The 71,502-nt window shown below is 29.4% G+C and overlaps 1 protein-coding gene across 1 annotated transcript; it reads right to left on the reverse strand.

Annotated features, from left to right (window-relative positions):
- Positions 1–885: 885 nt before the first annotated feature.
- LOC142329744 (structural maintenance of chromosomes protein 1A-like) lies at positions 886–59,058 on the reverse strand. The gene is made up of 23 exons (XM_075374491.1): positions 58,879–59,058; positions 54,407–54,527; positions 50,784–50,883; positions 46,677–46,825; positions 44,257–44,425; positions 41,005–41,217; positions 39,811–40,062; positions 37,310–37,524; positions 36,048–36,473; positions 33,822–33,990; positions 30,421–30,543; positions 26,570–26,701; positions 25,565–25,630; positions 24,941–25,098; positions 21,278–21,375; positions 17,347–17,528; positions 16,890–17,012; positions 14,309–14,436; positions 12,728–12,869; positions 10,066–10,245; positions 8,930–9,108; positions 5,590–5,767; positions 886–1,385 (listed from the first exon to the last, which is right to left on the reverse strand). Exons 1-23 carry the CDS (start codon positions 58,988–58,990, stop codon positions 1,320–1,322), a joined length of 3,681 nt encoding a protein of 1,226 aa, XP_075230606.1. The 5' UTR covers positions 58,991–59,058; the 3' UTR covers positions 886–1,319.
- Between the last annotated feature and the right edge of the window lie 12,444 nt (positions 59,059–71,502).

Raw genomic sequence — 71,502 nt, forward strand, 5'->3', positions numbered from 1 at the left:
AATGAAAACTGCAGAGAAATTGAAAACGAGAAACAATATTATACATAAGCTCTGTGTCATTATGCATTGTGCAAATCAGCTCTGAACCTTGTCTTCTTGACAGTGGAATAATATTGTGCGCCAGCGTGGCTTAACAGCCCTTATGATCATAGAAATGATGCTCAACTTAATAACACTAAGAGAGTGATTGCTGGGGTTATCAGGTTTACTCCTATCGATGGCTCCCAGTATTGAGCCGTATGAATGTTCTTACAAGAGAATACAAGAAGATTGTGGACCATTGAAACCTACCAATACACGAGCACATTGAGAATGCCAATCATGGTGGCCTTCAATCTAGAAAGCCATCTATCAAAACACCAATTGCTACCACAGAGGAAGAATTCAACCTGACTGACGCCTGGCATCAAGAGTGGACCACAAAGCAGAATAACCAAATTCCATAAATTACTCAAAAGCCACCAGGTTTTGACTTGCCACGTTCGACATGGTCAACATTAAACAGAATATGAACTCAGCATGGTAGGTCGCCTATTTCCTGTATAAAAGGGGTAAAACACTGACGCTCCTTTGCGAGTGTGGTGAAAATCAAACTGTTAAATACATCACAGAAGTTTGCCCTAGGACAGCTTTTGAAGGAACTCCTTTAGATTTCCTGATGGCAACTCCAGAATCAGTAGCTTATATTAATTTGTTAAATGTGTGTTTGTAATTTTTGACTATATTCATAAAACATGAACAGATACTTCAGTGGCGTGTTGGCAAAGAACTTAATATGAATGATGAAGATTGTTACCAAGAGTGAACATTTTTACAGTACAAATAATCCTTTTATTATATAAATTATTTTTTTAATGTTATCAGCACAACACCACAAAGAACACATTATTTATTATTTATAAAAAATATATTTTGAAAAAACAATTATACATAAATTTAAATTTATATTACATATACAATAAAAAATGGAAAAGGTTATAATAATAATAATAATTGTATCATACAATTACATATTGTAGTATACAATTATTATATATCATTTTAATATATATCCATAAATAATCATAAAAAAAAGAAAATAAATAAAAGCTACTTATAGAGGTCAGGACAACATAGAAAAACATATATAACATGAAAGTAGAAAAAGTAGTGTTTAAAATAAACTAAATGAAAAATAGAATCATTACTATAAAAATAAAACAAATCACACTTTACACATTCTTCACTTTAAATGAAACATACTTCTAAATAGAAAAAAAATTCAAATCATTATAGGTGAAAAGTTTAATAATCTTCTTTTAACCATTATGAACACAAAATTACCAATGTTTAGGAATAAGACTTAAATCAACTGTAAATACCCTGCTAATCAGGCATTCTCCAACCTGAAAAAAAAAAAATATGAGCATCAGCTGAATAGCTACATTTAAAATCTAAGCTAATAATATAATAGTAAAGTTATAAAGAGGTATACAGAGAAAGAAATTGACATAAATATGACAAAAGAGAATTAGCCAAGACAAAATAAAGTCAGGCAAAAGATGCAACAGGTTCTTACCAAAGTAAAAAAAAAATAATTCAGAAAAAGTAAAACTGCAATTATAGTTAATACAAGGTTAATACGTTCAAAAGTAATAGCTGATTGGTGACAAAATGAAAACGGTTGAAAAAATGAAAAATTTATTAGTTCAAATACCTACACATTTACTTTATTTTTCTACATAATCATGTATCAAAACACTTTGATTCATTGAAGCTTTTTCAAACCCACTACATAAAATCCTGCCGCCTGGGACTGAATCCACTTTTGTAGAGATTTTCAACTATTCACTTTCCTCAAATTGCTGAGATGCAAGCCAGTTTTTGAGGTGTAGGAAGAGATGATAAGTAATGAGGATGAGATTAAGATTGTAAGGGATGATCAAAAATCTCCCTCCGAATTTTTGAATTGTTTCTGTTGTGCATGCATTATTGTGAATAACAATTCCTGATCTCAGCATTTCCAGTCGTCCATTGATTTTGAATGGCACAACACAGATAGAAAGCGTTTCACAATAGACTTGTATTGTGATGGATGTTTCAGTTTCCATAAAATGAATCAAAAGCACACCCTTATGGTAACAAAATAAAATTGTCATGGTTTTCCTTCAAGACTGGGCTTGTTTGAATTTTTTGGCTTAGGTGAATTGGAATGCCACTGTTTGGACTGCTGTTTCGTCTCAGCATTAGATGTACAAAATCCATCTTTCATTACCAGTGACAATATGGAAAAAAATTTGTCTTCTTCCTGGTTAAAGAGGTCGAAAAAACAGGTACAGATATCATTCTGCAATCTTTGTTAGCACCTATCAATATTTTCAGCACCCATTGTGCACAGTTTGTGATAGCCTAGAGTGTCAGTCACAATTTTCAACAATATTGTCTTTGAAATTTCTGGAAATGCTAGATAATGATTGCTAATCATAAAACAATGATTTTCTCTCACTTTTGCATTCACATGTTCAATGAAATCATCAGTCTCGACAGTAGGCCTGCCACTTCTGTGTTCGTTGTGAATATTGAATGTCCTTCGTTAAACTCATTACAACATTGACTTACTTTTCCTTCATTCATTGTGGTAGGCCTACATGTTTCACACAATTGAATTTCAGCAGCTTTATGTCCTCTTGAATTTAGGAATCTGACACCTCGTAGAGTAATGGCTTTTATGGTTAATCGCGATGAACTTATACAAACAGCAGAGAATAAACAACATGACACATTTTCTCATTATGTATGAATATAAAAATTACCAAAATCAAAAGAATAAACTTAAATTATCTTCATATCTACAACTAAATCAGCTGTATATGAATTATTGGAGGTAAATCATAACTTCAACCAGGCCATATCTTCATTCATTCCAACCATTCTATATCCATGTTTTCTTTGAATTATGATATTGTAATACAGGAATAGAAAAAAAACTGGAAGTAAAGATGAGGAATGAAACTTGAATTTCTTAATTAATTCCACTTCCAGTCATTCTAATAATCTATGAGGTAATTTTTCACTGAGGCAATGAATCTAATTCAGACTTATGAGGGCAAATCAAAAATTATCTATACCTTCACCAAAATACATCTTCAAGGTTGTCATACTACCTTCTGTGAATGCATCCTTAAGAGTTTGTACAAGTGTGGTCAACTGGGCAAAATTTGATCCAATCGTGTCTTTTGACTTCCAGCTATTAGCATAAACATGTACACTGCTAGAAATTTGTACCAAGGAACAATGAGCAGTGATCAGATTTCTCTGGTTGGAAAGTGTGAAAGGGACTGAAATTCATTGTAGACTTTTATCATTATACAGAGACAGTTCTTTATCACGTGGTTTTTTTTGTATATTTACAAGTTTAACAGTGGTCAGATGAGTGTGACATAAAGAGGGATCGAACTGTAAACCTTCACCACAGATGACAAGATTTAGCAAGCTTGAGAGGTGGTTCTGGCAAATAGGCAAGTTACCATCAGTGAGATAAAGTCTTCTCTGAAGTCATGGTTCTGCCCATCAAATCATTCTTGACAAGCTTGGTTTTTGTAAAGTCTGTGCACGATGAGTACCAAGACAGCTTACTGCAAAACACAAGCTCAAATGTGTTGATATCTGCCAACCCTTACTCAAATGTTTCAGTAAGAAAGGTGACACATATTTTTGAGCAGAATAGTCACCAGTGATGAAACATGGGTTCATCACTATGAGCCAGAAACAAAATGCTGGAGTATGGAGTATTACCTAGGATCTCCAACACAGAAAAAAGCCAAAATCAGCCAACAGTTATGCTAACTATTTTTTGAGATGCAAAATGGCCTACACTTGAAAACTTCATGGAAAGGAGGACTACGATCAACAAAACACGTTATAGTGAACGTTATGTTTACTTATAAAAGTTATTAGTTTAAGGTACTGAAATTCATCAATAATTTTGAAGTAAATTATCAGTTCCTAAATTTAAGATTTTTAAAATTAAAATATGAAAAGTGTTTTACAATCCAGTATACATAAGATAGAAATTTTGTGCTTGCGAATTCACTAACAAACTACTGTACAATCCACTGCTGAAAATGAAATGGGGTTCTGGTACACTACCATATTTTTCCTTTTTAATTGTATAGTCCACTAGTTCATCCCTGCATTCACCAGAATCCTGTTCACAACGAAAAATATTTTCAGTCCTGTGAAATTCTGTTAACTGCTAGTTTGTATACTTGCATTTCATGTTTTTGTGTCTAAGTATTATTTTATACTTAGTTGGAAAACAAACTTAAGACAGCAATTCGCAACAAACGCAGATGTCTGTTGTCAAAGTGTTGTACAATGCCCCCTGTCCAGACATGGCGCACCACAACATTAAGACCATCAAATAGTTGAATTTTGAAGTACTGGAATTGCTCCCTTCAAAACAGATCTTGTTTCTTCCAACTTTCATCTGTTTGGGGCTCTCAGAGTTGCTTTGCAAGGTCGTCAATTTTTCACAAACTTAAGATATAAAAATGTATAAAACTATGTATAAAAATGATGTATATGTTGAACCCCTCCCCCCTTTGTATAAATAAATAGTAAAACAAAAGTACAGATAACTTTTGACTTGCCCTCATAAAAGTTAAGTTAAATTTATACAAATATACAACTAAATTTTTTTTTCAAGATATAAATACATTATGTTAGATTACACCAGCAGTTAAAACATGCATACCAACTTTAGTAAACATCTCTTTAGCAGTTTTTGAACAAAGTGAACCACTGTTATAAAGCCTACAGATAGATAACATATAACGCTTTTACTCAACTCATTAAGATCAGCGTAAACCAAATTTTCAAAACATTTTTTCCAGATATTTTGGTATGAATACAAAGTTTCCTACATTATAAAGAAAGCATTATGCATGTATAAATGTAAATATATCTCTAGATGATACCTCAGAAGTATACCTAGAGGAATACCTATAGATGATGTCTGTAGATACTTTTATTATGTAAGTAATATACATACTACAGTGGTATCTGAACTAGAAAATGTAAAGAAGGAAATTCATCACAGGGATTTAAGCATAACAAGCAGCTAAAATCTGCAAGTAATTTGTTAAGACAGGCACTTTAAAATATTAAGTGTGAATTAAAAATATCACAAAAAAATGAAATATCAGTTTTAATTCAATAAGTTTTTACATATTATATGTGACAAAGACTTTTTCCAATCAGCTAACAATCCAGAATTTTTTTTTAACATTAATTTATCACATAAATTTAAAGCTTGTATGGCGAATTTTAATCAAATTAAAAACATATTATGGAAGTTACATTATATACAATAAAATTCTACTGTAAAATGTTAAACTAGTAATTATACAACAGATGTAAATATAAAATATTGAAATGTCAACACAGTAAAGTCAATTCAAATTAAATAACTTTAACAATCTACAGACCTTAAACAACAACTCACTTCTCGAAAAATAAAGAGAACATACAAATCATATAGTAATAATACTTAATCAAAAAGCAATTTAAAAGCAAAATACAACTAATATAATTGCAATTAATACTGACATCTGGACATATTCCAATTAAGGCTTCAGCATGACTAAAGAATTCTTCTTTTAATGATATGACAATAGTTTGTAATGTATTTGTTTTGTTATGAATATATGATGCAACCTTTCCAATATTTGTATTATCCAATGCAGCATCAATCTCATCCAGTACAAAAAATGGTGCAGGCTGGAAACTACAAAAAGATATTCATGTTTATTCTTAAAATATATTCTATGGTGTCGCAGAAGTAATAAGTTTATAGTACTGATCACAATATTACAACAGATTCTACCAATTAGTTACATTTACAACTATGTTATTTAATATTAAATTCCTGTATCAGTATCCTAAATTGCATGTAACACCATTTTAACATAACACTTACCTTTGTAAAAAAAAAATATATATATTTATAACAGAAAAACCAAAGGGAATTAAGAAAAATGAGATTTCTTTAAACTAAAATTCACCTAATAAATTTCAGTTTTTGAGATACAAAAACAAATGTAACACACACACACACACACACACACACACACACACACACACACACATTGGTAATGTATTATTTTTATTAAAATTATTTAATAAATATTCATAAATTATTTAACCTTGGATACAAAAGAATAAAATTCTAGCAAAATATAATAATTTTTTTTTTAATCATAAATCCACTAATATTAAGACCCTTGATATTCCGGTTGTAAAAAAAATGACATCTCACACAAATGATAATTATGAAATACATAAACTAAATTCACATCTGATCTATTTTTAGTAACTTCAATAAATATGTGTCTTTTAACTCAAAAGAAATCTGCTAAGAATAAAATCATCAGCTGGGGAGAAAGCAACTGGACCAATCACTGAAGTTTGATGCAGACAGGTGATTTTGTATTATGAAATGATTTTTCATTTTTTGTTAAAATTTTTTTATAATCAACAATCTTTGAGAAAACCATGGGAAATAGAAAAATATAATGGGATGATAATTTTTAGTAAATCGCAGACAAATAAGAAGGAAGTTCACACTGTCTTTGTAAATGATCTGAAGATATTTAAAACATTTTTGTCATTCAGAAATGATTTACTTTAGTACAATGACATAAAGCATGATTTCATTTTGATATTCAGTCATTTAAAAATAAAAAAATAAAAATTCTATCAATTCTTTAAATTTTTTAAAAATTTCTTTAATTTTTTTTTACGTTTTTTACAAATTAAAGATTAGGAGTTAGTTATTTTTAATTTGCCACTAAAAATGAAAAATCTAAAATTCAAAATTTTAAATTATTGAAAAAAGAATTTTTTTCTATTTCAATGTAGATTTCTTTTAACAATGATTTTATTATTATACTTCTTGTATTGTCTTATAATGTCTTGTATGTGGTATATACTGTGTGTCAGATGATTTAAATGATAGTTTCCCTTGTGAGATTGATGGTAAACTTGAATGATACAGTAATATTTTCAAATTAACAACACTCAATATACTGTTATTAGTATTGAGTGTATTGGTGTTATTAGTATAACACCAACATGTTGTTAGTTTACAACACAATCTGGTGTAATGATCCATTGATGTAACAAGTACAGCAGATATACAGACAACAATGAATGCAACTGTCTAGAGGATTCAAGAAAGTTCTATATATATATATATATATATATATATATATATATATATATATATATATAGTTATATATATATAATTCAAATAATTAATTAACATATTGGACACTGTGCTAATAGAATATTAAATGAAATATAAACCACCAAAACATACAAACAGATAAGTTAAATCTTACATCAATTCCAAGAAACAATTTTTGTGGGATTCCACATCTTCAGTTGTTATTAAATACTGCAATTATATTAAAACAAATTTATAATTTTTTAACCCTTTGAGCATAAACGTACAATCTGTCGGACGTTTCCCGTATAACCTAGAAACATCGTCAAGAACTTACGAATGTTTAGAAAATTCATGTTTAAACATAATTATCTTACAATATAGTTTATTTATTTTTGGCATCATTTAACAAAAAAAATATTATTTTATATTATAATATATAAATATAAAGCATTTGTTTTAAATTTTATTAAAAACCATATCGATTTTTACAAACAACTATGCAGATTACAGCTATAGGATTAAAAACTGAAATAAGGATTTTTTTGCATATTTCAGAAGGACCAAATTTCAGTGGATCAAAAAATTTTAAGATAAATTTTTAAAAATATTTTTTACTATAAAAATGTGTAATGCTAGCAAATTAGTCAGTATTGATTACAGTGTAATAGAGCACTTACTATCTTACTTAAAAACAAAAAAAAAAAATTATTAAATGTCATTTATTAAAACAGATTTTATGCATGTTTTAGTAAATGAGTGCAAAATATGGATATTTGGCGCGATGATTTAGGGCAAAATTTGTGAATAATTCATGATGCTTAAAGGGTTAATTTGTTAAAATTGTTTTCTTTTTTGAAAATTATTATGGATGTATATGCAAATTCCCCTGTCCAGTACTGTATGTACATTTTTGTTTTCTGATATATATAATGTCACCATATTTAAATATTGCATTATTTCAGTACTGGACAGTAGAATTTGCATATTTGTCCATAATAAATTTCAAAATCTTCAAAAAAGAAAACAACTTTGATAAATTAATAAATTAAAAATAATTATGTTTTTATGTAATTATAGAATTACATAGAATTATAGAATTAATTGTTTTACAATTGATTGTAAAACAATATAATAATGAAAACTGAAGTTTTCATTATAACAGAGTAATGTAATAAAACATTACACCATCTACATGGTTTATTTTAGTATTTTTATTTTTTATTTTTTTAATAAGCAGTTCATTAAATGAATTCAATCATGACTGAGGATGTAGGATTCCACGAAAGTATTATCATGATAAAATTAAGGTGAGGTATGTCTTATCTCAATATTCTGTGCTAGGTTGTTTATGTTATAGATTTTAAAATATAATTTAACAATACAGAGGAATAATATGAATCTTAAAAGGATTAATTTCAATAAAATTATATATATATATTATAACAAAACAATATAAGTGTAATGAAGAATATAGAATGAAATCTAATAATCAATACAGAATAAAACATACACTTAAAAAGTATAAAGAAATAAGGCACTAATTTAAGAATAAAATTAATTTGTTTGACAAATAAATTAACTTTCAACTATAAAAAAATACTAACAAGATTTCAAGATTTTAAAAAACTCAAAATTTAATTCCATCAGCAAAGTACTTATTACTACTATATCAGCTATGTAGTTAGTTAACAGACAATTAAGCTTACTTAATAACTTACCTATGAATAGCAAATAAAAGTGCCAGTGCAGCAACAGTCTTTTCCCCTCCTGATAAATTAGACATAGGTTGAAAACGTTTTCCAGGAGCAACACAATTATAATTTATACCGTCAAGATATGGTTCTTCTGGATTTTCTGGTCCAAGGAATGCTTGTGCAGATTGATTTTTAGCTAGAGACTGAAGAGGAAAGAATTATTAAAAATTTTGATAGACATGAAAGTAATAAATAAGATTGCAGAATGGTAAAATACATCTTTAACTTAAATACAACAGAATTCTGTAACAAATCCATTAAGTTGAATAAACTGTTTAAAGGAAAACCTGACAAAGGGAACAGATATTACATTATGAGGAGAAATATTTGCAGAATAACATGAGATTTGTGAACTGCAGTCTAACCCAATGACTAGGAAATAAAAGGAAAGGATGTTGGTAATATGAACATGCATCAATTTGCTTATAACATACTGTAGACTATATGTAAACATATGTTCCATGTATTTTTTGTAAAAATGAGGAAACAACAATGTTTGAATCATTTCAATAAACAATTGTGGGAGTTTGTCTTTGGAATTGGTAAAGCATTTTTCAGACATTAAGTCAAGGTAATCATCAAAAATTTGAAATATTGACATTACCGAACCACTCTGAAAAAATTAATGAGACAATTTTGATAATCATAAAACAAAAAATAAAATTTATCATTATAAGTTTTTTAAAAATATTTTTCACAATTTAGATGTTATACTTTTTCAGAGTTCTCATCAATCATTTTTTTTTATGGTGTACTAATCAATGATACTTACCGAACAAACACGAATGAATTCTTCCTATTCTCATGTATTTACAACTTCAGCTTATATTAAAAGATTAACAAAAATAAAACAATAATTGTATTGTTTTGATAAAAATTAAAATAATTTAATAAACAGAAGATCCCTACGACAGCGAAACTAGCCAATCAATGGTTATGACAATTATTACAACTTCCAATATTTCTAGAATTACAGTAGATAATATGAAGAGTTTTAAGTAAAGAAAGTCATTTTTCTTTGAAAGTAACTAAGTAGTAGAGCTTTGTAAATCGGATTAAGCTGGTCTATAAAAATAAATTATAATATTAAAAATTTATACCTTATAAATATTATCAATTTCATTAGCAACATGTTCAAAACATGTCAGAAATTTATCATGTCTTTCTTTTTTAACTCTTCCAAATGCTTGCTTCGCTCTTTTAGCACGTCTACGAGCCGCTTCAAATTCTTCATTTGTTTCTTGTAATTTTTCTCTAGCCATTTCTAATTTTTGTATAGCCTGAAAAATAAATTACAAGTATAATATAAACATAAAAAATAACAGTAATCTGAGATATACATTGTGAATCACAAGTATTTCAACCTTCAATTAAAAGTTGAATGGAGTGGAAAATTAACCTTTAAGATTAGCGTAGCTGTGCAAGTAAGTACTAAACAACCTTGTAAAAAAGTAAAACATAATGATAACAATAATACCAATGGCATGTATCCTTTAAATCAACTAATAGGAATTGTTAATAAACACTCAACTATGTTGTTCATTCTTGATAATTACTTTAGATCACACTCATTTTAGGGAAACTGGTCTAACATGGATGAACAAAAAATGATCCCACCAACTTACAGTTCTGATGATGAATCACAAGAAATATCACAAATCTTTATAAACTTACAAAATCAATGCAAAGACTGTCTCAACATACTGGAATTTTGTTTTGATGTGTTCATCAAGACAAAAAAAAGAAGATTTTTGACCACATATTTATGTTGTGCACAAATGTTAAGAAGCTGATTAGGAAAAAAACATTTACTATTATTGTCGATGAATTATTCAGTTTGTTCAACATTTTTCGAGTCTTGATTCCTTTTAAGAAGAAGCCTGATTTTATCGCACTAGTTTTGTAAACAGCCCAGACTAATGGATGTAGATCCAAACCCGTGTGTAATCTACAAACTACATTATATTTATAAAGGTAGGAGAATTTAGTCTATTCTCTTTCTCAGTTGTACACCAACTTTTTCATATAAACAATAATAACTAAATGTTATCAGTATATTATGATTCTGTTTACAATACTGCTAGAAGATGAAGACTGTTGACTAAGAAGGATAGTACAATAGCAGAATAACAATACTAATAATAATACAACAGCAAACAATTTAATACTGCATAATTTCTTTAGAGAAAATAATTTCTAATTGACTACCACTACCTAAATCAGAAAACTTACTTACCTCCTTGGATTATTTCTTTAGGTTTGGTTAAAAAAAAAAGTAGAAAAATAACCCTTTTATTCACGCTAACTCAAACAGAACACTGAAAATGAAACATCCTACATCAGTACAAGAACTATTAAAACAGAAGCAACTACTTTGAAGAAACATTAATTCCTCGTAGTTTTAGGTGGACATTTTGAGTACTTTCTGTTAAAAAAAAGAAGATCTCTCACAATATAATATAGATTATTCTGAATATGAGTTGCTTAAATTTTTATTAGTATGTTATCCTACAGATTTAAAAAATAAATTAACTAATAAATAAATGAAAAGAATTTAAAAAATACTTCACTGATTAAGACAGCATCAAAAATCTGTCTAAAAATTGATATTTTAATAATGTTCCTGAAACAGTAATAAAGATTTATTTATAATAACTGGATTTCCTTTTTTTATTTCTATAATTTGCATTCATTACAGCAACCAGTTATTGCTCATTAATTGTTACTAATTTACAAATTAAGATGTTAAAATCATCTGTCATTTGTATCTTATAATATGCCCCAATAATCTTCATTAGATTAATTTTAAAAAAAAATTGCCTAATGATAATATTTATTCAAGTAATACATAATTTCATTAAAATTTTCATGATGACTGCACGCAATTAGTTAAGTTCTGCCAAATAACTGTCCAAAGCATATAAAAATAGTCTGTACTATGGAAAAAACACATAATTTTTTTTAAAGATAGATTCTTAAGACTGAAAGCCAAAGAATATTGTAAGGACTAAATAATTTTAGTTTTTTTTTTTAATTGGTAAACACTTGAAAATGAAAGATAAATAAATGTATAATACCTACATTATTGATGAACATTTAAAATTTTTTCAATGTTTTGTTACACCTCCTCATAGTTATCAGATTTATATATCCATTTTATTTATATTGTACAATTTTACACACATAACTAAATAGGTGTCTACTAATTTCCAGTAATAATTTCAAACATTTTTTATAAAAAGTTACAGTGTTTTACTAGAATACATTTTGATTATCTATACTTAATTACACTAAAACGATTTTAATTACAAATTTTAAATAATTAGATTATAGTTTATTATAACAGTCATAATTATTTTTATCATATTATACTTTTTTTATTTAAATAAGTATTTTTCAGCACAATATTTTTACAGAACCCGTAATGTATATTTTTTTTAAATCTATTTTTCAAGCATTCTATCTGGCTCTCAGTTGATAAGCTGAAAATTAATTTGGTTTTTCAACTTGAGAAAATGTCATACATACACTGTCAGTAATTTATTTTCAAATCATTATCTACTTTGCATTGCCTATCAAACTGAAAAGAATAGTTTAATCGTTTCATGAAATTGGTGTGGAACCATTCTTAAATTACAGGGCTACAAACAAACATACCTCCCAGAATACATTATTCTCCTCTTGATATAATCTTAAGAAATTAATTATTAAAAAAAAATATCTTCTCTATAAAATAAACATTAAAATGATTAATTTTAATACCTTCATATTCGGAGCTTGTATTTTTTGTAAAGTTAATGACTGGTCATTAATAGCTTTTGCTAATTTATCACCAACTTTTTTCACTTCATCTTCTTCATAATCTTTTAAGTTATCACCTAATTGTGAATAATCAATTGTGATCCTGGAAACAACAAAAAATATTTATTTTATGTTAGTTTATGGCATAACTTTACCAATCAATTTGATTAATAACTAGCCTCCATCATAATAAAAAATCATGAATGTCATTCCCAAACAGTTTTTTGTTTACCTATGAAATTTCATTTCATTTTGTTACTAAAATTTGTCTTAAAAAAAGGTTTAAGAAAAGCTAAAGAAATATACAATTACTTAAATGTAACATAAATTTACATTCAAGCAAAAAAATTCTCATGCTCCATTAAATGGACTAATAACTAACCTTTTCTCATTACATTTTCCTGATTGGGCTTTTTCAATTGCCAGCTATTTTCCAATAGTTGTTTGAGTCTAGAATGGTTATCTTTAAGAACTAAAATATGTGGTATATTATGGTATTTAGCAGACAAATTAAGTCCTAATATAAGGGTAGGGAGTTATATTATGGATTTAATAAATAACACTGATGTAATATAATAATTTCATTTTAAGAAATACATAGTCAATCACTTTCTTGCTTAATTTCCTGTAAATTAGGGCTTGTAAATTTCCACTGCATGACACAAATTTTTAACATGTTTGCAGAAACAATGATTTCGTCTTTACAAAAAAGTAATTTTATGAATAGCCACAAGCAATTAATCACTTATGGATTATCAATAGTTTACTGTAGAATGAGACTTATACATCTAAAACTTCTGTGTCATATCTTCTTCTTCTTCTTCTTTTCCTTAGCATTTGTCCAAATATGTTGGCGGGGTCTGCTTGGTGGCTACAATGATGACATTTGGTACAGTTGTGAGCCATGTTAGAGTGCAGCCAGTCGATTTTCATGTCTGCGTAAAGTGTATCGATTCAGTGTTGCTTTGGGCAACCCTTTGGTTGCTTGCCATCAATGGTCAGCAGTCTTGGCAAGAGTCAACATCAGTATGTAGACATGGTCGAACCAACTCGATCAGCTCTTGCTTAGCTTGTCAATGATGGGTGCAAAGCCAAACTTATTTCATAAGTCAATGTTGCCCTGACGTGATTGAAATGTGTCAAGCTGAACATCAGTGTATTTATTTGTATTATATCTCATATAACAGTTTCAGAGTGTGATCAGCCCTAGAAAACTAAAAACATGGGTACAGAATCTGCATATATATAGATTCTAACCTATCGGGTTGGTCTAGTGGTGAACGCGTCTTCGCAAATCAGCTGATTTGGAAGTCGAGAGTTCCAGCGTTCAAGTCCTAGTAAAGTCAGTTATTTTTGCATGGATTTGAATACTAGATCATGGATACTGGTGTTCTTTGGTGGTTGGGTTTCAATTAACCACACATCTCAGGAATGGTCGAACTAAGACTATACAAGACTACACTTCATTTACACTCATACATATCCTACAGAAGCTAATTATCAATTTTTACCTATAGAGGTGATAGCATACAAAGAACATACCGGCTCTCTCTATCATATATCTGTTGTGTCTGCGTGTTGCTATTATCCATAGAAGAATCTAATGTAGCAGATTCTTGAGCGATGTCTTCCATATTACCCCTCAACATCGGAATAGCAATATCTTCCATCTAGTGAAAAATCAACAAAATAAGTTTGTTTAATATAAAATTTAAAATCCATAATAAATAAATTATTACTAATAATCCATTCATTATATATCTACAAATAAAGCTTTTATAAAACTTTGTCAAAATTGAACAGGATTAAAATTAATGCAAATAAAATAACTATAAAACACTAGCAACCAAACTGAAAAAAAATTTCTTTAAGTTTATCATTAAAATATTAGTGGTATATAATCATATGTTTGGACATTTTTTAACATTAGTCTGTTATTGGAATACTTTTGATGTAACTAATAATTTTTGAGACTATTAAGCTTGTTTGTGAACAAAAAAAAATAAAGAAACCCATCAATCATTTATAAGTTATTCATCTTGTACAAAAATTTATTGATATTTATTCAATAAGTTTTTGTGTATTATACATTGCAAATTCAAATTGGGACTCCACAGTCAGTCAATCTTAATTTAATTTAAGGGATAGGATTTTTTTTTTGCGACTACATTTTAATTACCAAGCCTTAATATATTTTAAAATGCAGAACCAGAGAAGAAATTACTTCACTCTCTTTAAGATCTAAACTATTCAATTAATCATTGTCCATTTCTTGTCAACACCGCAACTCGTTTTTTTATTTATTTGGTTTTCTGGGCGAAAAACGCTTTGGCGTTATCATTGCCCAAATATGATGTATGTGTTTTTCAAACTAAGTCAAAAAAAAATCCACATTTAAAAAAACCGTCCAGAAAACAAAACATGAACATAAATACAAAAACAATAGAATAAAAAAATTAAAACAAAATGAAAACTTAAGCAGAAATTTAAAAACAAAAATATTATAATAAAGACAAAACATAACTCATTATGAATACTAGAACAGATCCTGCTATAATGGACTAAGTGGTTTCTAGAAAGTGGTTGTACTTCAAAACTTTGGTGTTTTTGATATGTTGCTACAAACTTGACTATAGAAAACCCTCTTTTAGTGGCCTTATTTAGTTTCATACATATACACATTTACAGGGTCTTTTGTGGCATTAAAATTTAATCATTTTTTCTTCATAGGCTATATACACTTGTGATAACACTAATTTCCAGTACAGCTCTGCTTTAATGACATTAAAAAATAAGCTTACAAATAAAATCAGCCTTCCTGCTTTACTTAAGTGAAATGTTAGAATAACCCTAAGCATATGTGTAACAATTCATCTGATTATTAATCAAACTGCCCTTTGCTGAGATCGAACACTACTTCAATATTTCCTAATTCAATTACAGCTGAATCATTATATTTTTTGGATATTTCATTTACTTTCACATCTTAAATTTTAAAATTCCACATTTTTCTTCTATTATAGTAGCAACTTAATCAACTCTATAAAGTAATATAAAAACATAAAATAATAACAACACATGAAAATTACCACAAACATACATCCACAAAAATCTTTGGTCGACACAATAAAGCAAATATTGTATACAAAGTTTACTAAGAATGCAGGGCAACATATGAAAACTTATATCTTAAAATCTTTAAAGGCAAAAAAACAATAAAGTGTAATTTTTATGTTATGCAAAGTTAAGTCTGCACACAAAACAGAGGTTAGTTTGTATGATCAAACACTACTATAGTAACATTTTTAAAATGCTGGCGTAGGTATATCACAATACCTATTGCATTACAGGTTAGAACCCTAAATATTATTTAGATATTTTGTGACATAGGTATATCACAAAGCCAAATTTGTAACTTCTAGTAACAGGAATATTAAGAAATACAACAGATTTGGATTTTTATGGTTGCAATTTTAAGCACACTGTAATCATTAAAAAAATCAGTAGTTGTTGCTTCCAGTCTGAAAGAAGGGCAAATTTTAACTGAAGAGAGATAATAAAAATAATGTGCTGTTCTATTACAAAGATACAAATAGGCAGTACTAAATATCACATTTCTCTTAAGTCATTACTTTTAATAAATTATGGAGATCATTATAGTAAGTGAATAAAAAAAACTAGGTCTACTATATTAATAATCCAGAAAATATTTTTGTTCAAATATATCTGTTCGCTAAACATAGTCTACACAAATTAAAACCAACATGACAGATCACAATTTTCGATAAACTTCATCATTTAAAAATTAGCTGCACAAAAAATGTTTTTAATGACAAAACAGAGATTCAGGTAGAGAATTAGTTATCCTCAATTGTGTCAGGAGTTAAAGAGAAAGAAAACATATCAAATTATTATCTACTTTCATCTTGATTCAATACAGAAATTTAAAAAAAAATACACGATATACAACAGACAACTACAATATAAATGTATTAAGACTACAATTAAAGACTATTACACACATTATAAAAATAAATCAAAACAAAACATATAGCGCAAATAAATTTTAAAATAAGATGCCAAATTTAAATGAAAATAAATAATCAGTAATTAATTTTCAAACCTTGCAATGTTTTAAAATACTATGTCTTTCAGCCTTTCTCATTTCTAATTTAGTTTCAAGATTGGATACTTGTTTTTGCAGGGCTTGAATATCCTTTGCAATAGAACCAACTTCTCTTCTGGCCTAAAAAAAATTATGAAAATTAACTAACACAATTATGTATTAATAAGAAAAATACAAAACAGTAATCTGATACATAAGCAAAATTAACTACCACAGATAAATATAAAAATAATATTGTTAATAGTAAATTATAATGACTAAAAGAAAAATGTAATTTTTGCTTCAAATATTTTTCAATCATCTTGCTAACCAAAAGCAGTTCAATTTATCATGTTCCTAAGTCATAAAGATGAAACACCAGGAACAAACACTGAAATACTTTCTCAATATCTGAAATATCTTTAAATCATATAATTTTTTTTATTACTACTAAAAGAAACATAACTTCCAATACCTTTCCAATATGTTCTTCCATAGCATCTACATCATTCTTTTTTGTAAGACGTTCTGATTTTAATCGATCAAGTTCACGCATATCCTTATCAATCTCAGTCATTTGCTTATGCTTAACCTGATTTGCACGTTCCAATTCATCTTCATCATCACATACAGCGCGCTCCCAACGTAATACATTATCTGTAATAAAATAAAATCTACATCAACCGATGTTCTAAGCATCTGTCTTACAACAATATGACTGCTATCGCCAAAGTTGTAGTGGACTATTAAACTTATCGATAAGTTTTTAATTATCAACTCATTGATATAGTCATAATAATCTCATAATTTTACCTATATTTGTTTAGTACACAGAAACAACAACTCATGCCTGCTCTTCCAGTTTAGAACCCTAAGAAACTTTAGTAATATTTGAAAAGATACATCCAGAAAGCTATTTTGCAGCCTAAATCTAATTGTACCTAGTTATAAACCAAATTTTCCTACTCAATTTATTACAAAACATTTGGAAAAATATTCATTACAATTTTTTAAAACTAACTTTGTTCTTATTTTTTCTGAAAACATTATTATTATTCACTCAACTTTTACTTATAAACTAAGTGCATATGACCACTACTGTGTGAGCATATACATACATGTATACGTTGACTGAAATTTAAACCACCAAAACACAGTAAACAGATAAGTTAAACTTACCATATTAATTCCAAGAATCAATACTTGCAGAATCCTGCATCTTCTGTTGGTATTTAATTCTATAATTACATTAAAATAAACTGTTTTTGTAATTTGTGAATTTCAGATTTGTCGAAAATGTTACCGTTTTATAAATTATGAAGTAATTATGGACAAATATGCAAATTCTGTTGTCCAGTCCTGGAATGATGCAGTATTTAAAATATTGTATTTCCCTTTGTTGTAATGCCATTATTGCCAACTGTTAGATTGTATTTTATTATGATTTTAATTACATTATCTTCGAATGTGATTTGGTGGTTCATCAATTTACATTTTTGTTTATATTCATAAATATAATATTTCTCTAGTACATTCATATTTTATCATTATTACAAACTTCCAAAATCTCGTAACTACATTTGCAATCATTAATACTATGTTCGCATTCTAACAAATGGTCGGCTATATTAGATATACCTCTTTTTGTTTTAGTAAGCTGTGTAATGTTCTGTAAATATTTTGTTTAAGTGATCTACTGATTTTACAAATAAAATATTATTACACTCATTGAATTTAATTTAAATATTTCTCTTAAATCCACTCTATTAATAGAGAGGATAGCATATAGGATATACATTGGTACACCTAACAATCATTTAAAAAAGATTTACAGAACATTACACACTTACAAAAACAAAAAAAAGATATAGCTAATGTAGCTGATCATTTCTTAGAATGAAACCATAGTATTACTGATTGCAAAAATATAAAGAAATTTTGGAACTTTGTAATAATGATAAAAAATGAATATACTTGAGAAATATTACATTTATAAATACAAACAAAATCACAAATTGATGAACCAAGTCACATTTGAAGATGATTATTTAATTAAAAACATAATAAAATGCAATCTAATAGTTGGCAGTAATGACATTAGAACATAGGAAAATAAGTTTTAATATTACATCATTCCAGTACTGGACAGCAGAATTTGCATATACATCCATAACTTCAAATTTAAAAAACAGTTTATTTTACTGTAATTATAGAATTAAACACAAACTGAAGCTGCGGGATCCCATGAAAATCGACTCTTGTACTTAATATGGTTATTGTGTTTTGGTGGTTAAAATTTCATTTTATTAGCACAGTCGTCAAATATATATATATATATATATATACATACATATATAAATTCTATTATACAGGCTTCCCAACAAATTTTAAGATTCGTTTTTCCTGACCAATTTAGTAAAGATTTCCTGATTCTCACAATGTTATGCTAATGTTGTTTACTCTGTAAAATAAATACGTTTTATTTTTTTGCAGCCTCCACCATCCCTACAGCTGCCCAACTCATGCCTTTTCTTTACTATTATATTCATTTTTCAAGTTTATTTTTTAATGAATTTTTAGAAAATACATTTAAAATTAGGCTATTTTGTGATATACTGTTTTGGTAAATTACACAGGGCAACTTTTTTTCAATATCTTTAGGTTCCTAATGGTTTGAGCGGCTATCTGTTCTTCTTCTGCCAAGGTTGTAGCTCTCAACCTTTTCCTTTTTTCCTTCATTTTAATTTCTGCTTGCATTTTTCTTTTCAGGGCTCTGTTCTGTTCTTCTTGAGAGAAGTTTTTTTCTTTTTTTACAAGATATTCTTTCATATAGTCTTCTACAACTTCTCACTGCAGTGAGCATTTTTTTTTGTAATGAAAACATTCTCCTTGCCCCCAGCATCTACAATTGCATCAAAAACCTTTTGTTGATAAATTATTGTTTCTTCGAGATTTGTTAATGGAAAAGCCACCTTCAACTATTGTGTTTCTATGTGAAAAAATTAGGCATACTTTCACTATTTCCCACAGGTCCATATATTTTGAATTTATCCATAAAAAATTTATCCAACTTACTCATATCTTTCCATTCTTTACTATCATCATCATCAGTATCTGGTGAAAATATTTTGAACTCGCGACTCAGAGCTCCTTTAGCATTCATGCATAGCAAAGAATATTGTTTCTTAGCTTTTTCAGCTATGTTTTCAGTAAATCTATTGGCTTCAGATAATGCTGCCAATAAATGCTTCACTCTGTCACAATCAAATTCAGGCTCAAGAAGGATCACAGCTGGCTCTAATGATGATACACACCTCACAACTTTATATTTTAAAGGATTTCGTTCAACAAGCTTTGAGATGAGTTTTTTAAAGTTGGCACTTTACAAAACCTCAATCCATCATCTTCTGATATTTTTATTTCTTTCAGATATTTATTATTTGAAATCCAAGAACACTTATTTTCTTTCAATTCACATAAATTTTCAAATCAGTAAGATAATTGAAGCAAGTTTCAAATTGTTTACAACAGCTATATTGCTTGATTTAAATTATACGGCTAAAAATGTTTTTAGTAGATCATTAAGATGTGAAAATAAATAAGGAGCAAGAGGATCTGGGTTCCGAAATTGCCTTAAAAAGGATTCACAGTTAGACAAAATAAATTTGTAAAATGCCAATTTACATTTTTGGAATTTATCTTTAAAATGCTCTATAACAACAGTATATGGCTTTAAGTTTCTTTGATTTGTCAATAAATTCCTTTATGTCATCCAAAATTGGCAAGGCTCATTTCATTCTAAGCATTTCACATTATCTAATAATCTAGTCGTGCAGTATTCTAACGGAAATTTATTATTTCCTGTGGTAAATTCAGGACTGGGCTATCATTAAACAAGAAGTAAAAATATCTTAATAAGGTATGAATATTCCCTGTTTCCAATCCCTGGTATAAAGGTATATTTTCAATCCCTGTTTTCATTGCTTCATTTACAACATGTAAACCACAAACACCAATTTTCACCAAACACTTTCCTTCAGGGCATCCTCTATCAGCTGGTTACTGAATATTTTTAAAAAGCTTATATTCACAATACATTTGTTCCATCCATACGAGCAGAGATATAAATTGCAAGTTACATGCCACATTCAAATGATTATTAAACCACCCACCTGTCTTAATCATAAAGGTTTATACACTCACGTAAGAAATCTATTCAACAAGTAATAGCATTATAAATTATTAATTAATCTCATTCACAATAAACCTATTCCAAACTGTTAATAATTGACAAAAGAAAAAAACTGTTATTACAACCTCGTACTACAAGCTACTCTTGAACTTAAAAAATTACTTTTAACGTAATTCCTACTAATCACATCAGAATATTACAATATTCCACTTACTCTTAGTATCTTTCATTTTCTCAAATTCCAGCTGATTCATAATTCTATTTCGTTGATTTTCAAATTCAAGCCTCTTTTTAGCTCTTTCTTGCTGTGATCTAAAAAAAAGAGGGATACATATTTGTTTAAAGATTATAGTAAATACAATATTATGAATCATTTTAAGAAAATGAATACTTTGTCCTGGAAAAATATAAGTTAAGCAGTCCAAATATCAAGACTTGTTTAAAAATCTACAAGTCCTTGAACTTCAAAGTACCTTACATCCCTTAAAATCTAACCAACTAATATTTTAAGTGTAATACTTTTAAGGCAGTACTAAGTTTTATTTAAATTAATTTTTTTTATTTGAGAATGGGGAATAAAATTTCAACAAAGCATACACAGATATAAATATTATTTTATTAGTCTCACTTCATACACTTATGAAGAAGGAAGGTAGTTTTGACTGTTACTCCAGTGTCCTACATTTGATTCCCAGTGAGGATGAAATTAGAATTTTTATGTTAATAAATTTCATCCATACAAGAACACATAGATCACGTTATGATTATGTCAATCTCATGTCAGATGCCCTTCAAAAATACAATCCCAAAATTACCTAACAGAATTTATATTTCAAATGATTTTTATAGTGTATAGGAAGACAAGCAGTCAATGATTCCACATGTAACTTAAGAATTAAAAAAAAAAAAAATTTCAAACCAAATGTGATTAGAGAAAATTAGTTGTAACGGGGTTAATATGTCAGTAATTAATTAACAAAAACAAACTGCATAAATTAATTAACCTATATCATTCAAAATTTCACACATCTGTTGATAATGACTGATAACAATCAAAATGCCAATCTTGTTTTACATTTATGTAACTTTATTTGTAAACAGTTTTTAAGCACTTTACTTTCCAATTTGTAACAGTTTAGCTAGTTCTTTCTTCGTATTAATTAAGTTATCTTAAAATAAAATCAGTTTATTATATTAACTATTCCAATTACTTTTTTCAGGATGTCAACTGAGCATTGTTCTATTACTACATTACTAAGCCATCCAAACTCGAACTAAATCATTCATTTATTTTCTACCTGAATGCATGCACAATCAATGCTTCTGATAATATTTTAAAGGTACCTGATAAAAAGCAATGTAATGTTTTTATAAGCATAACAAGGATTGATAGATAGCAAAGTTTACCTTTTAGAGCAAATTTCACCCTTTTATATATATAAAAGCACAGAGATGAATAAAGGCCTAAGAAAAAATGATTGTACCATATTTCATCAAAAAGCTATGCAAGATGAATGGATCACTGTCATGTTACAATGAGATTTCTTATTTTTCAACACCCCATTCCTCTTATTTTCTCACTGCATCCCTCAAATTTTTTATTGCTATTAAATAAAATAATTTTTTTTTAACTTTTGATCCCCTGATAAAATCTTAATTTAAAACCTATAGTCATCTAATATATAATAAACAAATTAATGCCAAAAATTTGCACTAAGCTGGTAGTGAAATACTGCATAAAAGTTTGTTGCCAGGCTAGTTTATATATTCTTTCTTACTGAATAGAATTTATAAATCTAGACTACTAATAACAAAAAAATTTCTGGACTTAAAGAGTTATTAAGAGCTTCTTCTTGGACTTACAGAACTAGAACTGTAGTATAGCTTTATCGTGCCATAATAAAAATAAAAAATTAGTAATTTTAAAAATGGTTCTTAACCTTTTTTAAAATATTTTTAATGATTTTAATTATAGGTCAGGATAGAAATACATAAATTTGGGACTCAATCAAACTAAACGTTCAATAACATTTCTACATTAAATCTACTTAAAAATGATCAAACTATTATTCAATTTTTTTTTCTATTTTACTTTAATAAATGAAGAGAACATACCATATATAAATAAGGAACATAAACAAATTCAGAAAGATGTCAAATTCTAGCTGGGAATCGAGCCTAAGTCACTGATCTACAAAACTACATTACACACATTATACTAACCAACTAGAGTGTATTACTCTAAGGAGAGCAAAATTAAGTTTTATGTCAGCAACAACTCAATAACCAGAAATATATGGCGAATGAGCATACTAAAAGCAGGAATAAAAAAGAACATTTTATTTTAAATCCATTATACCAATGCTTCATAAAAGTAACTTATAAAAAGAGATATAATAAAAACATCCGATTTTAAAAATGGAATCTAAACCCTTGAACTGACAATTAATATTTTCCAAACCAGCCAGAAATTTTTAACTTCAACATTCAACAGTTTGAAAAACTCATAAAAACTTACATCCATAAATAAGCATAACAGGATTTCCCCAAAATTTTGTAAGTAATTCTTCCTGACTATTTTCAGAATTTTCACTGACTAAAATAACCATGATATAGATGAAGTCTAACAATATTTTTCCAAACAATGTTCAAAATAGCTCATAATTAATTATAATTTTTTAATTTTGGAAATTCAAAAACTGGTGGATATTTTCCAACATTATTACTACAAAATTAATCTAAGTGCAATATGAAAATATCTTCACAGTAGAAGTATTTTAATTTTATACACAAAAATAACTGGGAATGGAAAACACACGTCTTAATATATTTCTCAGTAAAAAATATTTTTAACAATATTTTTTAAATATTGGATTCTAAAATATTCAACTCAACTTGAAAACTTTGAATACTTGCACACCCATAATATACATATATATATTACCTGCATGAATACTTATTCACTGTGCAAAGTGTTGTCTATACGTATTTGAAATCTGCAGCCCTGCTTAAAAAAAATCTGGGATCTGGCTAGACCTTTATCTAACTCAAATAAGATTTGGTTGTATTAAATTGATGTCCCATTAAAGAAACCTGTTGAATCCAGCCAAATGTTATTAAAAAATCAGTGAATAGAATGTTGTCCAATTCAATGAGATTTTAATAAGATTTGATAAGATTCAATGAATTCTTTTAATCAGGGAACAGAACTTAATTTGTAGCATTCATGCTAGTAATATATATAATGCTAATATACATATATATATATATATATATATATAAGGTAATAAATCAAAAACTGGTTTTTGATGATCAAAATTAACTGAAGAATCCAAATTCATGCACAAAGCTCAATCTCAAATTCTCTTTACTACTGTAAATATTTCAAACTTCAATAAGATTTATAATTTATGAAAAGAGTTTTCATGAGATTTTCTTTGTTTTTCCGCGGTGATTGAAGCCTCTTCAGTGAGGAAAATACATTAGTCATTATTTTTTACAGATTGTTTTGCTCAAAATTTTTCAAGTTTTCCTTGATATTTTCAAATTTCAACTGATTTCCAAATTTGGTGATTTTTCAAAGCCAATTCCCTGACTTTCCAGGCCTGGGGAACCATGCATAAAGATTAGAAATGTTGTATTAAATATTTTTAAAAAAAGTCACAAAACTAGATGTCAAAAGACATTCTTCACTTATTGATCTAAAAAAATATGCTTTGCAATAAAATTAATTTAATGACAAAAATATGACTAACATTATTAAAGAAATTTAACAAATGTAATTTGTTGTACTCGAATGTTAATAAGCAACACAATGTAAAATTAGAGTCAATAATAAAAGTAATGACAATTATAAATAACAATAAAACATTCATACCTTAACTCACGTTCCTCGTACTGTCGTATATTGTCCATACCGATCTGTCTACAAAAATCTTCAAATACATCATCTTCTACTCTGTTCATTTTACCTTTCATTTCTTGTATCTGTTGATCACGTGCTCTCATTGATTTCTCAATTGCCTCAGTTCTTGGCTGCAATAAAGAAAAAAGTTCATCAAATTTTATAAACCATTAACTTAAGCAAGACAAACTTGTAAACAAGAATGTTTATATTTCTTAATTTTCGTTATAATTAAGCTCAAAACATTGAACCCAATAATCAATATTGTTATAAAGATTTAAAGTAAACAACAAAAAATCAACTAATACTGTAAAGCTTTGTTAGTTAATGTTATATTTGGATTTGTGTACAATAAACACCACCTCTGTAAGAAGAGTGAGAGTTCAATGACACCAGAATCTTAAGTATACACTGATAAAAAGAAATTATTTTTAATGAAAGAATAGAGACATTTTTCCTAACATATTTTACTGTCTATATTTCTTTTTTTTAATTTACAATGCAAGAAGAAGTAATATAAAATGGTGAACATGATGTAAACCATTTTAAAATTATATCTTTAATAATAATTTATCGCTAATAATTAAACTAACTTACACCACTCTGTTCCAATTTGGCTTCTAATGCTTGAAGTTCACGATCAAGTTCTTGAATTTGCTTCAGCTAAAAAAGCATGAAATAATTCTAAATTAATAAAACAGATATAGGATAACTCATATAGCCTTACCTACAACAAAATAAACAGTATTTAAACTACAAGACAGTAGGATTCAAATTTTTAAATAAAAAATAATGGAAAACCATGTAATTTAAGAAACTTGTATTTTTTTTAGGAAGTTCTTCAAAAACTAAAATTTTCAAAACTAAATGATAAAAGTAGTGAGAAATTTATTAATTTAAATATGAAGTTTAATTATCAGTATAGCAAATTAAAAAAAAAATTGACATTTTATATAATCCCCAGTATGAAATTATATTATACTTAAACTTGTATTTAAACACTGTAAACATAAATATCAGAATGGTTTTTTAATGTTCCTCCATTTCTGTTGAGTCCTGCTGGTAATTATGTAAAGTCAAAGTCAATTTTTTGATAATACAGTACAGATTTTATCAATATAATAAATCACCAAATATGCATAATGAGTGAGTGTCTGTGTGTACGCACACACGTGCGTGTATGTGAATAATATAGTAAAAATATATTCTATATTTATTATATTAAAACTTTTTCTTTTTAATGATTTGTCATTTTTTCAGAAATTATAGTATTTTCTACTGTAAAATTTTAAATGATATTAAAACATATATTTTAGAATTTAATATCAATTGAAGATGCAAGATGCTGTGAAATCCGGTTATTGGAAATTAACAAGATAAGTTTAACTTACCTAATTACTGGGTTTTGGTGTTTTAATTTCATATAATACTAAATTTCATCAGCTTAGTGGTCAAAATGTTACTGAATTATTTGAATATTGAAAAAAATTCTATGAATATGAATATGAAATGTAATTTATATATATATATATATATTTTTTTTTTTTTTTTACATACACAGAAATACAATTGTTAAATATCAATACAATTTGTCTAACTCACAGTTTTTTCTTTATCTGTTTTATTATACTTAAGTCTTGTTTCTAAACCACGAATCTGAGATTCCACAGTATTTAATTCAGATTCCTTTCGTGATTTTTTCATTGCTTCTCGCAATTCTTCAGTAAGTTTTTCCTGTAAAATAAATAAAATGTACACATTATTTATCAAATTACTATAACAAAAAAAGTAATACATTTCACAATAGATTATTTAATTAAATAGACAAGACACCATTAGAAGTGTGAAATCTATTCTTTTATATAACATTTTTATAAAAAATTGATCTTGCTATTTTAAGCAAATAATAAATATATACTTCTCATCTCAAGTTGCTAAATCATTTGATGTTTAACATTTTAATTTTCCACTGAAAACTAATTTTCAATGGATCCAGTTTTTTCACAACATTATTTCAAGGAAATATTTTTATTTTGTTCAAGTTCTTTTAAGACCACTTGATAATTTTTCATCAGGTTCAGTTTTATGTGTCCTGGTAAAAAGGATTGTGTTAGCACGGATGTTGATGGTGTCAAAGTGCATAAGCAAAAGCGCCTTGTACTGATAAACTTACATGAATTATATGTCTCCTTTAAAAGTGAAAATTCTGAGGAAAAAACTGAAAGATCGAAGTTCTGCAAACTGCTTCCAAAATGGTGTATCTTGGCTGGTGCATCCAGGACTCATACACAGTTTGTGTGTACCCCCACCACCAGAACATCAAACTCATGAATGATGATTAAACTTAATGTTGATTAAGGACTTAGTAGACATCTTTGTTCGTGGCAAGGATAACTACAGCTGTATAATTAATGTGTGCACCAAATGTCCAGGTAAGCAAGCAGTGTTTGACATGATGTGTTGCCAGATACAATAATGTACAAACAATAGTTCAAGAACAAAAAAATCAGAATAAGGTGAAGAATGTTTGGTGTTGGCAGACTTTGCAGAAAACATTTCATTTTTTGATCAAGGTGAAATACAAAGCTTCCATTAAGTCAACAGCAAAGCCACAGTTTACCCTTTTGTGTTCTATTACAAGGAAAATGATTTATTAAACACAAAAGTGTCTGAATTTTAAGTGATCACTTAGCATTTACAGCAACATTTTATTGCTTTCAAAAACTTTTTTAACAGACCATATCAAGGAAGTACATCAGAACATTATAAACTCATCTATTTTACTGCTGGTGCTTCAAGTCAGTACAAAAATAAAAAGAATTTTGATGATTTGTGCAGACACAAAAAAGACTTTGACCTTGAAGCCAAATGGCACTTCTTTGGATCATCCCAAGGGAAAAACGCCTGCGATGATGTGGGAGGGAAAACAAAACGAGAAGTGGCAAAGGCAAGCCTGCAAAGGCCATTAAACAGTCAGATATTAAACATTGATGAAATACATCCATTTTGTAATCACAAGCTGAAAAACATCAAGAATTTTTTTATTAAATGAGATGAGAATACTAAGATTTCAAAAACTCTAAAAAAACAGTTTTGATTGTTGTGAAAGTGTTGTTAGTACTAGAAGCTACCACAAGTATTGTTCCTGAGTCAGAAGGTATTGAAAAATGTTACTTTACTTCAGACTTCAAGGACTTTGAGACCATCCTGTGTCAAGTATTGTACCACTTTCACTTGTGTATATGATGATCAGTGGTGGAAAGGAGAAGAGGTGGTAGATATTAGAATCAAAAATGACGATGTGCAGGTTCATTTTTTTTTCCCAACTGGACCACATACATCATTTCAAAAGTCTCAACAAAACAAGTGTAGGTACTGATCAGCAGATTCCTGAGAAAGTTGATGTCACTTCAACTAACTACAGTGACAGGTTGCTCTCAAACAATTTCAAGAGAATTATCAGAAGAGATATCACAGCTATTGGTTGACCATCTAAATAATAAATTTTCATTGCTACAAAAACAGGCTATTTCATTAAGAATAATTAAAATTTTGCTAGTATCTATTTTTCTTCGATAGTGTTTATAAAAATAAACCAATATAAAAATAAAAATGAATTCCTGAAAAAAGATGTAAACTAATTACTGAAATCTCAGTTTCAGTAAGTTTTACAAGCTTTTTTGAATCAAAATTGTATTAGGTTACTAGTATTGGTTAAATTATCATTAAATTACAACCTACCATTAATAATTTTAAGAAAACTATTTTTAAAATATTGAAACGTCAACTTCAACAAAATTGGGGATAGATACAAAAAATGTAAAGTGCAAAGAAGACAAGAAACCCCCTCCCCCTAGGAGCACATGTTTAGTGAGTCAAAATGGTATCATTTTTAACAGGTTTGTCATGAATTTTGAGAGGTTTTAACTTTTTTATTAGTGCAATACACAAGAAATGTTTTTATTTGCCATAAACACATACAAAAACGCTACGATTTGTGCAAATTTGGAATTTTTATCACCAGCCCCATCAGAGTTATTTGAAGTTAAAATTTGAATTCTTTAAAAAAAAATTGTTTTCAAAAATTTATGGGTAAGTATATCACCGTATTATTTATGGTAAAACTACTAAAATATACCTACAGATAAAAGAATAATTCAAACTGTGTGCAGGGATGCCATCCCTGCTTCTTGAAAAAAATTATCAAAAGTGAAATTTCACCATTTTTCATGTTTATGGTATATGCTGATGATTATTGCTTTATATGAGTATATGATGTTTATGCTTTATTGGTAATTTTACTCTACTGGTAATTTTCTCATAGAGAGAAGAGAGATAGGTAATAACCAATCTTTTACCATTTAGATAAATGGACCAGTCTTTTACCTTGAGAAAATATAAATAAATTGCTTTTTGTTTCATCCTTCCAGCACCAAGAGTTTTTTAGTTATGATTTGTTCCATAAACCCTTACAATCACAAAAACAGGTGTGCGCCCGTAACAAAAATAGCCACTACAGGTAAACTGCTTAAATAGAAAATTTAAAAAAATTGTTTTAAGGTCCTGAAACATGTATGACACAAGTGGGTAAGTTTCAATTTTTTTTCAACTGGTCAAGCAACCAGCTTATGATTTTTTGGGACACTTCAAATGGATTAACCCCTTATTAAAAATAAAAATAAAGCAATATTTTCTTTTAATTAATGAGTCATTTCTCTTTTTTTGTGACAGATTAGCAAATTTTTCAAAACAATAACTTCATCAATCCAGTTTTTTTTCTCTCTTACCATTCAATGCATTTTATGAGTATTTCATATATTTTATATTTACATCATTTCCAGATCAAAATTCACACATCCTCTGTAGTTTTTTTTTTCAATAAATTTGTCTCAATTTTGATAAAAAGATGATATGTTTCTTATTTAAAATTTCATATCCAGTATTAGTAGTGAGTTTTCTTACCCATTCAATTAAGTCTTCATCAGACAGTTTCTATTCCCAGGTAAACTATGAAATGTTTCTTTTAATTCTGAAATAGCTATTTTGCATAAACTTTTATGTCTTAAAAAGATATGACATTTTACTAAAAGCTGTGCAGTCTAAACTTATGACTTCATTTCACAAATAAAAATGTGAATAGTATTAACTGGCTTCATGACTTATCAGGAAAAGAATGAAAAATATGAGTTGTGATATTTTGTTACAACTAAATGAAGTAACTAATACTCTTCTCAGTTTTCACACACAAGTATGGTTACAAATCATATACAAGGGTGGTTCGAAAAATTCAAAAACTTCTGAATCAATTTCAATACGACAATTTTTATCATTCCCCTTACAGTATTTATAGTCAAATGGAGGTTACTTTCTGAACCGCCGTCGTACATCATATGTGTAAAATTCTAAGAGATCTTACTGTATCATAAATGAATTATTAATGTGGCATGACTTACTTTGGTTGCTTTTAATTGTGACATTTGTTTTTCATCCCAACGTTTAGCTTTCCTTGCTAAATCTAAACTACCACCGGACATAATTCCAGATTTCTGATAAAATGTACCATCTAATGCTACAGCCTGTAACAAGAATTTTTTTTTATTTATAATTTCACTAAAACAAAAATAAATTAAGCTTATTCAAACACATGCATAATAATCTGAATAACACGCAAATATTAAATACAATCAAAAAATTTCATAAAAATAAAATATATGAACCCTACTAACTTAAAGCAGAAAAAGCAAAGCATTTAAAAACGTTTCTACATAATCCACCAATGAGAGGAAAATTTTAACACTATTATTAGAACTTGATTAGTAAATTACTATGTGTATTTAAAAAGAAAATAATATATTTCACAAGAAAGTAAGTATAAGAAATAGATACGGTACTGATGGACACTGCCCTAATAATAGGTAAGTTAGTAGTGGTCACTGGTGATGCCATTCAACTTCTAGCTCTTGAGTATACTTCCTTTTAGTTTAAACGGACTGGATTCCTGTCTTATTTCAGTAATACCACAGACAGTACAAAGTAGGAATATTACTACAGTTAACCACAATGTGAAATTTTAAACACTAAAGTAACTAATTAATAAAACTAGTAACTTAATTGGTAATAAAATCTATTTCAAAATTAACAGGTTGCTAAAAATAGATCAGCTGCTGGAGCAACACAGGACATTGATAGCCACTATCCATCTATAATCGAATTACATGCCTATATGCTATCCATTCATTGTTTAGTGTTGACTAAATGAAGCATTCAAGGTAATAATAAAATGTGAAAATTCTTGTTATTGCTTCTATTAAATAAGAAGTGCATGACATGAATGATTTTTAGAGGCAGAAACATTACAAAAATTCATCAAAATGGCCTTGTCATTTTTAAGGCAATGCTGAAACAAGAGTTTTTTAAGATATTGGCACAAGAAATTCAATAATTTGAGCACAATTAACAAATCAAAAAAATTCAAAGTAGCCAACATTAAACCGTGAAATGAAGATTAGTTATACTGCAAATTTTAGTGGTGATATTCATGGAACCAGGGACCGCAATATTATAAGTATTTTGTTTACTGTTAAAATTAATCCAGAACAAAATGGTGTGTCTCCACTCTAAGTTGTGGAAAGGCTTCACTTGAGTAGTTTGGGTGAAAAATGTTCAATTATCCCCTAGCAAATTGATCTGCGCTTGATGATTACCACCTTTTCAATGGGTTGAGGTTAGTAATTAGTTGAGCACCGTGGCAATAAAGTTCTATAATGACATTCAGCAAAAGTTGATGTTATAGTAAAACAAGTGACAATGAGTCTTATAGTAAGGCGAGTAACAATGAGGATGGTAGTTACTTGGAGAAAGATAGCCAGCTGGTAACTTATACACTATATAATAAATCTTTAACTCTACTTTTTTTATCCGATCAGAAGTCAAGTTTGGAATATCTTTATTTATAACAAAATTCTCATTCAATTTAAAACATCAAATTCATAATTTTGAATGAGCATGAAAAATTAACTGAGTTACTAAATCATTAATTATAATTAAAAAGTAGATGTAACAAAATACTAGGAGAAAACATAGTATTATCCATAACATATTTTGAATTTCAGGAGAGAATACTTTTAAATTATTAAGGATAGCCTTATGTTTTCTATTCTAGAAGCTGAAAATATTTTTGATAAATTTACTGAAAGGAAACAATAACGTATGCAATCTATTATTTAAAATTTGGTAAAAAAATACCCAATCTATTACTTAAAACTTTTTGTTAAAACAAAAAAGATCATTCAGTGCTTTTTTTATTTGACTGTTTAATCAAAATTTAAAACAAAATTTCTTATTCTTATGCTAAATAAAATTAGCCAGATGTAAAGCAATAGAGATATTTGCAACATGTAACTGAATGAATTTCAGAAAATCCATTATAAAATTATTTTCAGATATGTAATAGCATTCGCACTGGCATAAATAATTATGCCAGTGTATTATGATGTAATAATAATTTTCCTACAAAATAAAGCTATTTTTATAGTTCTTTTATTGTTTATTGATAGAATGATTACAAATTCCATATAATAAGTCCAGATCATGTACTAGCTAAAGTCCAAATTAATGGTTTGTACGCAATTATAAAGTTTCTTCTAAGACATATATATCTAAACACTTATACCAATAATCTACAATTTTGAAACAATGTTGTTTCTTGTTTAACTGGTAGTACTGATAAAATCAATTTTGTATATTGTATAATACATAACTTTACAGAATATTAGATGATAATGTATAATATTATATAAATTATATTAAATTTTTCTTTATCCTTAGAGGAGAAGTCTGTAACATCAACAAGTTTATAACGTTAGTTTTTGAGTAGTTGGACCTGGTTTTTAAAATATAATCTGAATTTTTTTTCTGATACCATTCTAGATTTTTAAGCACAAATCTTCTTTTAGAAGGAAAAAATACTAATGATATGTATATTATGACCTACATAAATTACAAAAAAAATTTTCAACAAAGCTATCATTTGAAAATTTATAAAAACTATAACCTTATTATTGCGTTCATAGAGCTGCAGCTTTTATCAGGTAGTATGTGGTAGTAGTTTTACGAATAGTGTAGTTTAGTATACTGTATTTTATTTTATTATTTACCATTATACCTTACTATAACAGTGCATATAAATATTGTACTGCAGTATGAAGCATTTTAACACATTATTTTATTAATATTATTTTTGGATCAACTGTCAATTTGCTATGATTTTGGATTATCTGTGATCCTCTTCTCGGTTATTATCGCAGATAATCAGGAGTTGGCAGTATGTAGATTACTGAACCAGTAAATTAAGAATACAAATTTATTATTCACCCCTCATAAAAAAACCCATTAGAAGTAAAGCTATGGAAATTTGTTAATTCTTTTTCAAATAAATATATATTTTATCTACAAGTCTAATATTATTATTATTTGTTTAATAATAATTTAAATATCTTTTAAAGTAATATATATCACCCAATACTAAAACTGGCATTTGCTGCAAAAGTATGTTAATTAAACTTACTCTATTGACAATAAAGAAGTGCAACAAATAAAAGTTTAAATCTAAGTTCACTTATACCTCAATATTTTTGAAGAACTTTTAATTTAATTTGAAATTTAACTTAATACATCTAACACGGAATAATTACATCACAAACACTAGTACAGTTAACAAAAAATCATTATTAACACTATGATCAAAACAATACAAAAAATAAAATAATTCTGAACAAGAAGCACTAAAAATATTCAAAATACGCTACATCTTCCAGTTATTATCTCCAAAATATAAAATGTTAAATTAACTTACATCATATCGATTCTGTCCATCAATTTCATAAGCAACTTTCATTGCATCTTCAGGTGTATCACAAACTAAAGCATTATTTGTAGCAAAAAGAACAACCCGTTTAATTTCCTGTGGACTATAGTTCAACACATCGTATAACAACTTAACATTTTTTGGTTCTTTGATATTCCTGAAAAAAAAAAATCATTAAGTAATAATCACTCCTATCTTTGTTATACATATCAAATTAATAATCTTTCACCAATAAAATACAATAAAATTGCATTACATTAAACTCAAATTTGTACAATAGTACATATAAAGAAATAAATTTAATATTTTTTTTTTAATGGAAAATATAGCTTATAAAAAGGTGGCAAAGTAACGCATGGCTTTCCCAGCTAAGCCAGTCAAGTATAACTTTTATGAAAATAAACAAAACTGCTTCTCATTTTGGATCCAGAATGTAATACAATGTCAAACCTACTTTAATTTTAATAGTCCTAAGTGATGGAAAAAAATACAAAAAACGTTTTTAATAATAAAAATTAAAAGAGCCAAAAACAGAATGTATATTTTTAGAGGGTGGGGAATAAATTTTTAGAAACATTTTTCTAAAAATGTTCATATCCTAGTTAAACTTAATAAATTTGCTTAAGTAAAGCTTTCTCTAAATCAAACAACCCCCTCAATAAAGGCTAAAATAAGAAAAACAATTTTCAAAAAAATTTTCTGCATTTAGGTCCAGGTCTATAATTTTTTGATAGGTCTATACATGAAGTATAAACTTTCAAACTTTTTTTTAAATATTTAAACTGAAGGGAGATAGAGCAAAAGCACTAAATATATATATTCTAATTTTAAGAGACTGGGGTTAATTTAAATTTTGATTACTTACATATGTATTTTTAGATAACAAATTTGCTTGAATAGTTTTTCAAAAATGTCTCTGAAGAAAATCGAAATTGGTTTTTTGCAATATCTACCCTCCATCCCCTTAACAAATTTTGTTTAAAAATTTATAAAAATGAATGCCCCATACATACAAATATTTGAGACAAATTTGAAGAAAATCAGTTTAGTCACTTCTGAAATATAAGGCCAAAAGCAGTTTAACACACTTAAATACATATGTTTTTTTTATTAGATAATTAGTTGGACCATAATACCTAAAGATTTGAAAATATCCAATACCCCATTTTTGACATGATCACCATACTTTAATGTAGCTATTCTAGCTGTATTTGCTGTCAAAGTAAAAACAAATTCAATAATTTTTTAAAATAGCAAATATAATTTTTTTTTAAATTTGTCTAGTACTTTTAAAAAAGTTTTAATAGCTGAACTGCAACATTTGCTCACATAGATGAATGGACTAGCCTTTGATAAGATCACAATTATTAAACAGAACATGATTAAATAATATCTTTATAATAACAGAAAATATTTCATAAATACTTAAGATTAAAAAAGAGATGCCAACAAAGTAGTTGTAAAACTTTACTGGCTATATTTATCCACACCATGCAAGGAACTACACCTCTCCTTCTATAATAGCATAGATGCCAGATAATCAGTATACTACATTACATCATTATATTTTCACCAGTTCCAAATATGTTGAGCAAAATGATGTTAACATACAATACATTTTTTGCATTTTTGAACTCTGGGACCTCAAAACATCAAAAAATGCAAAAATCCAGGCATCCAAAATTATCTATACAATTGTCAGGATTATAGGTTTTTAAAAAAAATCACTCATTTACTGTTGGTAACACACTTTTTCTTATTCCCATGGTGGGATAGCGTTATGAATGGCAAACTTCAGAAATTGCAATTTCAAAATGTAATAATTTCTAATAAAAACAGAAAGAAAGTTCAATTTATAGAAACAACCTGGATTCAGTTGATACAGTTAATAAAATTGCTTACTTCATGGTTTTAACTTTGTTAATTAAAAATAAGGAAAACATTGCAGCAGAAGAAATGACAAACTTGAGAAAAATGAACATTAGATATACTAAATCAAAACCAACAGGTGTTTTTCTTTTTAAATTGTAGTAACTCAATATTCTTTAGAATACAAAAATTCTTTAGCAGAAAAAGTTCATTATCTGTACAACTTGGAATCGACAACTGTCTAACAATACAATAGAAAAAAAAAGCAGAAATGTTTTGCTAAAATTCAAAATATGATAAAATCTAATAATCTATGATTGATAATCTATTAAATAAATAACATACCTTAATCTTTCTTTAAGTGGTTTTGTCTGTATATAATCTATGGGCAGGAATGTCTCTGGATCAAGCATATGTTCCTTCAAATACTGAATACATAACCGTGCAGTACGTTCAGTATCAACTACAATAGCTTCCATATATTTACCCAATACTTTTGTGATAGCAACATTAAATCTTTTATGTATTGGCTGACACATATTTATCATTCTATCATAAACACCAGGAAAATTACGTTTAAAATTTTCAACAATTTCCTGTTTCTTTTTACGTCGACCATCCTCATGTTTGTCAACTTTAGCATCACCCAGCTGCTCCATAACACTTTCTAGTTCTTGTTGCAATTCTTGAACACGTTCCTTAGATGTTCCAACATCTGATTGTAACTCTGCTCTCAATCTTTTTTGTTCTTCCAAAGCCTGTTCACTCGTTCTGAAAGAAGACAAACCCAATGCTGTTAGCTTAATTTAACGGCAAGCCTAGATTGAAAATCAACGATTCCTCAACAAGAATTATGAGATAGTGATGGCTTTGTAAAAGAAAATTTGACAAAAGATGAAAGCTTAAAAACAAAACCATCAATGAAAAGAGACAAAAGAAACTTCCATCTAATTTTTGTTTCATTTTATTATACCTCACAAAAGTCAGACTAAAATTATAAATTACTGCATGAACTATTAAAAAAAAAAATACCATTGTAACCAAGAATCACAATGAAATCCATACATTTAACAGGTTGCATGCGTGACCAATACACTGAGTAGAAAAATGTTTGTCAATATTTATTATTACTTTCACTAACATTATATAACTACTATTGTTATATAAAATTAATTATACATTAATTATACATCTATATATCCATTTTTTCGCAAAAAAGTATTATATACATTTACTATACGGCTATTTAATCTACAAAATGGAAAAACATTTCAGCATGAAGGACACTTATACAAAATTGTATAGCAGTAATGTGAAAAATTTTTTAACAATAAAATACAGTATTACAGATATGACAAAATTTCAAGCAATAATATATATAATTACTTTTGGATTTGAAACAATACTGTCAGTATTCTCTGATCTCTGGATTTTAATTAATGCTACTGCATCAGAAAAAAATTAGCCTAAACCCATTCTAAACTGTGAACAGGTTCTATTCAGTTTTGAAACAGTATACCAATAGAAAAACTTTAAAATTTTGTTTAAACATGATCTAGCTAAAAAAAATAACATTTTGGCTATACAATTTAATCATTAAAGATTACCTGATATGTTCAATTAGTTTATCAACTCTCTTTTGCGCTTCTTCTTTTTCATGACATTTCTGTTTAATTTTATTTTCAAGATCAGAACGTATACGGGCTTCATTATCCAATTTATCCTGCTCAGCTTTCTGTTCTCGATTGATGGAATCTAATTCTTGAAGATATCTAGCTGATTGCTTCTGTGCTTCAATCTTCAATCTATTATATTCAGTTACCTATTTTTTTTTTTTTTTTTTTTGTTTTTTATCAGAAAAATAAAATAAATAGAAACATAAACATAAATATAAAATTCAATAAAATAAATACAGATTACAATATAAATTCTATTATTGTTACTAGTGGATCTGAAGGAAGGTCATGGCCCCCTTGGAGGTTAGTATAATGTATTTTTTCCTTAAAAAAAATAATAAATGTCTTTAACATTAAAAAAAATAAAATAAACATATGAGAAGGTGGTCTTTTTCATTTTTTCTGATACCAAAAAGGGAATTTCCTGACTACCCTAAAATTTTTGTTTGAAGTCGTCTGCAAATTATAAAAATGAGTCTACAAATTAAAATTTTTAGGATGTGGTAGAGGCTTAATCCAGTACTGTTTATAATTGATACATACAGTCTCTAACAAAGCAAGAACATAGAATCGAAAGGAACCAGGTCCACTATCACTACCAACTTCCAATCATCAGTCTACTACTTTTCAGAACAGTAACAAAAGCATTCTCTAAATACTTCATTCTCTTCTGTATCATAGATCTTGTCGTAGGGCAGCATTCCTTATTTTATCTCTATTTGTATTTCTTCTTTAAAATTTCCTCTATTATTCATATTCTACTTACACCTCTTGTAGTAGTTAGCCAAGAGCCTAAAATATATTTTAGAATAGAAATAAAGAAAGTGATGAAAGCTGTCCTCATCTCAAATTAAACTTTTCCCTCCTCCCACCTGCACTATAATTATTCCCCAATTGATCCTCCCATTCTACCTACAGCCTAATTGCCTAATACATTTTAAGAATTTCTAGTACTTCTTGTATTTGTAGACTGTCCTTCCATTTCAATCATTCCTTGACACTAACAAGTTTTTAATTCTCTGTATACTTACTTGGATCTTCATATTTCTACTTTTGTCCTTGGAGAAAAGTGATTTTGGTTAATATATTTTCTCATTCATTACACATACTACTCATATAAGTACAACTTTATAGTATAGCTTTACTCATAAGTAAATATATTCTGTAAATTTTTCTAATTTGTTTTCTGTTTTTACACTCACTATATACCTGAAGTATATATGCACTTATCATTTACGTATTTTTTTATTGCAATTAAATGTAACATGAAGTTGTAATTTGGAAAAAAGAATCCAAAAAAAAATATCAAATTAATAATATTCTACACCCCTTGAATTAATTAGGTTCAACAAACAAATTCATAAAAAATGACAATTTTTTGAGCCACTGTCAACATTTATTTTTTTTAATTCTATCTTTCTTAATGAACTTTTTTTAATTAAGAAAAAAATCTAATTAAATTATTTTATTACATCACATAACAGCCAAGTTAGGCAAGCCCTAAGTTTTCTGAGATTGGGTTTTTGCTATATTTCTACATGCTGTTAAAAGACATTTGAAATTTATAAAATGTTATTCTTTACAGCAAACTAGATATCTTTACATTTTTATTAAATGTGCTAAGATAAAAATTATTTTTGTATATCGAGTGGAGTTCTTTAAGTATGTAATTTGATATCCCTATGAGATATTCTGCCAGGTGATATGAAAATGAATACGATATAGAATAAATTGTCTTTTAATATTAATATTATTAAAATAAAGTCTTAGAAGTCAGCATAATGTATAGTGTAAGGAATAAGGGACTTCACACATTTCACCTACAGAAAGTGCGATTATGATAAATCAGTTCATGAAGTCCAAGTTGGAACTAATTTATTTAACTAAATATTCATGTTGTAGGTTCCAAAAGATGTTCTATGCATAATAAAGAGGAGTACACTCTGTATTTTACTGCTACATGTTCTACTCAAAAGAAATTAAGAAGAAATATTTTGTGAAACAAAAGAAAATATTTGAATGGCAAGAGGGATACATATAAGTAATTATTGCAGGCAAGCCTGATATTATATAAACTAGTTAGTTAAAGAATTTAATTACTTGGAACTATAACAAACTTTTAATTCTTATTAATAATAGATAAAGATGGTGGAGGTGTCTTCTTAATTCTCTAAGTTTGTATTTTTTATAGCTTTCTCTTTTTGTAATTTTATTCCGTTGGTTTAGCACCTTCACAACAGTCCTTGAGCCAGGAGTACTATCAAGTTATAATTTGATATCCAGTTATCACTTGAAAAAACTATCTTTTTTTTCCACAGATTATAATTTTATAAAGACATTACTATTTGTTTAATATAAGATTAATCCATTAAATTCAGAAAAGAAAAAAAAATTGCAAGATTATATTTTTAATTTTAAAAAATTCAAATAACCTGAGCATCTTCCAAATGAACATCACGACCTTGAGACTGTGATTCACCAGCAACCATTTCTTCATATTGTTGACGTTTAGCCTCCACTTCAGCCAACTCATTTTGTAATTCTTGAATATCCTTTTCATGAGCTTCATTAGCAACTCTAACTTCAGCTAATGATTTTTTAGCAGTGTTTAATTTTTTCTGAATATGATCAACACGTTCTTTTGCCTTAATAAATGAAGGTCTCTTTTTGTTAATTTCAGCATCCTAAAAACAAAATTTAATAGAAATAAAATTAATTCAAAAGCAGATTCAATTATATTTACAAAAAATAATAAAAATATAGTCAAAATCAACTTAAGTTATATGACAGTCTGAAATATGCCTGTGATGAAAAGTAGAAAAATTTATTTTAACCAATTTACTCATGAATTCTTCCAGGCATTGGCCTGGAAGAATTACTCTTTTAAAATCCACACCAAGAAAAATTTTTAAATTCCCATTAAGTAAACCTAACATTGTGATTTTTTTTATTTTGGGTTACCAGAAGAGATTTTCAGGATGAGTGTGTTTAATTTTTTACTGTTTACAATGTTTTTAAATTCTTAAATTTTTTTAATAGGTCAAAAGTACCTTTTTTAAATAGTTTTTTTGGGATAAAAAGCACAAAATAAACAAACAAGTTATTGATCAATTTACACAAGAAATCAAAGTTAAAATAAAAACTAAATTTATTCTGTTTAACTAAATTTTATATAGTTTTTACTACCAACACAGTACATGCATGTAATCTTTTTCATCAAAACACAAATCAAAGTACATTATTGCTCTATAAGCAATAAAGAAATGAGAATAAAGCAATTATGCAGTTGGATTCAGCATCAGTAAAGATAAAAAATGGCAGAGAATACAATAATATATTTGCATTCAAAATGTCAAATTTTACACTGGTTTTTAAAATAAGTGGATCTTTAAATGATGTGTGAACCTATTGTTTATATTCTATACCATATTCAAAATTGTAGCAAAGGTTTTAATTTCACTTAGCACTGTATCCTTGCTTGTTTCTAATAAATCGGATGATTTATTCTAGCAGAATTCATCATCCAACAGTTAAGTATCGCTTAAAATAACTCATTATCACAAACTAATTATTTTTAACTTTAATGAACCAAGAATATCCATAAATAAACTAATTATTGTAATTACCATTTCTCGTATTTCTTGTTCAATTTTAGCTAATTCTCTATTTATTTTTCCTTGTTCCTTTTTCTTCTCTTTTAATACTTCTTCTGCTTTTTCTTTTTTCTTCTCAACTTTTTCTACATCTCTCTTTTTTCTCTCCACTTCATTTTCATAATGTTTAATATCATTTTCATTGTAGTATAATCTGAATAACTGGTATTCAATTTCTTTTTCAACCTTTAACAAAATTTAAAAAAAAAACTTATACAAAGAAAATAACATTTTATACACAGTAACATAAAGATAAAAATAATAATAACAATAAAAATAGCATCAACACTAACAACATCACCACCTCCAATGTCAACAATAAAAATAATAGCAATTCCTTTTTTTGAGTCAGTCACTTTGGCTCTTGGCAGAGATTGTCTCATAGTAAGGGTATCAGAGCCCTTACTGCTACAAGCGAGCCCTGCAATATCGGTATAGCAGCTCAGGCAGTACCTGACTCCCCAGTTTGGGTTAAATCTGAGGGAGGCAGCAGACTGGGAAAACCCAGGCAGGATCAATCATCTGTGACTAGCCCAACTGCCTGTCCGCCTACACCTTGTGACATGTTGACTGGCATCTTTTCATGCATGGAAACTTCTACTTTTACATATTCTGTGGTAGAGGGTCCACATGAAAACCATCATCCAGGAGAGCCTTTGTCTTTATTAACAAAGCAAAGAAAAAAGCGTAGAGTTTACAAAAGTGCAAAAGATGGATTGAACCAAATTTTGACCAAAAACCAGCACAGCAGTACCAAAATATTTGGTTATCAAAAGGAAAGGAGATTTTGGCAAGAGAGTCCATTGAAGCTGCTGAAGGACTAGTAAAAGAGATTTGAAAGGCTGCAGTTAGACTGTTTACTGAAACCGTCAACGATTTACAAATGTCACTTACTAAAGGTGAAGAAAATTGGAGTATTGGACATTAAGTATGTCAAAGGGTGTAGTAGTCTTCTAGGACTTGCTGAATTGCACAGAGGAGGAAATTGTGTTAAGAATTCATAAACAATTAGTTGTTGCAAGCTGATGATTAAACACACAATGGAAAAGTTATACCCTCCATGTCAAATATCCTGATCTTCAAACAAACTGAAGAGTACATAGAAAATAAAGGCTGAATTCTATAAACTGGATATACATCCTTTTATCCTAACTCCATTATGGTGCATTGGATGCCAGTGATTTGAACATACAGTGCCACATTTTACAAGGCAACATATCTGAGCTTGCAGTGAGCCCCTGCATCCAAATGATCCGTATAGAAATCCACCCGTTTGTATAAACTTTCATGGCCATCACCTAGCAAAATTGTGGAACAAGGAAGAAATAGCAATTCAAGAGGTACATCATCATTCAAAAGGTCAACTACTTTGAAACAAAAGGAAAATTGCACTAAGTAGATCATGAAGATAAAGTTCTACATACAGGTTGCTGCAGCTCCTGCAACCTCTTTCAATCAAACCAAAAGATGTAATTACAGATCTAACTCTCCAGCATTAGCCAGTATGGTTGAGCATATTATTGAGAAATTTAATAAATAACCAGCCAGAGAAGATAACCCAAAACGGTAAATATGAGAGCAAATGTGACCAAACAAAGGAATTCTTCTTTGCTGAAGAATAAGGTGAAAGAAAATGAAGCCAAAGTGGTTAAGTACAGTTTGAAAAAATCCCCATTCACTGATTCAAGAAGGAACAGATAATGATGTATTAAAAAAAGAGTGTGTTTGACAAACAACAACAGATCCTTAAAAGCATAGAGGCCTCTAAAAGAGAGAGTCAGCACTGTAGTCATCCCAAACACTTTAGCGAAAAGTACATCAAGCCTAGACTCTAATCCTTACCGCACAATCTGGGAGGGTATCAATAGATGCCAATAGCAAGCAAGGGATCCTCCATGGTTTATTGCAAAGATGGATCAGAAGACTCCATCTCTGATGCTTCAGACATCCTAGAATCGGAGGTGAAGGCTGTCAGGAGAATGGAGAAAGAAGGAAAAAAGGATGGCTTAACAGTGATAGATAAAATGGATGTGGTTAGTTTTATAAATTTTTTTGATGAATTTTCATTAAGGATGTTTTTTTAAGAAATGAGGGATTATTACACCGGTTTTGACAGGTATGACATCTCTTAAGAAATGGATGTATGTGTTTAAGTGGCAAGGGCTCTATACACCCTTGTCATCGTACAATCTTTTAGGGTTTTAAGTCCTATAACAAGTCTATTTCTGGATGGTCTGTCTGACAAGAATAGTCTTCTGACCACGTTGCTAGTTTTTGTTATTAGGATGGAAAAGGTTTTTCTTTTTCGTTTGAGACAAGGGCTAATGTCCATAAATAAGATGCCCACAATCTCAAAAAAAAAAAAATTGAATAGAGAATATCTGTTGAAAAATTATTTATGAAACTTCTTACACATCACTGTACTACATAAGTAGTAACATTTAAATAAGTTTTGTAAAAATGATAATTTAATTAAGCGAAAAACAGACTGTAACTCATGGTTAAAAATAATAAATAAAATAAAAAATTTTAAATTAAGAACGACAGTTGTCAAAATATTTTTGTTTGGCGATGTAAGTAAAAAAAGCTGAACACTTAAAAAGAATCATGAAAATAGAGAATAATCAAAATTAAACAATAAAAAAAATAATTAACAATTGTGGGTATATAAAAACACAACTAAATTCCGTATTTATTTTATACTATTTTAAAAATAAAATAAATTGTGAATTTATTTTAATACAAATCAAGAAACTAACACTACAATTAAATAGGTGAATAATGAAATAATCAATAGTTGAATTTCTGAAGTAAATCATACCTAAATTTCCAGATATATTCACAACACACAAAAAGGAACTTAATTCTCTAGTTTCTTAATTCTTAGAGAATTTAATCTCTAACTAAAAACAGTTTTTTAAAAAACTTCTTTCTGACTTCAGTCAAAAGCAGGCAGTCCATTATGTCATAATATAATGAACAAATTACATTTCTTTTAAAATTATAATTTTTTTACAATAATAATTTAATTCTAGCTTTGTATATGCATTTTACTGACCCAAATTGTTCATTATTATAACAAAAATATACTCACAACTAAGATCTTTGTAAGTTTTTGACCAATAATATTAACATATTTTTATTGATAATTAAAGTCACGAAGGAATAATTTACTTCAAAATGTAAAAAAAAGAAAATTTGATTAATAAGGTTATAAATACTAACTAAATCATCTTTAAGCCTTTGATACTTTTCAGCTTCTTCTTTCTCTTGTTTAGCTTCTTTTCTTTCAGCAACAACTCCACGTTTCTTCAAATATGAATAATTAGTGTCCTCTTCAGCTTTTAACATTTCTGCTTTCAATCTATCATATTCTTCTTTTAAAGCACCAGACCTAATTCAGAGAATAAAATGATAACATTTATTTAATAAGCACAACCAACATAGCAAAATAAAATATTACAAACATATATATATATATATACTTACCATGTCCATCACTCCAAATTAATATTAGATGAACTCCCCTAATGCCTACAAAAACCAGCTGATCCCAATTATGCATTAGCTGATTACATTTGTTTTTTCACTTGAAATCGTCTCCGATGAGAAAATTATATAACATTGGGTGAGAAAAGACAATACATCAAGATAGTTTACTGATATTTTACCTACTAGCAGGGTACATCATCAGTAGTAAATAACTTCATTTGCACGGTAAGTACAGAGAAATATCATCCACAAATATTTACTGCTAATATCATTGAAAATGAGTACAGAAGCTCATCTAGATGAAATTTAAATTTTTTTTTTTTTCAATTTCTTTCAAGTATGCAGACATTTCTAGTAAAGTACTATTTTACCAGAATTGCAATCTCATATTACAACAAAACAAAACAAAACATTCAATTCAAAAAGTATTAAAAATGTTAATGAAATGTCATAATTATTAAAAAAAAAAAAACTATTACAATGAAAGACACCTTAAGAAAAAAAATTATCTTGGTATTTTAATTGGGCAAAAAAATATGTAAAAGACTTTGGTTGAAAATTGTTTGGTATCTGAATTGCACCAGTTCATTTAGTATATTATTTATATATTTACGAAGACGATCCAGAGAGTAACTTACGTTTGTGCCTAGCGTGGAGATGGATGGAGATAGAGCCGCCATCTTGGCGTCAAAATGTTTCTATACTCAGTACACATCAAGTGTCACAGTGTGCGGACTGTGATTTTTCTACTTTGTTCGTTGTGAATCATTGAAATGTCCACTTCAATAGAAAATCCCACAAGTTGTGATTTCTCTCTTTCAATTCAACCTATGTCGGTTTAATTAAAAGACAGAATTTATTGGGTCTGAAGAAAAAAACTCTTACTTTTGAGATATCCCAAGAGAAAAAAATCATTACCCAAGAGCAAGCCGTTCATGAAATATCACAAATAGGAGTAAGACAAGCTGGAAACAGACCACCTAAAATAAACAATAAAAAAATGAGATTCACATAAAGGATTGGCTTGGAACAGTTATTGCTCATCCTTATCCATCTCTAAAAAACTATAGACCTTGAATTTAAATGTTGAAATCACAAATCGTACTGTGCCCTTGGCTAAAAAGAGCAATTTTTGATGGGTTTGCTGAGGGTTGTTTGTAACCCAGAATCAATGTTCCCTTCATTTGTCTCCATTAACATAAAAATGAATTTCATTACTCATAAAAAATCTATACAAATATCCAGAATCACATCTTTCAACTGAAAAAGTCATGATGATTATTTCTATTATGACTCAATTCTTGTACGGTGACAATCTCAAATCATGAAACATACTACAAAACTCTGCCTCTGATAACTTAAAGTCTGAGCCATGTTTTTAAATTGAACACCCAGGATTCTGTTGGACTGATACATGTACACAACAATGTTGAGTTCTCACATTTCGTGGTTTTCCAGGAGGTTTATCATCCCAAACTACGCCAAAAGAATGAAACTTTTTTACCAATAAAAGAACAGTTACAACTCTCTACATTAAATTGCATTCTAAACTGCCTTTCAGTTATAGTTTGTTTACTTTTATGAAGAACTAGACAGAAGTAGCACAATGATTCATACTAGGGACTGACCCTGTAGTTCGAAGTAAGTATTAAAAATGTTTTATAAAGGAAATAAATGTTAATTTCAAAAGACTATGATTTCAATTAAAAACTTTTTTTATAAACTAGGTTTTAATAAAATTCTCACATATATCTTGCGTAGACTACAAATTTGTTTAAATTCCCAATTTCAACTAACTAAAAACATAATCTAAGTTTTTAGAACAGTAATCAAAAGGGTTGCCTGAAAAGGAAAGACAACTAGAAACGACATCATTCAAAAGTTTAACTACCTAGAACAGAGTGATTCTTATTGTCTGCTTATTATCTAAGGTAGCATTGTATTATACAACTGTACAGATACTGTATTATCCATGCAGTTCCTGCATCAATAGGTGCACAGAGGAAGAAAATAACTTAACATTGCAATAATATCTTTACTTCCTAACAGATAGGTATCCATTATATATAACTGCACAATAGAAAATTTGAAGTATGTAACTTGTAAGCCAAACCAAATAAATACAGCAATAAATTAAAACAAAATATACATACCCACTGATCTCTTCAAAAAGAACAGTTCTCTCTTTTGGATTTTTCATGGCAATAGATTCAACAGCACCTTGAAAAACAAGGAAATTTTTTGCTTTTACATTAATACCAATTGCTTCTAATTCTGAAAGATATTTTTGAGTAGTGACAGGCTGAAATAAAAAAGAAAAATTATTATAATGAGAAAAATGATTTAGAATACATGAATTATTAAGAGGACAAACACCAAAGGAATTTTTCTGGAATAAATATGTCAACTAAGTAAAATAAAATAAAATAAAAAAAAGACATCCATGAACAAATTCTACTTATTTTATTATGCATTATGTTTATTTTTCCTGCACACTTTATATTACATCATTATTTTTTCCCCTGTGTTCTAAATGAAGTGTCACCCTTGGTTACATAATTTATTAATATTACATTAATAAACTATATTAATACAATACAATTACCATCTGAAATACACCAAGTGGTATAATTAGTTGAAACATACTGTATTAAAATTCAAATATTTGAATATAAGCGGACGGCCCTAAGAAATTTTAAACATCAGACAGCATCATTTCATTATTCCCTAGCACATTTCATGTGTGAGTCCCTACTTTAACCTTGCAATGCAATGCCACATAACACACACATTCCACAGGGCTCTGGCACTCTATTAGTTGGCAGTAACAGAGAGCACAAACACGTTTACCTGTTTGATTCATCAGATATCCATGAGTGAACCAAGTGTGCCCTTTTTGCAAATGGCAAATAATAGACACTTCTCAACAGTTATTTCTGGAGGTGTTGGCAAAGTAAAAAAGGCATTTTGAGCAACAGCTTCCAAGACTACATGATCAACAGACGATAATCTAGTATGATCTCTGATTGCTTCTGAAGAGGTTTTTGGAAATACACCAGGAAAGAAGTGGGAGTAAGGTTGCTGAACACAAGTATAAATTGATACATGAAAATTTACATGATGAAGATGATAAAAATATGTACTATCCATCATTCAACATGCAGGGACCTATGTTCTGCCTCAGTCGATCAACTATATTGCCTCAGGATAAATATGATGTTAAACTCCATGAATAATGATAGGTGCTGAAATCACAAACTATTACGCAGGGTAGAGGAATCTGGGAAAACCAAATTGGACAGATCATTTTCAATGATTTCGGAATTTGAAGGAACGTATAAATTGCAGATATTCATTTTGAATGCTGCCAATACCTTCATCAAGACTGCAGGGATATTTGTTACTAGCGGAAAACAGGAGGCTATTATGATTTCCTTCAGGAAAATAGCATACTTTCATGCCCTCTCTTCTCAGTTTGATAGTCGCATCTTTCACAAACGTATCCACAAAAGGACACATTATATGGGGCTGCAGACAAATTATTAAAGGGTTTTCTTCCTTTAGCAGGATTTTAATATACTCACGGCGATAACAGAGACTGCAAACATTTCAGTGAATAATACTGGTACCCATAAAAATATTATTTTTCTTTAATATGCAAAACTCTGTGTATAGATTATATGTCAAATACAATCCAGCTTTACTATTAATGATTTTTAAGAAGTGCTTCACTTCTTCAACCTCCATATCCTCGAAGTGTCCTCAAGATGGTTGGTGGTGGGGACATGAAAGCCTGGGAGACCAGAAATATCATACCAGGCGACAACTTTTTAGTAGATCCTTTCATAGAGATTTTGGTACTTAGCTGAGTTGGTGCAACAGAATTTTCTATGGTGATGAACTGACTGTGGTGGATTTCAGTGGTGGATTTCGGACTTTCTAGCAGAAGTTACTTTTTTTCCAATACTCAAATCTGTAATCTAGTAGCCATGCTAACAAGCTTCTAACAATTTGGTCATTTTTTGCAAGATCTGGCATTCATTCTCTTTTTGTATATTGTTTGAAGAGAGAGCCTGAATAAAATTTTCACCAGGTTATGCAGGATTCCTCACGTTGAGGGACTTTCTGTATTTCCATCAAGCCATAGGAAAGAACATTCTTTTCAGTACAGATCTTCAAAATAGCTTTCTCTTGTTTGTTAAGTGGCATTCTTGAGACCTTGATGAGTGTGGATCTTTACAAATTTGTAATATTAAATTATTAGTAATAAAAAAAATATTTAGAAAATATTTTTACTTTTTTAAAATTTCTTCAAATATAGACAAAACTAAATAAAATTACTTTTTAGTATTTGAAATCTATCATAGAAAAGTATAAAAAAGCCTAATTTACTTATAAAATTACACAATTATAGTTTTGTTATCATTTAATGAAATTTGTTTTTGACGTGATTTTTTTTTAGGCCCCAATTCATAGCTCTCAAAAGTATAATTCAGTATGCCTTCATTTTTTTATGTTTATTTTATTTAAATTCTCATTTAATATTGAAATATGTACAATGATATTCTACTTGGTTTAGTAGATTTTCTTCGTATTTGAGAATGTTTAAAAGTAAAAGATTATGTTAAATTCAATTAAAAAATGGAATGCAATATAACTAGCATGCTTAAAAAATGCTTATAATTTTGTAATATTAATATTGAAACTTTTAACTTAATTTTTTTCATTTGTTTCATATTGGAATTACAGTCTTCCACTTCTGGAACCAGCAGCAGCTTGTGCGAAAGAAAACTAGGCAAAATTGAATTTGGTGAAGAACAGGCAAGTATATTAGATTAACAACTACTTCTTTCAACTATACTTTTAACAATTATTATTTTAAAATGTTACATAATTAAATACATATGTATGATCATTTCTTAGAATTTAAATATTTTAAAATAAAAAAGTCTTTTAAAAATGTTTTAATACAGTTATATTTTTTTGACAACCCGAAAAACAATTTTTAGAATATATTAAATTAATACCATTTTTACAATTAAATGCAGGGTACTTGTGACAAACTTTATTAGTTACTATAATTTTTGTCAAAACCTTTCATGTACTGTAACTTTATAATCATATTTACATGTTCTAATAAAAGTTATCTTCCCATAACTAATGGTAGCCCTATATATGTTGTAAAGTTAAAAATGAATTACCATTTATCTTCTAAAATTTTTGTAATTTTTATTGTGAATCAGAAAACTATTACTCAGAAAAGAAAAAAAATCTCAAATGTAAATATGAAGTAACGTTTTGGAAAATTATATTATAATCTCAAAAAATTATAACCTAAGAAGACAGCCTAACACTGCTCTGACAGGCTATTAAACCATAGATTTTAAAATCCACTGAATAGCATCCAAGAACAAATGGAAAAATATATGCCAAAAAGCAATGTAACAGAAGTGTTGCATAACTGTAGGTGTCATTTATATGCTGCTTGCTTAGACGTGGTGTCATTACATATTTTCAGGGTTACAAAACTCATAGAGTTAAAAAACTAGCTATGCTTATAAGACTGTTATATACTAATAAATTCAAAACAATTTTTTAAAAAATCAGCACAGCAGGTAAGTAGAGAAAAAGAATTTAGCAGTGGAATAAGTTAGACAACTCACACATTTTACAAAGGTGATGGAATTTAAATTAAAATTTATGTCTATTTCTTAGGGTCCTTAAATATATGAAACTTAGTAACTAACACCAGAACACAGATTTCAATATTATTTAATTTCATGAAACTCATCATGATTAAAAATAAAGAAGAAACTAATTAATACTTCATTAAATCCTCGCCATTAAAATATATGTCATGAACCATGCTTGTAAATAAAAGCAAGAGGACCTACACATAAAGTAAGTGGCTATATATTCTTTGCTATATTCTTCACAATATATAACGTAACACTCATTTCTTTGTAACATTTCTGGAGTTTTTCACAAAAACTATACATTGATGCTGTTCTATTAGACAAATTGCAGATTAAGCTAAAGCTGACTTACATTTTGTATTAAACCTACAAGCTAATAGACCTAGAAAGAAGTAAACTGAAAACATAAATAAAATATAAGGTAAGATAAATAAACAAAAAACCCTATGTCAGTTTACTAAAGATTACAGATGTCACTGTCACAAACCAAGTTTAACAATCAACAACCATTTGAACAAATTTTGCAGCACCTACGACCATATAAGGTTACACTAATACACTTACCTCTCTGTTGATTTTGTAGTCAGATGATGTGCCTTGTACAGTTCTAGTAAAACGTTTCTCAATTCCGTCCTTCATTAAAAAAACAGCAGTCACAGCAGCACTAAAAAAATTATTTTATAATGTTAAAAATTAAAAATTTTACTAATAAATAAGCAAATTAAAATACTAGTTTACAGTTATATAAAAGAAATATGTTCATCATTACCAGTATACAAAAGGAATATTAACAATTTAATTCAAATATATGGATTTTATCAAAAATAAAATTGGCAATAAAATGTTTACTGAAACTTCACATACACTATCAAAGCAATATACTTGGCAATAAAAATGTTGAACTGAAATAACATCAAATTCAATATCGTATGAACATAATCAATAAAAGAGAGAAGCTGAGCACAACAGTCCCAAAGAGATACTTAAGCTTATTACTTTCTATAGAACAGTTAACAATATTTTATTATAAATATGATGCAATATGGTATGTAAATAACATTTTTGTCTTTGTGTAGAAAATTATTTTTTTTAGTAATAAAAAAAATGCCTTTCATAGTCCTTTGGGCCAGTATCAACCAGCAATATTACACTACCAGTAGCATAATATATAATTTTCTAATAATACAATCATAAAACATTTTAAAACAATTTTGTCATCTTTACTTGTTAGAAAAAAATATAATGAATATCAGATGTACTTAACTATATACAATATTCACTTTTATTGTAACAAGACCAAATCTGATTGATTCATTCTCTAACTCAGTCTTAACATAGCTAAGTGATTACATAATGATATCATTCCACTGACTGACATTTTAACAAAAACTTTTATCACAACTAAAGATGGATCAATTTTTAAGGCCTTATTTAGTAAAAATAAAAAATTTATATTTTATGCTAATGGTAATATAATTATACTAATACTAAACAGTAATAAATAATCAGAAAATAATGATGGATATATAGCATCAGCACAAATGGTGGACTTAATATTGCATAAGTCTTTTTTATTACTAATAAATTAAAAATGTACATACCAAAAGCAAAAGAAAAAACATATAAGCTATATAACCTCTAGAGGAGCGCCAACTGTAAATATGTTTTGGAGATTTTTATAGACATAGAGACAGCATTTCCTTCCTAGTGTTGGAGTTCCGTCCTCTATGAGTTAGAATGCTGCAATGTTCCTGTAGCCCTGCAGGACGTAGTACATGACTATTTGTCTAATCGTACGACTCTGTTTAAAGATGCGCACCTAGCTGTGGAAAAATCTGTCACCAGGGGAATTCCGCAGAGTTCCGTTCTTGGTCCCCTGCTGTGGAACCTGGTATTTGACGGGTTTCTGGGAGTGACATTCCCAGAAGGGGTCACGGTCCAGGCTTTCGGCGATGACTGTCTCCTTTTAGTTCGTAGTAATTCATGACTGCAGCTGGAAAATCGAGCGCAAGCAGCCTTGTCAACCATGAAAGGCTGGATGGACATTCAAAATTTAAATATTTCTGTGCCCAAGATGAAGTTCACGCTTCTCAAAGGTGCAGACAAATTATCGTACAATTGAAACCACCACATTAAGTATAAAGGTTGTGATATCAACTGAGTGAGAGTTCATAAGTACCTAGGTGTTTTGTTTAATGAGAAGTTGCTGTTCAGCAACCACATTAGGCAAGTAGTGGCAGACGCCATATCTCAGTGATGCACAAACTTAGGAGGATTGCTCAGATGGACTATGGGTTGTCTGGCCATCAAATGTACATAGTGTACCAAGGTGTCTTCAAAACCATGGCCGCTTACGTGGTGCCCATTTGAGCGCATGAGTTGGATGTGAACAGAGCACTTTTTGAAAATTAAGGAGTGACCAGCACAGAGCCTTTATTGTGTGCACTGGTGTTTTTAAAGCAACCTTCTATGAGGCTACACACTGTATTGGGAAAGCCTCTCCCAATCGATTTAGTGGTGAAAGTTTGAGCAACCATGTTGAGTTTACAAAGAGGCTGGGAGGCCGAGATAACTGGGATGCGGTTTCAGACCAGGCCAGTACTGGAACAGAACGGTTATCACAATACACCAGATCTAAGTTTCATTCAGTTGCCCATCTCCTGCCTGAAGAGCCTCGCGATGGAAGCACGACAGCTAGAATGGAACACCACGACTAAGGGATGTCCATGCACAAGTTTATATGGGATTTGGAAAGATAATATAACTCAAGTTCATTTTTAAGGACACGGGTGCCCTGGTCCTCACCAACCATGTTAATTTGAACCAATATCTGTTTCAGTTCCACCTGGCAGCTGACGAGCTGTGCGCCTGGGAGGTCCAGTCTCAACACCTGATGTTTGACTGCCCTGCTCTTGGGGGGCCAGAGACTGAGCCACCCTGGAGGTCAAGGGGAAAATTGGCCAGTCACAAGCGGCGAGTCAATGAGACGAGAGCCGCATTTTCGGACTGTGTGGAAGTTCCTTGATGAAGTTGCTATGTTCAACCGACATCAGTAGTTTATTTAAGGAAAAGACTCCAACTGCACTGCTGTGGGAAGCTAACATAGAGATTTATGGCTGACCACCAGCTAATTAAGGATCCAAGCACTTTAATACAGTGGACAGGTACTTGCTGGCATTCGTAGCAAATTGCTGTCTAGACAAAGTAAATTTTAATTATATATATATATATATATATATATATATATATATATATATATATATATTACATATATATACATATATATACATACATAATATACATATACATACATATATACATATACATACATATATATACATAATATATATACATATATATTTTTAGTATTTGACAGGGTGCCCCTACCCATTTTAGTAAATATATGACGGAGTGGTTGGGACACGTAAGCCAGTTGGTGTATGCCACCGCACTTAGTCTGCTCACGCTGTTAGATAAGCTCTATGAGCTATTTAGGACAGTGGTCGCCAAACTGTTTAAATGCTCAGTAGCCGTTTGTAGCACAGACATTCAGTCTCATGCTTTAAGGCAACCAAATGGGGTGGTGGCAAGAGAAATGCCAAGCAAACTAACCTCTAGAAGGAAGAGACCTGGCTAGACAGTTTGTGTAGTTCACTTACCACAATCACACAATTCTGAGGACAGATGAAGGTTTCCTTAGGAATACTTATGACCATTCTAGGATGTTTGATTAGTATCTTAAAAAACATTATTTTTGCATCATCTTTGAGCTGGTCATCACAAAATCATATCCTCGTAATGTCTTACTATCTCCTTTATAAAAAGTTCTCCTTCCTAAATATTATGAAGCAATCCATCAGGTATTTGATTACACCAATTCACAATCACTCAATCACACAATCACACAAGGGCAGATTTTCCTTTCTCATTTTCCATCACCTTTCTTAAAGATTCACTATCTCTTTTCCTTATAGTGTTCTACGGATTTTGGCCAATCACTGAATCTGTGCAAGGCTCTGTCAACCAACCTAACCAAGCTCTGTATTTCCTATCTGATGTCTATAAAAAAAGCCCAGCTAGTGGTAAGGGCTTATCAGGTAAAGCAAACTAGATCTCCTAACATAAAGAGTGGTACCATACGTAGAATGTACATCCAATACTGAGAAATTAATACTACAGTTTCTTACCTCCTAGCAGCAGGCTGTCCAATAGAAGCACCATGTATAAGATCACTTAATCGTTTGACTCTTAATGAAGTTGTCTTTTCACCCATCACAAAACTGATTGCGTCCATAAAATTTGATTTACCTTTAAAAGAACGAAATGATTACTGCATTTACTAATAACTTATTTATTCATACCTATTGCAACATACAGTTAGAGCACAGTGAGTGTCCTCCATTAACATCAAGCACCTATAAAATATAAAAGGCATAAAAATATCTGTTCAAGCACAAAATCACCAATACAAATCACTTCTACATCCAATCCCTCAAAATTAATTTTTAATCCTAATCTTCAATCACATTTTTTTTTGAGAGCAATGCAAGACTAAAACTGGGTTGATTCCTACTTGGCTAACTTCATGTAATAACAATACAATACAATAATGCTTATCTTTTTTTATAAAGTAATATACAATATAGAATTAATACATATCAGAATATAAAATTAGTTATATAATACTGTAAATGTAAGATCCTCATTTCCATTGTCTCAAGCTTATTTCTTTTCATTTTCCCAACAGTCCACATCTGATACCCAAGTATTAACACATTCAACCCAAACATTTTATGTGGATGTAGTCTAAACATAACAGCCTGCTATCTAAAGCAATTTACGTCTACTGACAGCAAATCCCTGCAAATGTCTTAAATTTTAATTAATTTGAGTTCATTATTAGTTGTACCTCTCTAAAAATGTTTATTTGCTAGATATGAAAAAAGTATTACAATTTATAGGAGTAGTAATAAAACACCTAATTAATTTCAGTATATTTTATTAACAGATAAACTTAGAAAACATTTAATAATGACAACATGACAATATAACAATACAGTATCCACCTGAATAAATTAAGAGGATTCAATTTACTAATCAATAGTCTTTAATGGTGCATAATTATTACGCAAATTATGCATATATGTATAATGAGCATTATTTGATGTTTTTTATGTTTCTTTTTCTGTTAATAAAATATGCTGAAATTAATTAGATGTTTTATTAAAACACAGTACCAGCAACATGGTTTTAAACAAATATACTTCTATTACGATGAATAATGGACAAGCAATATCAATTATATACAATTAGGGAATTGCCTGCAATTTTGATGAAATCTGCAATGTACCAAATTAGTAAGTGCCAAAGTTATTTGTTAAAATTTAAACCATTCGTAGAAAATGCCTTTTACTCAAGTTATGTCCCTTGTAAGTTAGAGTACTCGCACAAAATTTAATTATTTAGCACCTTAGCTTACAAATATAATATACATTTTCAAACTAAATAATTTGGTTTCGGTGAAATTAGGTTAAGAATAAGATTAGATTTACTTATGACAAAATTAAGTTAGGTTAAGCTTAAGGCATGGGTTTTGGTAAATGTGCAATACACAATATTTATTGAGTATATAAATTAAGTGAATTTAATAGAGTTTAGTTGAATTTAATGCAAGATTAAGGTTAGATTACACTAACAATCTGAGTACTGAACTTCGTACGATATCAACATATCCCAACCAAACAACCTAACGCTCACTTCGTTCACTAACCTTGTTTAATTAACCTTACATATTAAATTGAAAATCTGAAAATAATGTATAATACACTTGTACAGCGCTGAATGGTGACGTTACTAAGTAAATTACCATGGTCTTAATTTGACTGAAAGGAATTTCTGATGAATAATTTATTTTATGGAGAGTATCTTAGGTCCTAAATAAAGTATATTCCATATTTCACCAAAATCCAAGGTGAGTCCCTAATTGTATATAATTACTGTTGCTTATTATCATACATCGTAAATAGAAGTATCGTTGTTCAACAAACTTGTCACTGCTACCGTGGTATAATAAAACATCTAATTAAATTTCTGAAAATTTTTTAACTGAAAAAGAAACAGAAAATATCTAATAATAACAAAATAACAATACAGCATCCACCTGAATAAATCATATGTAATTAATTACTAATCAATAGTTTTCAATGGCACATAATTTAATATCTAAATATGAATATTTATATAAGTAATAAAGAATATTTTTTGTGCAGAAAATAATCAGAACACTTAGTTATTTTTCCATCAAACAAATTGAAAAGGAATTTTAGAATACAAAAATTTGTTCTCACTAGAAATACTTTATATAATATTTAGGGTAAATATTATTAAATATTGTTATAAAATACAGTATTTTACAATCTTATTTCAATCTTTTATCTCTTTTGACAGCATGTTTTTAATTGAAATCTATGTATAGGAAACAATTTTTTGCTGATCCTGTAAAGACAATTCCTGGTAAGTGAACAATTTGGCTATTTTTTGTGAAAATTAATTATCAGAAGAAAAGTAAAAATTGCAGAACATTACTGATTTGATAAAACTGTAGCAAAAAATAAATAAACATAAAGTGAATGAAACTGAACCTTAATAAAAAAAAGAAGTATTTTTGTATAAAAAAAGTAAATAGGTATTTGCCTACTTGAATTGGCCAGTTCCAAAATGTCTCTTGTCTACTTTTTTTGGAATGTATTGTTTTGGTTGTTTATGATTCTTGAATACCTCCAGATTACAAATCAAAAGCATTTCAGGACCATAACATCCACCTTCCTATTTAACAAATAGAAAAAGTAGCATCTATTTTTCCAAAATATCTCTTGACCACTGGAAGAGTTACAACATGGCAGACAATCTTACAGAAATTATAATGTTTTTGAAAAGCATGGAACTGTTTTGAAAACTTCTACTGACTTTGAAGTTTTTGACCGGAAAATGCCAGCTCAAGCTGTAATGAAATCCCCATGTAACTGGCACTTTCATTTTGCTCCCACTAAATGATTCATAATCACACGAGGGAATATTCCAACAGCTTCTGCTCTTATTTAAGGGAAAGCAGCCAACATGATCAATTGTGGATTTGCCAAAAAGTTTTTCAAGCCAAACCAGTACAAACAATGATTGCAAATAGTGCTGCAATTAAAAAAGTTGAAATAGCTACACTCCTAAGGAAAATGAAGGTAAGCACCTGCTTCAACTGCACTAATGAACAAATTCCACAAGAAGATTCTGAAAATAAAGAAGAGGGCGGCTCTATGTATGATATTGACAATGTAGTTTAATTTGAGTAGTGAACTAAAAGTTGAGAAACATTGAAAGAGACTTTATTATCATGTTAAAATGTTTAAATATGTTTCTTATTACTACATTTTAACTAATAAAATGATGTTTTAAACCGTGCTGTTTGCACCCCTTTTAATATATTAAGCAAAATATGAATTACTTAGCTGTTTTGTGCAATTTAATGTATTCAATTATTTATTTTACAAATAACAAAAAGTATTTTACATATTTTGAGGTGTAGAAATAGCATTTTGAATGAAAAGTGTGATTTTCCTATAGTTTTGTAAAGTGGATAAGAGATGTAATGGAATTTGATGACTCAATGTATGAATGAAAAGAGCATTAATTTTAAAGCAAATTCATAAAACTTTTGTCCGTTAATTACAGAATTGGAGCCTGAATGAAAATATAAGCAATGCAAAAGTATGTTTTTACAAGAATGATTAACTTACAGGCAAAAAAAAATTGTGATGAATTAAAATTCTAACACCTTAAAAATTGATTATCTACTTAACAAAAACTTGATAATAAGTGAAAACAGAAACTCAAGTATAAACTAAAATGTAAAAAAACTAACCGTGCTTCCAACATAAAAATAATAGAGGCAATTAAAACCGAATAGAAAAAAAACAACAAAATACTCCTATCAATATTTACTCCCAATACACATAATCCTCCATTGTGATTTAAACCAAAAATCTGTGCAAAAAATACATTAAAAATGTCCAATACAAGAGCAATTGTTTATTTCATATAACAGTAATAGAGGTACACAAAAAAAATTATAAGTAGGAATACTTTTATTCACATAAAACTGTATTATAAACTAAGGATGTGAATTTCAACAATTTTAAGATTTCATGTCTTATAACATTTAAAGAACTTTTAACATTAATTTACAAGTAAAACCTTCCTCACTAACATAAAATAAACAAATATGCACAATGATTTCTATACCTGTTATTGAGAAAGTTAATTGCTTATAGCAGTACCAATCACAGGCTCCAAAAATACACTCGCATACAGTTATCAACGAATTGTTAACTTTATCAATTCTTTGATAACTTTTATGCCCAGCTATTGTGGTGACAAAAGATATAATTTTTTAATGAAAAATCAATTTGCTAATGAAGTTACTATCAATCCAAATACAGTAAATAACGAATAACAGAACAGTTTGGTCATAATGTGCACCAGTAAGCAATCGGGGCATCAGATTAAAATTCTTTTAAAATATCACTTAAGAAAGATATTACAAAAAAAAAAAAATGGTGAAAAACAAAAAATGAACATTACAAAGTGTTGTAAATATCACAATATTTACCTGAACCATTTGGTCCGATAACTGAAGTAAAAGTTTTTAAAGGTCCTATCGTGAACTTCCCCTTATAGGATTTGAAGTTATCCACTTCTATACTATGCAGCACTGGTGGCATTTTGTCAAGTTAACGAGTACACGTACCCTTCTATTTCTTCAAAACAAACTAACACACTAATGGCTGAAAAATTCAGGCAACCTGACCTAAGTTACAAGCAGGCTTGTCAACACAAATAAAATATCACCCTACAATGAGTGAGTGTATTACTCTGAAATTATTTTTTTAAATATAAATAAATGAAAATAGAACACTAAATTATTTATAATAATTAGAAATGATGTTTTGCATATTTTAAAATGATCTAACATTAATTTTTTGATGCACCATATCATTATTCAACATTTTTTCCCAATGTTGGATTAAATAATTCTGATATGTACATTATAAAACGTGCATTGCACATTACGCTAAGAAAAAATTTAATTTAAAAAGTTACAAATTTAATTTTTATGCCAACAGCATATCGGTCCGGAGAAATAAATATATATTCTAAGCTAGCAGTTACATAAATCCAGATGAAAACTCTTTTTTAACATAATTCAAAAAAAGAACGAGGTACGCCCAATTTGACCCGCCATTTTTTACCGCATGATTTTTTTTAATGAAAAATTACGATATTTATAAGGACAATTTAAAGATATTTTTTTCTATTATAATAATTACTATTCATTATTGGTGTAACGTAATGAATATAATTTGTCAAAATATTTCCAAGAAATTTTAGTTTGGAGCAACAAAAAAGTTTACCTAAACACCAGGGAGTTAGCATAATACAGTATAATCAGTATAAGAGAGACTAAAATATCAAAATATGTTCTAAAAGGGATAGGAAGTTGTATTACGAAATTTAACTTATGGCAGTTTTACTTGCAGATTGAAACTTTAATTTATCTAATTTCTAATAAGATAAATTCTGGGTTTTTAATTTGTGTATATTATTTATGTTTTTTTTTTTTTATTTCAGATTTTAATAAAAACAAATAAATATGTATTTGCCAAAATAAATAAAAAATTGTACAAGTTATTGGTATGAAACATTTTTACTGATAATGGCTATTTAAAATTCATATTATTCTTTTGTAGAAATTATTATATGAAAGTTAATACACTAATTACTAGCAACAAAACAGTTATAATTTGCACCAGTTACTTCTCTGTTGTCACATAATTTAAAATGAATTCTAAAACATTAGTAAAAGAAAACAAAGTATCATCTTAAATTTGGTTTCCTAGCCACTTATTTTTTTTTGCATTAGACATTTTTAATCAAAATTTTCTTTAAATACAAAAAAAAATTCTAATAAATTGAATCAAATTAAAATTATAAATGGATTGTACAAAATTAGATGAGTACTTTAAAAATGGACTAATAATAATAAATCCATTTATATACGGTTTAGACAAAAAAATTTGTGAGTAGTAGCTTAACTTAAGTCTTACTTATTAATTAATAGTAGTAGTATAAGTAATTACTTAACTAAGCTACTATTAAATAGCTTAATGATTCTTTTGTTAATACTATCATAAAAATTCATTAATTTTTCACTCAGTAATTTTTTTCACTTTATTACATTATACATAAGATAAACAATAGAATTATTTGTGAATGCAGGACAGAAAATTTTTACTTGCCTTCATGAATGTAATTAGAGCTTTACCGTGAATGACTATGAGTTACAAAAAATTTTATAGTTGATAGGAATCATTCTCTTTCCTTTTTACAGAATGCTCTCAGAATCCTGTCGAAAAGGTATAATTTCTTACCATTTATGCTAGTATTGAACTTATTTCTACAAATCTAATTAACTATATATTAACTAACTCCGAGAATCTTCCCATAGATTTAAGTTTTAATGCAACTTAGTTCAGGGCTATAATTTTTATTCTTGTTTGTGTGACTGTTTTATATAGAACTTTATAATTAGTAGAACATTAGATTTTATAAATATTGCTTGCTTAATTTTGTAACAGAAGGATTCTTATTAGTTTGAACATTAGATTTTATAAATATTGCTTGCTAAATTTTGTAACAGAAGGATTCTTATTGTAAATGTATAATAAGAGTAAATATACACTGTAATTTAGAAATTATAAATATTTGTAGAACTCTTAAATGCAATTCTTAATAACATTATTAATCAGTATTTTCATTTTCATTTATGAACCTGGGATCTGTTATTATATTAACCTAAAATCCTTGTATTTTGGGAGCAATCTGTTCAATTTGTTAAATGTATTGAACAAGTATGAATTCTATAAAGTTAAAGTTATAAAGAATTTATAATGTATGAATATTGATACTTGAAAAAAAAGACAGATAATTATATGGAACATGGCATTTCACCTTTTAATTTTTTCATACTTACAGAATATCAAAATTCCATGTATAATAATAGCAACTTCATACTGCTGGAAGTTTTTGCTGTTTACTATATAATAATAATACCGAGTGTTCAAAAAGTGATACAAGCTTATGGAAGAATGTTTCCTTCTTTTGTTGCTGGTTTAATTCAGTTAAATTATTGAAAAATAGGTTTCATAATACAACAGACAATATTCATTGTCTCCCAATACATTTGATACCAGTTTTGTCCAGATCCAGATTTCCTTCACAGAAAAGTATGGTGTGGTTGCACTAAACAAGTTCTCCATCAAGCTATACGACAATTCCAAGCAGGCAATGTGGCAGATGCAGCCAAAAGTGGTCGACCAAAAGTGCTAACACCAGAAAATTAGGTCAATGTGCAAGCTGCATATTCTGTTCCTTCCAAGAAGTCTGTGTGACAGCTATCTAGCCAGTTTGGTCTCTCCATTGCAACACTGTGCAAGTGTTTAAAGATGCAACCATACAGAACTCGTGTAGTTACCTGCAGACGCTGGTAAGCTTGTAGCTTTTTCTCAGTGGTTCGTCATCTGTTATACCAGATGGAGAAGAACTTGGTGATTGGTTTTTTGGCACAAAATATTATCAGCACAGATTAGTGAAATTTTACAAACCCAATTATTGTATACTGATTACAATATTTTACATATTTTTAGAAATATTAGTGGATTTGTGATAAGTTTTATGTCACACTAATATATCTAATATTTTTGGATACTTGCCTTTTAAAGAAAGCAAGTAAGTTGTACAAAATTTATTAGCTGAAAATAAGTAAGCTAAAATTGACTTTATTTTTTTCTTTTTATTGAGAAAATTTTGTTTATTGATAAGGGACTAAAATGAAACTAAAAAAGTACACATATTTACCAGTGTTAAAGTTTTTTTAATTTGGTAAATTAGAATAGTGTTGGACTGTGAGCCAAAGTGATAAAACCATTGGTTCAACCAGTCAGTTCAATAAACCAATTTTCATGTGACTTTTCTCGGTTCCATGAGACTAACAGTTAGAACTGCACTTTAAATATACAAAAATGAAAAAAAAAACTTTTTATATTAAAACTTTCTTAAAGTGTAAAAAAGGGTAATTGTATTTAACATACTACTCAACAATATATTAGCTTGCATATTGTAATGGTAAGATAATATTAACTGTAGTAAAATGATTGTACATGAATAAGACATGTTATAATCCTGTTTAAAGGTCATGTTACATGAATGAAAATGTCAATTTTACTTGAAAAATTCAAATCATATAATAAAAACATTTTTATATCAAAATCACCATTATCTTCAAATAAATTTAATTATTCCCAGGCATAATTAAAGTATGTATGAGAATTGCTACTTTGGTAACCTTTATGACAAAGTGACAATATCTTTGCTTTCCATTTGGAAGATCAGACTACATACCGAGTGGCACACAAAATGATCCAACGTTTGTTTTGGTAATAATTGTTAAGGCTTTACGAGATACATAGATATCATACAATAATACATAGATTTTACAAAAAATTTAATAGTGATTGTTCAGTATTTGCAAGTAAACATGAATGGACTGCCAACGTTCGTTCTCCACAGAATGTCGAAGCTGTCAGAGCAGCGCTGCAGAAGATTCCAGGCAAATCAACTAGAAAAGCAGCAGCACAACTTGGGATTTCTAGGTGATCTATGCAGTGAATTTTAAAAACTGATTTGCATTTGTATCCATACAAAATAATAGTGTTGCCTAAATTAACAGTTGACAACTACATATAAAAATATATGTAGTTTTTCTAAAAATCATTAAAAACATACATAATAAACATTTTTGCTGAATGAAATTTTTACATTAAAAAATGAAATTATTTCCCTTAAAATATTGTTTTTTTTTTTTTTTAGAAATGCTATTTGAATTTGCCTGTTACTATTTAATACATAAAGATGTGATATAATTGTTTAATTCCTTACGTTGGTCTCAAAGACCTGGAATTTTGGTAGAAGTGATAACAAGAAAAATTATATTATGACAGGTAAAATAAAAGCAGGCAAATCTTAGCTGGGAGTCAAACCACCTTACCTAATTCCAGAATGGTTGGTTACATTACATAAACTGGCCATCTCATACCCCCCCCCCCCCCCCTTCGCCATGATGGAGAAGATAACCCACCTTGTGACATTGTCAGTTGCCACACCTCCCCCTCCTTTCCTAGCCATGATTGGTTTAATCAGACGACACATAAACTGGCCAGTTAGATATTTTTTTTTTTATAATAAACAAATTTATTGCAGATAATTGTGATGAAGCAATACCATGATTAATATATTAACTTATACAAGCTTTCAAAATGTTTTCACTGGATTTAAAGTCATATTAATTTTCAAATAAATAAATTTAATTTCAATTAAATAGTTAGACTATACATATATAAACTTTGATTTAATAATTAAGAAAGGTTAGTAATAAAATATTTTTCTTGTGTCGGTTGTAAAAACGAGTTTCTCAATTATGTCTCCTGAAAATAGAGATGAAATTTTAAAAAGATTTTATGCTTTAGCTTATGAAAACGAGAAAAATGTAGGATTTCTCTAAGGGCTTATAGAAGCTTACAACATTAAACAACATCTAAGGAAAGAAGAAGACAGTAGATTAAATAATCTGAGTAACATGCTATAGTTGGTAGTACCAGACAAAAAGTATGTTAAAAGCATTTTTGTTACTGCATGCTGTATCCAGGAAAAAGTTAAAAGATAAACATGGAAAAGATCCTGAAGCAAGTGGAATTTCAGCTAAAACAAGAGCTCTCATTGTACACCAAATAAAATCATTTCCTTTTAAAGAAAGCCATTACTCGAGTAGGAATTACAAATATCTTCAGCAAGATTAAATGTTAAAATTTTACATTCTCTATTTCTGGAAAAGTTTCCTATTAATAAAATTGGTTATGATTTCTGAATTTTTTCATGAAAATTTTGATTTAATCTTTAATAGGCCGCAGGTGGATTCTTGCCAAGAAATTAAAGTAAATCTAAAAACTCATCACTTGAATAATGTAACTGCAGAATTAGCTGTCACTCTTGTGGCATAGCAGTTTCACAGATGGTGGCAGTGAATTGAGGGCTTTTTAGTCCAGCATGATCTAAAGGTATATAATGTACCTGGTGAGTTGCCCACCTACATAGTTATGATAGATGGGTGTCGATTGTTTGATGGAATGAACATTGATGTTACAATTGGTAGGTTTATCCCTGCCAATGTTTGTAATAGAAAGGTAGTTGATGATTATTCAAGTGATCGATTGATTGTCTACGAGACTGCTGGTGGCTTGACGGAACACTACAGAAGTAACGTTCTGGTTCATCAGGGTATCTCCGCACAGGCGTGTGGACTGTTAGAAATTTGTTGATTTTCTTTCAACCAGGTTCTGAGTTTTGCATCGGAGTCTGGATTTGGAAGATCTGGCAGTTGGTTTGTCAACAGCTTTGCTTGATGCTGCTGAGTGTTCAATTCCCTTCCGGTTGAGAGAGGATTACATTATGGTGGAATAGGGAACTGCTGCATGAAGAGGGTGTTAGTCATTTGCGAAAAGCTTTTCAACATGAGAGTGATCCAGAATGGCGGCAGTCCTTGTTGCTGAACACAGAAATCTGAAATCTCATTACTTTCATAAAATCTGGACTGCAGAAAAGGACTCCTTGCATTCCTTTGCTTCATGAGCAGGGGAACAGGGATCCCTGGGGTGTAGTATACAGGTTCTTGGGACAAAAATTACAACAATCTTCTGTCTGCTCTCTTGACCAGGTTTGATGTAATTTCGGATAATTCTGAAATTTTACACAAATTAAAAGACGATTTACTGTCTGATGATAGTGAAGCGGGAGAGACCACATACCACCTGCAGGTGCAGCAAGAGGTTGCTAAGTTCTGCAAGGGGCGCAGTATCTTTAGAGATTACTGAAGCAGAAGTGTGTCAAGCTAACTGTAGTTTAAGTAGGGGAAAGGCCCCAGGGTTTGATGGAATAATGGTTTAGGTAATAATGGAATAATTCTTGTTCACTCAGTTGGGGTGAGTGTGAGAGTTATCACACAAATTTTTAATAAATTGTTGTTTGGTGGATACTTCCCTGTGAGTTGTAAGAAAAGGACTGTAAAATTGTTGTTTAAAGGTGGCAACAAAAATCCTGCCATTACTTCTTTGTACAGACCTTTGACATTGCTTCCGGTTATTGGTAAGGTCTTTGAAATGGTTCTGTATCTGCACAAAAATGAGAGGTTAACCTTGCAGGGATTGTTGATGGAGAATCAGTACGAGTTTCATCTCGGAAAGGGTACTGAGGACAACAGACTCCATGTGATGAGTGTGTGGTAACGACCAGTAAGATGGAATATGTACTGGGAATTTTCCTGGACATTTAATAATTTATGGTGGTCTTCTGCTATTTGCAAACTCCAAAAAAAAGAATGCACTGTAAGTGAATTGCAAGTTTCAAAAGTTACTTGTCACTGAGATGTGCTGCTTTGTGAGGGCAGCTATGAAGTTGGCAAGACGCTGTCTAAGGGATGTCCCTGGGGCAACATGTTGGGTCCTTTATTGTAGGTGGCAGTGTCTGATTCTCTCCTGTGACTGAGGTTGCCCAGTGGGTGTTGTGTAGTGGCTTATGCTGACGAAGGGCTCCTGCTGGTTCAAGGAGCCTCGCAGAGGGAGGTTGAATTCAGAGTCACTCAAGCTTGCAGGATGCTTGAGCTGTGGGGTCATCAACACAAAATGACATTTAGCCCGGAAAAGACCATGATGATGCTCCTCAAAGGCCATTTGGTAGTGAGTCGGCAAATCCGTATTTCGATGGGAAGCCAGCAGATTAAGTATGTTCAGTTCAAAAGTACCTCGAAGTGTTTCTTGATAAGAAACTGCAAATTAAGAAGCATCTTCAAATCATCACAGACAAGGCTTGCAATGCCTTTTTCGGTATTCGATGTGTGATCAATCCTGATGGGGGGGGGTCTTAATTTTAAGACCATGAGCATTCTGTATAAAGGTGGGTGCTATATGTGATGCCTGTTAGGGTGGATAGACTGAAATATAAAAGTTATCGGGGTATATTATTAAGTGCTCAACACCTAATGTTGTTAACGATAACAGGTGGCTACATTTCATGGGAGGTAGTCTTGGTGATTGCAAGCATGAAACCGATACGACTAGATTACATCTGAGAAGCAGCAGCGGTATGTTGCTAAAAAGTCTGGTAAGTTGACTTCACATAGTTCGAGAAATTGAACAGTATGGCAATGCCTTGTGGCAGGCCAGATGAGATGAGGCTGTGGGTAAGTGTTATATGCATGATCTCTTTCCAAATTTTGTTGGTTTGTGGGACGACTCTTAAGTACATGGGTATCATGTTTTTTATGAGTGCTCGAAGTATGAGTTAGTATGTATGGATACTACCTGTCACCTTGATCTTGTCAGGTTGGCGTTGGATATCGGTGTAAACTGCAGGATCCAGGCTGAATGGGCGATAATGGAGAGTTTTATAATGTACTTAGCAAAGGAAAGGATTGCTGAGGGGATCCTAGAGCCCTGCTTGGATTTCTCTTGTATTCTGTTTTTGTTGAGGTTTTGTTTTATTAATTATGTTTTTGTCCTTTGTTTTGTTTCAGTGTTACGGTGTTGTTATTTTTACATGTGATATTTTTATGTTTCATGTTTTGTTGAACTCACTTTTTCCTTCTATGGGTAGGTAATTCAGTTCCTTTATTTAGTTCAGTCCTTTCAGTTTTACTTAAGACTCGGTAAAGGTGTGTTTTGTTTTGAGTTCATTAAATAGTAGTACACCGATGGGACTGTCACTTGTAGCAATCGCATCAGTGGCATCCTGCCTGAGGCGAAATGGAATATGCCAAAAGCCAAGGTTTCAAAGATGACCTCTGGTAAAGCCCATAACTGCTGTGAATGGAGGGGGTGGCAGTATTAGTAAAAAAATTTACACAGTTCACTTATGACTAAGAAAAGAAAGGAATGAATGTGGCTCATAATTTTACTGTTTCATTAAACATAACATTAAGTATGACTCTAATTCAGTTTTCTCAAAGTAAAACACATTAACAAAATTCTTATTCATTAAGCAAAACTACATGATACTGAAAAGTGCATAAATTACATTCCAGAAGAACACAAGACGAAAAACTGTCTGTGTTATTCTGACATACTGTCAGAAATAAAAACAGATGGTCAGACAAAGACAGATTATCCTGACCATGCAGACACAGGCCTACAGAATTACAAATTGCAGACCATGTCACCAGATATACCCAAGGTCCTTTTGGGGACTTGCCAACAAGAAATCTTGGACCTTTGGTCTGAATTTGCCATATAAATACAGAAAGCATAAGTTATTCTAAGAGCCAGTATTTATCAATACTGAAGAATGACAATATTGATCTGATTGCAATTCAGGAAATACATTGTAACACTGAGAAAAAATTATGGAAAAGGGGCAAAATACCTAGATATGAATTACTTGTGTTACATACCATAATGCATACGGCATCGCTACTTATATTATATTATTATAGACACGATATAGAAAATGCCTCTCTCATCTCCACCTCCATGGGCAATGAAATTCATCATGTTGTAGTTAAAATTGGAAGTACATCAGTGTCCAATATCTATATTCCACCAGCTGTCTCATAGCCAACCTCAGTAATCCAAATACCTCACTCTGCGGTCTACTTGGATGATTTTAATAGCCACCACGAGCAGTGGAAATACAGGGACTGTGATGTGAATGGTGAGGCTTTGGTGAGATAGGCTGGGGATGAGAATCTTAGTCTTGTCTTTGATGCTAAAGACCAATTTACTTTTAAATCAGTGGCTTGGAGGCGGGAGTATAACCCAGATTTATGTTTTACCTCAACCGACAGCAAAAGTCAGCTGCTGCTAGTCATCTGAAAAGTTCTCTGCGACTACCCCCACAGCCAGCACCGTCCAGTTATTAAAGAGGCAGGTAGCCAAATTCCACTTATGACCTTTGTCCGATCAAGTTCTCTCACTCACAGCATACATCGAAGCGGGCTTCCAAAGAAATCTTAAAACCTCTGCTGCATTCATTGATTTATCAGCCGTTTACAACACTGTCTGAAGAGAAGACATGATTTGTACGGTTCTTTGTGTAATCCATGCAAATTAACAGTTTGCCTGCTTAATAACATGCTGAACGACAGAATATTCCAAGTTATCATCGAATCCGATATAAGGTCACAAAGGAAATTCAAGAATGGCCTACCACAAGGGTCGGTATTTGCGCCTCTATGTTGCAGACATGCCAGAGACAAGATCTAAAAAGCACGGCTACACCGATGACTGGGTGCTAACAACAAAATGTAGATCATTTGAAGAGTCAGAGGAGGTCCTGATGGCTGACCTGGAAAAACTGGGAAGGCACTTCCAAAGATGGTGCCTCCAATCAAATGCTAGTAAAACAAAGGTATCATGCTTCCATCTAAATAACAAGTTTTCTAGTAGGGAGATTAAAATTCTATTCAAGACTACATGGCTCTTTCACAATAAGACACCAAAGTACCTAGGTGTGACATTTAATAGGATGCTTTCATTTAAGGAGCAACTAATGAAAACTGCAGAGAAATTGAAAACGAGAAACAATATTATACATAAGCTCTGTGTCATTATGCATTGTGCACATCAGCTCTGAACCTTGTCTTCTTGACAGTGGAATATTGTGCGCCAGCGTGGCTTAACAGCCCTTATGATCACAGAAATGATGCTCAACTTAATAACACTAAGAGAGTGATTGCTGGGGTTATCAGGTTTACTCCTATCGATGGCTCCCAGTATTGAACCATATGAATGTTCTTACAAGAGAATACAAGAAGATTGTGGACCATTGAAACCTACCAATACACGAGCACATTGAGAATGCCAATCATGGTGGCCTTCAATCTAGAAAGCCATCTATCAAAACACCAATTGCTACCACAGAGGAAGAATTCAACCTGACTGACGCCTGGCATCAAGAGTGGACCACTGACGCTCCTTTGCGAGTGTGGTGAAAATCAAACTGTTAAATACATCACAGAAGTTTGCCCTAGCAGCTTTTGAAGGAACTCCTTTAGATTTCCTGATGGCAACTCCAAAATCAGTAGCTTATATTAATTTGTTAAATGTTTGTTTGTAATTTTTGACTGTATTCATAAAACATGAACAGATACTTCAGTGGCGTGTTGGCAAAGAACTTAATATGAATGATGAAGATTGTTACCAAGAGTGAACATTTTTACAGTACAAATAATCCTTTTATTATATAAATTATTTTTTTCTTCAGTTTATTTGGTTTTTTTTTTTTTTTTTTTTTTAATGTTTCATACAGTCATTTCAGTTGCATTATAGTGAACCGCCTGCTTATTGACTGACCGAACCCCTTTTAGCATCTCCTGATTCAAATATATTATTATCCCTCTTATTCATTATAAAAAATAAAAAGGTCAAAGAAGAGATTAAAATTAAGAATATGAATTCATGTTAACTGCAGATGATGCATAACACTGTATGAAGTAGTAGTATCAACTTAATGCCAAAAATAAAATAGTAAAAAATAAATAAGAAATGAAAAACCTAAATCATGGTTCAAACAAAAAGTTTTAAGCAAGTAAGGTGAAACATAAAAGTGACAAAACTGAATTCATAAATAAATCATTGGAAGTAGTGATTAATTTCCCATTATTGTAACAATTAACATAAAAAAAGTAAAATACAGGCAAATAAAATATTTTGAATGAAATATGTTAGGAAATACAAGAAGAGATTGTGTCAGTATACAAATATAAAAGAAATGGGAATGTATAAAATTAAAGAATGGCACAAGTGTTTTAGTGTACAAAGGTAAAGATCAAAAGATGGACCAAAGAGCAGAAGAGACAAAAGAAAACAATGATGAGATATTGAAACGAAAGTAGTAAATCTAGCAGAAGAATTTGGAGTTAACTGATGCACATCCAGACATAAAATTAATTTTGTAAAATGAGAAGAATGGTTTTTAAATATGGCTTTCTAGTTGTTTTTAGAATTTTTAAGATTCTAAAATGTTTTTCTTATTTATGTTTTTTTTTTATGTAACATTATTATTAAATTTTCTAACATTGTTAGCTATTAATATTATTCACTATAGTAGATCTAGGCTCTACTAAGTCCCTGATCCTAGATCAATATAAAAACTATTATAATTTCCCACATATTGTGCAACTCTGAGTTGATTTTATTTTCCCTCCATTCTCTACTTTTCATTTAATTTGATCCCTTCTTCCCGAGATAAGTACCATGAGAGTTTCTCCAACTCCAACTGAGATAAAGCAAATCTTTATTAATATTACTTGTACATCAGCATTTTTAGATGTATCATGCTAAGTCAAAGAAAGGGACAGATAGTGCAAAGCAACAATGCATCCCCATTTTGCTGTGAAGCACTTTATAACTTAGTAATGTGCATATTACTTAATTAATTTGAATCTTCAGAAAAAACAAAACATTTGCTTTTTTCCAAATTAACTTACACTAAGTTGGGAGTGAATAATATTGTTGTATAGTAATGGTTCATCAAGACCTTGGCTGAAATCCAGTAAAAAAATGTATCCACTTATTTAAATTAAAACTCTATAACAATGTGCTGGTTCCTTGGATTTAACAGATGTTACTGTCTCAAGAATGGATAGCCAGACTTAACAAAACTTACTCCCCAACTGTAAAAGGGCTTCCAATTTTTACAAAATAATAAGATTTCAAAATAAAATAAAAAATCTGATATGGACACCATATTACTTGTACACCTATTAAATATACAAACTTTTTTAAAATGAAAAGCACATAAAATTTTATTTCATTAATAACGTCTAATATTTTTTTCATTTTCTTCTTTTTGTTATTGTATTATTATTCATCGTAAATGTTTTTTTTACAATCCGAGGATAATAATTATTAATAAACCAATATATTGAAATTAAAAAAAAAAGAGATGAAGTCTGATTCGAACCGATGTGCCATTCCCAAAGATCCAATTATTTCATTAATTAAAATTTTATTTGGCTATAACTCTGGAACCAATGAAAATAAGTACTACCACTTATGATATATCTTTGAAAAGCTCTCAATGAGGGCTTATTAATGCAGTTAAAAAAATCCAATATTCAAATTTTTTTGGA

Source organism: Lycorma delicatula, chromosome 9 (assembly GCF_047948215.1).
Source record: "Lycorma delicatula isolate Av1 chromosome 9, ASM4794821v1, whole genome shotgun sequence".
Lineage (NCBI taxonomy): Eukaryota > Metazoa > Arthropoda > Insecta > Hemiptera > Fulgoridae > Lycorma > Lycorma delicatula.

Bases quoted from the DNA above. Each gene is read 5' to 3' on its own strand.
- LOC142329744 (XM_075374491.1), bottom strand. From the start codon at position 58,990: ATGCCACCAGTGCTGCATAGTATAGAAGTGGATAACTTCAAATCCTAT. The intron at 50,884-54,406 runs GTAAGAAACTGT...TAATTTTTTTAG, and splicing joins GGACAGCCTGCTGCTAGGAG to TGCTGCTGTGACTGCTGTTT. The intron at 46,826-50,783 runs GTAAGTGTATTA...TTTTTATTTCAG, and splicing joins ACTACAAAATCAACAGAGAG to CCTGTCACTACTCAAAAATA.